At 37.4% G+C, this 72,089-nt stretch overlaps 2 protein-coding genes across 2 annotated transcripts in view; both read left to right on the top strand.

Annotated features, from left to right (window-relative positions):
• The window catches only part of Gngt1 (G protein subunit gamma transducin 1), a 5,783-nt gene extending 2,123 nt beyond the window's left edge, over window positions 1-3,660 (top strand). The window contains exon 2 of the mRNA XM_051177190.1: window positions 3,532-3,660. Within this exon, the coding sequence (XP_051033147.1) occupies window positions 3,532-3,660 (129 nt within the window). The remainder of the gene's footprint in view (window positions 1-3,531) is intronic.
• Window positions 3,661-37,298: 33,638 nt separating this feature from the next.
• Window positions 37,299-50,966, top strand: LOC127216496 (uncharacterized). Its single transcript, XM_051177206.1, has 3 exons — window positions 37,299-37,429; window positions 39,495-40,629; window positions 50,907-50,966. The coding sequence occupies exons 1-3, from the start codon at window positions 37,299-37,301 to the stop codon at window positions 50,964-50,966; spliced, it is 1,326 nt and encodes a 441-aa protein (XP_051033163.1).
• Window positions 50,967-72,089: the final 21,123 nt, after the last annotated feature.

Here is a 72,089-nt window from a genome sequence, read left to right as displayed (position 1 = left end):
TGTTGTTGTTTTCCCAAGTCTCCTCCTGTCCCACTTCCCCCCACTCCACAAGGAAGGTGATGCATTCCAGGAGGGATCAACAAAATCTGTCAAGTTATTTGGAGTAGGGACTAGGCCCTCCCTCCTGTCTCTAGGCTAAGGGAGTATCCCTCCATGGGGAATGTGCTCCCAAAATCCTTTTGTGCATCAGGGATACATCCTGGTTCCACTGTCAGAGGTCCCTTAGACCTTAGAGGGCCTTCTAACTGAGACCCACGTTCAAGGGGTCTGATTGGATCTAATGCTGGTTTCCCAGCTATCAGTCTGGGGATCCATGAGCTTCCTTTTGTTCAGGTCAGCTGTTTCTATGGATTTCTGTAGCCTTGTCTTGACCTGTTTTCTTACCACTCCTCCCTTTCTGCAACTGGATTCCAGGAGTTTGGCTCAGTGTTTAGCTGTCTATGTCTGCTTCTGTTTCCATCAGGTAGTAGATGAGGGCTCTGTGATGGTAGATAAGATAGTCATCAATCTCATTATCAGGGAAGAACATTTAAGGTAGCCTCTCCACTGTTGCTCAGATTGTTAGTTGGGGTTATCCTTGTAAGTCTCTGGACATTTCTGTAGAGTCAATTTTCTCTTCAAATCTATAATGGCTCCCTCTATTATGGTATCTCTTTTTTCTGTTCTCATCTATTCATCCCCTGACTCAATCTTCCTAGTCCCACATGTTCTCTTCCCCTCCTCTTCTCTTTCTTCTAACTCCCTGTCCACTCACTGACCCCTCCCTCTCCTAATATGTTCAGGGGATCTTGTTTCTTTCTTCTTGTATGAGGCACCTTGTACAAATCTCTTAGGTTCTGCCTTGTATCCTAGTTTCTCTTGCGGTGTGAATTATAGGCTGGTGATCCTTTGCTCTATGTCTAAAATCCATATATGTGTGAGTACAAACCAAATTCCTCTTTTTGTGACTGGGTTACCTCACTGAGGATGGTTTCTTGAAGTTCCATCCATTTGCCTGTGAATTTCAAGATTCCATTGTTTTTTTTTTTTTTTTTTTTTTTTTTTTTGTTATTTTGTTTTGTTTTTTTCAGCTGAGTAGTATTCCATTGTGTAGATGTGCCTATAACGAGTAAGGTTTTTCCTGCTGGCCTGGACCCACCGTGGCACCAGCCCCAGTTAACACATAGAGACTCTGTATTAGATATAACACTGTTGGCCAGTTACTTGTTTATCTGTCTTAAGTATTAACCCTTTTCTATTATTCTAAGTGTTTCCGTGTGATCTCATCTTACCTGAGAGTGGGGCCGCCCTCTGTTCTCTCCAGTCTCTCCATCTTGACTCCTCCTTACTACTTCCTTGAATCCTCCTTGTCTCCTAGTCCCACCTATCTTGCTTTCCTATTGGCCAACAGTGCTTTATTCATTAACCAGTATGAGAAACATATTTACAGAATGACATCTCCCATCATCTCCTCCTTTCTGTCTAAAATGAAAAGAAGGGTTTTAACCTTAGCATACCAAAATACAGAACAGTTATCAAATAAGAATCACAGTTAACAATAGTTAGTCTATTAACATTTAGCAAGATTTAAAGAAAATATTTTCTCATCTATCCTATCTTTGTGAATCTAAAGTCTTACATGTAATTTATTTTTAATCCTAATTAAGGAAAACTATAACCATAACTATCTGTCTTCAACTCCTTCAAAGACCACAGAAAGGTAATATATAAATTCTAGAAATGGCAGAGACAACTCACTGCCTGGTCAGTCACCCAAAGTTCTTCTGTAATGTTCCATCTTCAGCCCATAGGCCATAGTGTGTCTGCAGACTCCTCAACAAAGCAGGAAACTTTAAACTGTCCATCTGTAGTGGCAGTTTGTCAGTCATTTTTCTCTGTTTCCTTCATACTGTCTGGCAGACTCATGAAGCAGGAACTCTATAGTAATGTCCATCTTATATCAGCAGTCACTTCCCTGTGGGTCCTGCATATCCAGTTTATATAGCATAAAGTCAAACAGTCCAGACAAGTGTAGTTTTTTGTTCAAATGGCTAGTCTTGCCATATTGGAAGCAAACTCCATAATGAGTCTCTTTGATGTCCATCTTCCTTTTTTTGATGCAGGTGGTATTGCCAGGAACAGTTTTGTCTCACTGTCAAGAAAAACCCTAAACCATTTTAAATGCCATATTCTGTAGGTTTTTGTATCTATCTATCTCAAATACATCTCTGTGTATCTTGAAAACCTAACTAACTTAACTCTAAGCTTTGACTATCATAGGTAATTATCTATAATATGTACTGCATTATACATTACATTTCTAAATGAGCTATATAAACACAATACCTAAAAAAAGGAGAAATATACTTATCACAAGATTGACCTTAAATTTGTATCAATAAATGAAAATCCATTCCAAAACAAAGTATTCATATCTATACCATATTCCCCTTTTTACCTTTAAAAGAAATGGTTGTGATCATTAACCAATAATCAAGTCCATTTAAATGAAAGCAAACATTTATAAACTACTCCTAACATGTGCCACATCCTCTTTATCCATTCTTCAGTTGAGGGGCATCTAGGTTACTTCCAGATTCTTGTTATTATAAATAATGCTGCTATGAACATAGTTGAACAGATGTTCTTGTTGCATGGATATGGATCATTTGAATATATGCCCAAGAGTGGAATTGCTAGGTCCTGTGGTAGACTGATTCCCATTTTTCTAAGGAACCACCACACTGATCTCCAAAATGGCTGTGCAAGTTTCACTCCCACCAGCAGTGAATGACTGTTCTCTCTGCCTACATCCTCTCCAGCATAAGTTTCTGATTTTAGCCATTGAATATATACTTTCACGTGCATTACATATATATGTATGTATGTATAATCCCTAAAGACTAGTTGTTTTCTAAATCATAACTATGAAGGTGTAACTAAATGAGAAACAACCTTACAAACAAACCACTATTCAGTTCAGCACACATTTGCTTATTGAGCATCAGTTAAGTGTGGCTTCTCTTCTAGATGCCTGGGATCTACTGAACAAAATGGCCAAAGTCACTGACCTCTTAAAACACATGCCATACTCTGCAAGGAACACTCATTGCAGTTGATTTAAAGCTACATGTCTATGCTTCTGAGGATCCAACACGAAAAACATGCCATAAATTTAACAACCACTCATTCTCTTCCATCTTTATATCCCACTTTTAGGAAGAGAGGGAAGATTTTCCTTGGAGAAATTACTCATTTGTTATTCCAGTTGGGCTCAGACCCTGGGTCTTCTGTTCATTTGCAAAGCTAGAAGCAGAGTCCAGTTGGGATGATTAACTGAAGGCACAGCTTTTCAGCCTCCATAGACATCTAGAAGGGAAGGTTGGGAATCATTTTTTTCTATCCTGGATAGTACTTGTGCACTGACAGAAAACAGATGGAATCATACTTTAAAAAGATACAACACAGAAATATATTGTAATAAACACAGTTCTGGAGTCTGCAGAGTTCTGTTTAAGAGCAAATGAGTTATCTCTGTCTCCTTCCTCTTAGGTTTCCAAATGTTGTGAAGAAGTAAGGGATTATGTTGAAGAAAGATCTGGGGAGGATCCCCTAGTGAAGGGGATCCCAGAGGACAAAAATCCCTTCAAGGAGCTCAAAGGAGGCTGTGTGATTTCATAGGCGAAGCTGACGGGGGAAATTTTCTTAGACTATTAGAATTTTAATGATAATGCAAATTGTTTTCCTATATAATTAAACTTGTACATGTTGTTTAACTTTATAAATTTTAATAAAAATTAAGATGCAATTTATGTATACTCATATTTTCCTTGAAGTATTTAGCATAAGGCTTAACACACAATTAACAGAAAACACTGCTGAACCCTTCTTTAAAAGCATGTATTCTGAGTTGTCTTCTGAGTTTTATGTTTCTTCACTTTCCTTTAAGTACTAATGATACTCTATCTAGGATTTTTATAGTTCAACATATATTATCCTCAACATTTCACTTGCTTACTGGAGAGGTAAGTCTATTATTTTGGTACACAGATGATCTATCTTGGCAAGAAACAATTCACAAATATTTTTCATTATTGAAACTTTATTGCTTGTTTCTTTCTCCCTCATCCCATCTACCTTCTTAAACACTTCTAATTTTTTCCCAGAGTGCCAGCTGCCAACTGGATTAAGGTCAGTCTGTGGCCTAGAACATGAGTAGAAAGTTACCAGCAAAGGTTAAGGGCAGGGAACTCTGTTCCACTCTGCTGCTGAACTGGCTTTGACTGTTTCATCCATTTTTCTAAGCATTCTTTCTTCTCCAAGAAAATGAATATGATACAGTGTGTAGCTCTTATGTTCATGGAGTTGAAATGATACCATTAAAACACTCAAGATGCATTGTTTGATACATGGTGAAACCCATAACTGTTTCCTAGCAGAAAAGGAACTCAAAAAAAAAAAAAAAAAACAAAACAAAACAAAAAACAAAAAACAAAAACAAAAAACCTTTCAAAATGCTCTAAGTTACAAATCCATCCCATTCCATCCCCATAGCACAGTGAGGGCAAATCACAGATAAAATGATGCTGCCAGCTTGTCTTTTCTTCTCTGAGAAATGACAAGTATATAATTACCCAAGCCAAGGTACTTTTTATCATTGTTTTCTTATTGCTATCTCACAAGGGCAGTGAATTCTGACGCCTTCAGTCATCAGAATACTCCAACGCAAAGTGATTGCCATCCCTTTGGAGACAGAATGCAAACTCTCTGCCACTGGTTCTAGCAGACAGTCTGAAGTCATCTCAGTACTTTCCAATTAGATAAAAGGAAATACTCTACACATACCCTTAGCTACTTATTCAACTGATTTTTTTCCCAAACAAAGAAAATAAAATAGATTCTGAGGAGTAAACTGGCAGATGGCTGAGGTCAGGACTCTGGGTCACCAGCTGAAGCCATCAACATCCTCTCTTGCAGGTCTTCATTTAAGATACCTTGTGTCATAAGACTTCAGGGTAAATTATGCAGTCTCATCATTTTTTTTAACCTGAGGAGAAATACTTTTCTGTTTAAAATTACAAAAACCCATTCCACCAGCCACAGCATTACCATTCTCCTTCCCCAGTTTCTGTCCCTCCATAGCACACTCATCAGTACCCATCCTATTATTATGTGTAATTATTTATTTGAATGAAGTCTGTCTCTAGGTTTCTCCCTGCAAGTTTCTGTTTATTTAAGGAAGTGACCCATGTTTCCTTTTCTTTCTAATTAAATGCATATTGTTTGTTAGGACATTCAAAAATATGCAAAACATACTCTAAAGAAGTGTATATGGTTTCTATCCTACACTTGATACAGATTTTGAATTCCGATGGTTCAAAGTTAAAACCCCTGCTCTACTGTGTTGAGAATATTGGACAAGTAACACCAACTCTTTGTAATGTCCTTTTGAAATGCATAAAATGAACTAGAAGCCATCTTTATTTGGATATCTATAATGCGTTAGATCAGAAATAGTCACATAGGAGGCTTAATAAAATGCACCATTGTAATGCCTGTAGAATTTTCCTGTAATGATAACAAATAGCTGACAGGTTGCCTTGATCTTCCCATTGAAATTTGGTCGCATTGATCCCCACACCTGAAATGCCTCTCTACTCTATTTCAGCCCTTTGAAAGCTGCCATTTCTGAGACAATTTCTTTCAGTCCCTCAAGATTTTGTTGTATACCTCTAAAATCATTTCATATTATTTTACTTTTCATTTTGTAATTTGTACCCTTAATTTCAATGCTATATCCTGATTTCCCCAAGCCTTTTCAACTTTGAAACTGACTAACCTAATAATCACTTCTAGAATTAAATTGACTTCATTAATATTTAATCCAGTTAAGAGCAGGAAGAGCACTTGCCAAATGTTTACATTAGATGAGGCAGAATCCTTATGGCAGTAAGCTAAATTTATTTTTGATTAAAAATACATTTTGTTGGATGAATTTTGAATAAACAAGAAATCAAAGGGAAGAAATGCTGAGAAAGACAGCAAAAAGAAGGAAATAAAGTCGTGACTGTTGCCCCAGATTGTACAGCTGCAACTGGGAATGACTGTTTTCTTCACAAAATGTCATTTCAGGGGCAGGGGTTACTAGGTTACGGAGAACTGGCTAACACAGAGGGAGACAAAAGCAAAAGAACAAAAACCAAACCTCCTAAAATGCCTCACTATTTGGCTCCTCAACAAAGCCTGCTGGTGTACTAGTACGAATGAGTAATTGCAGAGTATGTCTTTTTAGTTACTTACACTTTGAGGTGTAAGCACATAGGTGAGTTCAAGATTTACAAAAGATAGGGAAGATGGAGGAGAACGAGGAGGAGGAAGGAGGGTGAAGTTGAGGGAGAGTAGCAGAAAGAGGAGGCAAAACATCTGTTAGAATGTAGACGTATTTGATTTCAGTCAAACTTTTAAAAATTTGGATGTCAAGTTGCATTGACGCCTAAAGAAAGTCATAATGCATGAAAACTAGTTAACTTTAAGAGCAAGAGTTCTCTGGGATAGGTTTCCAAAGTCTTACAGGAAGATTTTGCAGAAGAAAACTCTTGGGTAAAGTGAATTACAAATAGCTGTGGAGGTGCTTAGAGAATCAGATCCAGGCCATGCTGTGAGGTGAAGGTATCTCTATACAAAGCAGCAAGCTCACATTTATGTCTAACCTGCAATGAGCACGAAGCCCTAGAAACTGCCATGGGAATGTTTTCAACTCCAGCAAAGCACATGAACTGAGTGAACCAAATGTGTGCCAAAATGCCTTTCTTAGAGAAACCATCAATTTAATAACTTAATCTGTTCTCATTTATTTTTATAATTTCAGAAGGCAGAGTTTGAGCTGTAACCTAGTTAATTTTTTTCTAACAAAACAGAAGCAGAAAAAAAAAACATGTTTCTTTAAAACACACAAAATAAAATAAGGGCAAAGCACTTTCCCAAATTCTAAGTTACTAGTTTTTATAATAGCATAACTTATTTTGGTATTTTTATAAAAAGCTTCACATACTTTTAGCGGTAAGTTTTATTAATTTGGAATATAATCTTGAATAAATTGAAATTTTTTATTTAAATGTCATGTTTTTACAGTTTAAATGTGCAAATAGTTACTTTTCAGTGTGTATTTGAGTGACTGTATGTTAGTATATGTGACTATATGTTAGTATATGTGTGTGAGAGAACATGTATATGTAGTATATGTGTGTTTGTATGTGTGTGGAGGCCAGAGGTCAAGGCTAGATATCCTCTGCTATCAACCTTCACTGTGTTTTGTTAATTAAGATATTTTTTGGATAGTTTTGTACATGTATACAGTATATTCTAATTAGTTTCTCCACATACTTCTTATATTATCAACACTCAATTTCCAAGTCCCCTCTCAAATCCATGCCTTATAGTTTTATTTTGTCACCCACTGAGTTTAGTCAGGGCCATCTGTCAGACCATGAGTATGGAACTGTACAATGAAGCCTAGTGGAATTACCAGTTGGTAGACAACCAAAAATAAAAGCTCATCCCCCAGAATCCATCAGTAGTCACTCCTCTAACCACACTTGGCTAGTAATAGAGTCAGTATTGTTTAGCCTCAGTGCACAAATCAGCAGTTTATAATTGTAGTTATTGCACCTGACCAAAAGGTGGTATTTGCAACCATCTCCCTATCTTACACTTTGGAAGATAAATTCAGGACTTAATGTCAGATGTCTATAACAGCCCCCCCCGCCTCCATTTGCTTTTTAAAAATTACCTCATCATTTTACCACTTAAAACCAGTAACAACAAAAGATTTTTGAAAATGCTGTGTGATAATGAAATCTTAGTATTTCATACTTTTAGGTTTGTTTTAAAAAGATATTACACTGTGAATTGTCTGAGAGTGAAAACAAAAATATAGATTAATACATAATGTCTCTAATTTAAGCCTTACATAGTGAGGAAAATGTTCAGCAACTAATATGGGTTTATACATATGTATTCCTGCATGCACTAGCTGATTCACAAGGAAGAAATAATAGGCCCAAATAATTCGATTTTATCATTTAAGACAGACGTATGTACCTTAATTTTCTTCACCAACTTTCTTAATTTTGGTATGAGACTTATTTAGCTATTTTTAGCCAACCTTTAAAAGCTAAGAAATGGGACATTTAAAACAATGATTTGGTTCTTCAGACAGATATGAGTTTGTCCTGACTGTTTACTAACAAGCAGAACTTAACCAGATGGCCCGACTCTTCAGTCTGGGAGATCCTGATGTTTCAAATACAGAAAGTGGAGTGTCTAAACATTTGTATGTGTGTGAGTGTGTGTGTGTGTGTGTGTGTGTGTGTGTATGTAAAACATTGATCATTTTTAGGCACCTTTAGAGATATAATGCACCTCTTCGGCTCACCCCCTTTCCCTGGCTCATATTGTTAGAACTGGAAAACAAAACCCAGAAAATGTAAGTGACTTTTTCGGTGATGGCTCTAGGAAGAGCTGGAAGGACTACCAAAGAGCTCTCATTAAATAGTCCATTGTTCTTCATTAATATATTCAGCAGGGGCAGTGGGCAGGGCCTGGTGAAAAACTGCACACTAAACAATTCTGCCTCTAAGGTCGGGTAACTCTTCATTCAAATTTAACTATTAGTTGGAAGGCTGTCTTTGGAGAAGACAGGGAGTATTCTACTGCAAAGGCAGGTTTCCAGCATTTACATTATATTTTTCTTCTGTTGCAGCACTATGAACAAGGGAATGGAGTTGACATTGACCATTAAACTATTTTCCATAGACACCTTCCAGGCTATCTGAGGCGACAGCTCTATGAACATTTCTTTCTAGAAAAGTGGGGGAAGCTCTCCTAGTGGCTCTGCCGCCAACATCCAGAAAAGAAGTCCACCAGGATTTCAGAAACATAAGCAAGAAAATCGCCCCTTCATGCACTACCAAGCCTTGGGTGATGGGAGGAACTCGGGAGTGGGCTTTAAGTTTCCTCTTAGTTTTCTCATGATGTCCATCCAGGGTTACAAAAACGTCTTCCCCGACAAAAAGTGAAAACTACATTGAGAATGCAGATGGTCTTTTAACAACAGGAAACACCCTTATCTCAAACCCCTTCTTTCCTCCAAGCATATTTGTTAAAGGCCTTTTAAGCTTTTAGCAATCCACAGGGCACGTGTCAACACGGTTCTGGAGGACAACTCTGAGACCTAGCTGAGAGCCACACTGTGCTTCTTTTCTCTTTTTCCCACTACGTATATGGAAAAGTTATATATTGTGCACTTTTAAAACTTGGAGAGGTGAAGGACCGTTATTTCCTGCTGAGTAGTGTCCTTTTCCTGACTTTAAACAAAACCCGGATGTAAGCTAGACGAATACACACACACACACACACACACACACACACACACACACACACACACACACACACACACACACACACACATTAAAGGAACAAAAGTAAAACTTTTGCCTCCAGAGCAGCAGCCCCAGTGGGTGTGGCAAGGGTCCTGTGCCAGGCCAGCCCAGAGCTGTGACCTGGTGCTGCAGGGTCTGCAGCCTGCCCAGAACAGCCAGGAGGATGTCTTGGGCTTAACGCTGTCTGGTTCCAGGGCTGGTGGGGCCTGGACAAGCCGCCTTGAGGTCGCTTGGACTCTGGGAAAGGCCATTGGGAGCAGGCTTGGGCAGGAAGCCGAGCCCCCAGGGAGCTGGGAGCCGTGGTTCCCGAGCCAGTCACGTCCTGCGCTGAGGGGGCGGGTAGCTTGGGCCAGCGGGTATTTGGGGGAGCATCCAGGTTCTAGCTTCCAGTGGCTCCTTGCACAAGTGACTCCTGGGCCCAGTTCTGGGGGGCAAAGATGCCTGCCCTCCACATCGAGGATCTGTCGGAAAAGGAAAAGCTGAAGATGGAGGTTGAGCAACTTCGCAAAGAAGTGAAGTTGCAGAGACAACAGGTAAGGTGGCTGACTATTCCAGAATTCCCTCTCAGAAATGCACCAAAGTCAGGAGCTCTGGCGAACCGGTTTGTTTTTCTTCTGGCAGTTTCTCTTTAAGGGGGCTCTGGTAGAAGCCTGGAGCTGCTAGATGATGTGGGAAAAACGCAAAGAGTGACAAGAACCAGGAACTAATAAGAAATATAAAGCCAAATATCATCAAGACAGTCCCAAAGGGGACGCAAACAAATCCCAAATAGGGCTGCTGGCTTCTAGTCTGGAAAGGATGGTATATAAAAGTATTAAAGAAAACAAACAAAACAAAACAAAACAAAAAGTTTAACATCTCCTAACCATTTTAGCTTTAATTTTCAAAGACCCTGACTCCATTGGGACTTAAGAGCAAACTGCCTGAATTTCAGGTATTTATTTGAACATCTTATGCAGTTTTCAACTAGTCTTATAAGCATACAAATGACTAACATGGTGTTTTCTGTATCTACTTATAAACCTAATTGTATTCATATTGAAGCACATATGGTTGCAAATTAAAAAAAAAAAATTACAGACTGGGTGTGGTGGTACATGCCTGTAATTCCCAAACACTTAGGAAGTGGAGGCAGGAGGGTTAAGAGTTCCAGGCCAGCCTGACCAGAAAATGAAAAAAAAAAAAATTATTCAGTAGTCTCAACTGAAACTCCATGGAAGACTTGGAATTTTTGTTTCAATTTCTTGCCTTCATTACATTAATCTTCTCACTGTCAAGCAACATGTAGTTTAGAAAAAGGCTTGTGAATAATTTGTTCATTTTGAAGAAAATTATTCTTTTTTTCCACAGCAAGAAAAATCTTGAACTGGTTTTATTTTTAAAGCTTTGGGGGTGCTGGGGTTCAAACTCAGGGCAGTGTATATGTGGCCGTTTCTAAGCCGAACCCCAGACTCTTGATTTTTCCCTTCTGTTTACAGTTTAATATTTGAAAAAAAAATTCAAAGAAGAGATGGAAATAATATAAACCGGTTCTGAACATGCATAGCAAGAGTTTCAATACTCCTCAGTAATAACTGGAACTGCAACTCTTAGAGGTTCACTTTTTTATGCATCTCCCCTCCCCGCCCCCAAATTTAGTCCTTTGCTTCATACCAATTCAGACTATTCCTAGAGTTCACAGTGGGGCATCCTCTCTTCCTTTTGTAACTTTAAGAAATCATGTGATTAGAGGAATAAGGCCTTTGACAGGATCATAGGATAATCTTGTTTTCTTGAAGGGGGCTCTTTGGGCTGATTTGGCAAGTGTTAGCCCAAGGGATTGCACATTAAACAGCACTGTGTAGGCTGAAATAATGCTTTGCCTTCATGAAGTTGGGTGGTTTGAATATTTAGCATCCCAGAGTGTAAGTTACAGGGTGTGTATAGGGTCAAGTTTCTTCTTTAAATTCCAATGTGGACATCAGGCAGCATCCTGGGTGTGTGTGTCAGTGTAAAAATCAAGCATTGCTTGTTTGCAGTTTCTCCCTGGGAGCCACCTCAACCCTGGGGCACACACACATCACAGGTTTTGCAACTCAGGAAACTCTCAGTGTCTGCTAGGAAGACAGAAAGATTTAGGCTGATTCTTCCTGGACACACAGAGGGCCATCTCAGGCCTCACCGTTCTCAAACACTTCTTTTTAGTGTCAAGTATAAAAGACTATATTAGTGCTGGGTGAGCACCACAGTGCTCAGAGGCCACTCAATCCCTCACTTGAATGGAGAAAAACCCTTGAGTCTCAGAGAGGATAACTAGTTCCTTCCTCAGTCCCACAGAGAGCCACACTGCAGGTACTTTAGGAGTGTTGTTCCCAGGGCCCTCCATGCTATCCTGTCAATCTTTTGTTGACACCTCAGGTCTAGGTGCTATGCTCAAGTACATTTACAGCTCACATCTGACTGCAGCTAACAATTAGTGGTCAGATGTATCCTCTCCATCACAGGAGAGGCAATTACCCACTTTTGGAAATCACAGAAATTTTCAGAAGCCTGGTGAAAAAGCCTCTGCAAGAACAGTCCAGCTAATGGATCTTATCTAGATATTTCTCTGGACCTGCAGGCTCCAGGTTTTTAACACTCTCTTTATCAACCCTGAGAACTCCTTTCAAACAGGCAGGATATTATTTATTAATTCTTGCAACCGTTTGACCTAGTTTTAAATTTTGGATCAGTGGGTTCTACACACTGCCATGCAAATAGAACTTTAGGGTATGGGAAGGCAATAATGATATAATGAGACTTCTCTTATGCTTAATTTTGGATCTCATTTTTAATTACTAGTTTATGTTTAACAATTATGCATGATGTGTTAACACTGTGATACATGCACTTATTTATATATAATTATGAATGTTTGGATATATATATATGTATATATATTGGATATATATATATATATGTATATATATTGGATATATATGTTTAGTGAGGCTCACTCAAAGGGTACTAATTTAAATCACAAACTGCTGTGATTTAATACCCACTTTCCATTAGTCTCTGTTTTTTTACTTCAGACTTCTTACTGGCAAAACAGACATTTATGAAAATAGCCAATTTGCTTTTAATATCTCATTATTCTCTCTCTCTCTCTCTCTCTCTCTCTCTCTCTCTCTCTCTCTCTCTCTCTCGTAACCTTAAATCTGCAACTTATTTCTTACTGGTAGAATTTTTGAAGAAAGTATTCAATCCTGTCCCAGTGTAAGATAAGTTTATGGTGATTCCCTAGATGCCAGAGTCTCAGATAACCCTACTAAGGCCCTAAGAAAGCCTTTATTATAAGCATTGTCTTACTTGTCAGAGGAATTCTGAGGCAGGACTGAGAGTGAGATGTGTGGACAAATCTTACATTTTTAGTCATCCTTTCCCCCACGTGGAGTTCTGGAGTGTGGCATAAGCCCTTATGCGAAAACCATGACACAACCTTTGACGTCTGAAGGTTGACTAATATCAGACTGCTATCTAGAGAATTTGAATGTGATAGATGTGTTACAATTGTGTTTTAGAGAGTAAGGAAATCATGTGACAAACGTGAATAGAAATTTTCATGGACAACTATTAATACAATGACTTCTAAGCATTTGTTTCTTGAGCAATAAAGTACTTTTTTCATAGATTGTATCACATATATAAATACAATAACACAAAAATCTTAGAATCTAGGAAGAATTTTAAAAATATATTATTTTTAAAAACTAAAGCCTACTTATTATATTATAATAACTTCACAGAAATCCAGTGGCAAAGTTCAATATCCTTGACCTAATTTATTTCTTTTGACTCCCCTCCCCTTATTTTATACTTCAGGTGTCTAAATGTTCGGAAGAAATAAAGAACTACATTGAAGAACGTTCTGGAGATGATCCCCTGGTGAAGGGAATCCCAGAAGACAAGAACCCCTTTAAAGAAAAAGGCAGCTGTACCATTTCCTAAGAAACGCTGGGGGAAAATATTCTCAGTTGGGGCAAGTTGTTCTTTTGTTTTACTTCCCCCCAAATGAAACCAAAGTGTGTGTTAAAGAAGGAAAGGACAATGTAACTGAGAAAAACCTGTTGTGAGCACCCTCCAGGCGGTGTATGTATGAAAGACTCCTGCTTTTCATTTTTCCTCATGATACTCCCTTTTTCAGAGGGCAGAACATCTGATGTGCAGTGGGGATGAAGGCACGGCTCTCCCCTTTAGGTGTACTGCTTGCTGCCTCAATAAAGTTCGTCTTGGGAAAATTAGTGGTGGTGATCTAAGACAGCACGTCTCGTGTGTTAACTCTTGACTTTCCTTCTATAACTTCTCCCGTGTTTAGGGGGAATGTATTGTAAGATTAGGAATGCGATCTGACACGTTTGCCAATCCAGCTCTCCCTGCTTGGTGTGTTTACAACGCCAAGTTCTGACTTCTGGAATGTGTTTGATCTAACTTCAACTGTTAGGGAACCAAGCAGGTCGAATTCCTAATGACTTTAACAGGAGTCAGGCTGTGAGTCAGGAATCATGCCAAACCAAATCTGCCTTAGCAGCCCTTCTTGGGTTTGGGATCGTCTAGCTTTGGCTTAAAGTGTCCCTGCAGCAGTGGCCTTGGGAAAGGCACAAGACTGTGAATCAGAAAGGGAAATCTCCTTCCAGCAGTGCTTTGTGTCCAAGCCTGGCTTCCAGAGCTGGCTCTTTTGCTGACACTACATCCCCTTGTTCTTTCCAGGCCAGGGGATGGTTCCCCCTAGTGCTGTGGCATCTGGGAAGATGTTCTTATATTTTGCACCCACTCTGCCAGCCTATTTCAGGCCCAGTTAAGCATGCCTCTCTTTTTTTACTATCTCCAAAAGCAGCAGTGAATTATGACCAATTGTGATAATCAATTGGATGTCTTCATGCTTGTGAAAGCTTGATATGTACTCTGCTCACCCTACTTCGGGGATGTGCATTGCAAGCATCTCCCAACCAGGTAGGTACACTTCCTTCGGTAGCTGTACAGAGGAGCCCAGATACAATTCCCGCTGATGGCCCCTATGAATGTACCTGTGACTAGGACCTCAGTGAAAGAGATCTTTCTTCCTCTTTCAAAAGCTTTCTCCCCCTCACATACATATATATATATATATATATATATATACATATACGAATATATATATTCATATATATATATATATATATATATATATATATATATTTGTTTGGAGATTGCTACAAATTTGGGACCAGAATAAAACAAAATATTTTCTGGTAAGGTTCTAGTTCAAGTAGGTATACTTGCTCTGTGGCACCCAAAGTCTATATTTCCCTTCCAGCTTATCCTTTCTCCCAGTAAGGATAGATTTACAGGTTCCCCTTCCTTGCTGTGCCAGAGGACCCAGGCCTCCAACAGCTTCCTGAAGGCTGTCAGCCTCCTCACTCAGAAAGCATGTTTTTTTTCCCCTGTGAACATGAGAACAGGATACTTGGGCTTTTGAAAAAGTAATTATATCAGGCTTAACGCAAGGACCGTTTCCTTCAGTTTCCTGCCATTTTCCAAGTGATGACATCAATTGGGGTTACCGAGAGCCCAGGGATAATTTTAGCTCAAAGCATAAACTACTGTAGGGTGGGTTCCAGGGAAATGAGAACATGTTTCTCCCATCCACCATGGAACAACTGACAACTGACAACTGCTTTTTGTCACTTAACATTTAATATGGCTTTTAATTTTCATATCTTGGTGATTACTAAGTTTTAATAAGCAAATTCATTTCTTTATAGTTGTCTGTCAGGTTTTCTTTTTGGTATAAGGAAGCAAACATGTATTCTGCTTACTCATACAACATAATTAATAATCCTTTACAGAGGCTAAAACAGAACCCTTATTCCCTAACTACTTAAGAGAAGTACATACCAACTGCATTCTAGATTTCCATACATCAGTCATTCCTTCGTGAGGATTCCACTTCTTTGGTTTTGTTCCTTACATCTCTTTCAATCATAAGAGAAATTAGTCAGCCAAGTTCTGTTTTCCCAATAAATAACCAGGCTTCTAGGTGTTTTTACTAAATCCATTTTTGTTCTGTTTTATCATTGTTACCTACCCAACACAGAGAATCATATCTTGTGTTTCAAGTGATAAATGATAACTTACAATGGAAGAATATGAAAAAAATGTATTTGAATATATTATAGAAGTAACATTTAGCAAGTGAAAATCTATTAAGTAGAAGTTAAATCATGTGTTCAGTTCCTTTCAACTATACAACTGTGTAATCAATCATTATTAGATCACAAATGATAGCCATGTTTTATGTATTGTTACCTAAAAGTCTATGGTCCCAAATATAATTTATTATTTTTTTCCTTTTATGGATCCCACTTTTGGGGTCAAGTCTAATTATTTGCCTATTCCTAGCCTCATATGCTTTTTTCCTGCATGCCTTCTAAGGTGTTATGATGTAAGTTTGTCGGTCAATTAGAATCAGTTTTCATGTTGTAAGTTGTGTGGTATAGATGGTGGTCTCACTTATCAATGGACTTCCAAGAGGGTAACTTGCTTCAACACCATTTACTGAAAAGGCTATCAGTCCTTCTTTAAGAAGCCTTTATGTTTTTTTTTTCAAAAGTTCATCAGTCATGTCTCTGTATTTATTTCCCATTTATTAATTGTTGTGTCTGTTTTAACAGTACCAAGCTCTCTTCTTTTTCACAGCAGAAGCAGGAAGACAAAGACCTCACATTATTAATCTTTGTAAATTTTAAACATAGAGATTAGAAAAGAACATAAATCATTGGGAACTGGTGACATCTTTATAAAATGAACATGCATGATTTTAGATAGACTAAGCCAAAGGTTCATCCCCAAATCCGAGTACTCCAGGAGATTAAGGGCAGCTTTTGAGACATAATAAGTATGAGTCCAATGAGTCCAGCTCTCCCTCCATGAGACTGAAAGATAGATATAGACAGACAGTGGAGGTAGATAGAGATGAATAGCGATAAGAGATGATGACAAATAGATGATAGATGATAGATAGATAGATAACATATAGCTCTTTGACTTTTCTATCTGACAACTATAGGGGCATGCTTCATTAGTTATGAAAAAGGTTTTGTAGATGTTATGTAGTCATCAGTAGTTCCCCCCTTTCCAATGTCTATTTAGTTCTTGTTTAGCTGAAGTGACTAGACATTTCAATATTATATTAAGTTGCTGTGATAAGATTAGTTCTAAAAATTAGTCATCTATTTCTTTAAAAATTGAGAAATATATCTTTAAAATCATGTTTAAAAGGTAATGTAAAATGTGATGAGAAAACTTTAAAAGTTTTGCTAAAATATGGAGATTACTGATAACCTCAAGTACTAAAAATTTTCATAAATGTTATACATGCCAATATAGGCACATACAAAGTGAAAAGAAAAAATGATGAAAGGATAAAATTCTATTTGCCTACATTAAAATTCATTTTTTTTTTGTATCCCAGGCATCTGATGAAAAACTAATAGCTGAAGCAAGCACACACCCCCCCCTTGTTCCTTATCTCACATGACACCAGGAAGCCACAAGTAAGATTCTCAGCAGCATCACTGTAACAAGGAGACCAGATTAGCATCATCAGAGCTCTGCAAACCCAAACTGCCATGGACCAAAGTTTGTGCAAGTAGATAAAAACCTAGATTAATCCTAGAAAAGATGACCACTTTGGAAAATAGCACAGGAACAGCAGGATCCTTTCATAACAACTAAAACATCCTTGAGAAACCTTTATCATAAGAATCCAACAAATCTATAATCTGATTGTGATAAGGTAATCAAATTTTGCCAATGTTAGAGATACTCAGTAAGAATTGTAAAGCACATTTGATAAAGATTCAACATCAATTACAAAGTTTCTTGATGTTAATAAAAAGGGTGAAAGGTGAGAGAGACAGAGAGAGAGAGAGAGAGAGAGAGAGAGAGAGAGAGAGAGAGAGACGGTTTCAACTATGTAGTAAAGGTTACATGAAAGTCCTGAGTAGGATTTAGATGTGTCAATCTCACTGGATAGGCTCAACAGAAAGTATGGATGAATGTATAGAATGAGTGGGCTTAAAAAAAGATAGACCTTTCTCATGCTGAACTAAGAAGATAAATGAAAAAAAAAAAAAACTGACTCACGAGAGACACTAACAAATAACCTAAATTGGTATCATCCAAGTGATAGAAACAAGAGTGAAAAGTGTAAAACTGACAGATCGGTAAGAGAAAAGCATAATAAATGGAAGTTGTTTCCGAAACTTGCCAAAGATAGAAATCTACAGGTTCAAGAAGTTGATCAAGACACATACAGGATAATGTTAAAGAAATTCACACTAGAATATATTATAATCAAATAGCTTAAAACTAAGAAACAATGAAGCAATATTTTTTAAAAGATTTACCTTTATTGTATGTATTTGAGTGTTTTGCTTGCATGTACCTGTGTGAGCCATGTGAATGCCTGGGTGTCCAAGGAGCCAGAAAAAAACAAGCATTAAATTTCTATGAAATGGAGTAAGAGATGGTTTGAAGCCTCTACATAGGTGCTGTAAACTAAAGTTAGATCCTCTGTAAGAATTGCAGGTGCTCTTAACCACTGAACAATCTCTCCAGCCCCCATGAAACAGTATCTTTTAAACCACAGGTAAATGTTACATTTTGTATGAAGAAATAAAACCTTTAATTAAATATATTTATCCTTAGTAACAATGGAGGCCAGAATGAAGAAATGATCTTTTGACTGCTAAAACCAAAAAAACCAGTTAGCACTGAATTATCTAGCTGTGAAACTATCCCCCTGGAATTAAGAGTACATGAAAGATGTTACAAGATGGAGGAAAACTACAAGAAATAAATTAAGGGAAATTGTTCCTGGCTGACCTCTTAAAAAATAAAGGAGGTTCCCAAAACTAAAATATCATACAAACAATAACAGAAAGGTTTCCACAGTAAGAAAAAGAAAAGAGAAGCCAAAGGTAATATGTTAAAATCAGACACCAACTTACAAATTGTACAAACTTCAAAAAATAGTCTAAAGCATGCAAATTAATTTAAGTCATTGGAGGTCTGATCTGGTGCCAATGAACTAATTTGGGTAACATTAGAAAAGATAGTGCAAATGCAATTAATTATTTAATTATTTAACATGAATGTTCCATGATGTTCCCACTGTGCTAGGCATTGGTTATGCCTAATGAAAACAGTGACAATTTATGCAAAGTCTTTAACATCAGATATTTATTTATTTATTTATTTATTTATTTATTTATCTATAGACAAGACCTTACTCTATAACCCTGGTGGTTGGTGCTCACTATGTAGATCAAGTTGGTCATGAACTCACAGAGATCCTCCTGCCTCTGCCTTCCCAGTGTGTCACCCCACCTGGTTACAGATCAGAGACTTTATGGAAATTATAACTCCTCATGAATACAGTGATAAGTTAGGAGATATCTTTCAAGTTAGAGAATTCATGAAACTTACAACTAACCAGATGCCATTATACCTTACATAGTAGACTATGCTGTATAAAATAGGATACGTCAGAAAGTAGTCTTTGGTATTTTTAATGATGAATATGATAGCTTATCCATATATGTGATTATTTTCTCAGGATTGGGATAATTTTATTACATTTATTATTTAATTTTATTCTTAAAATAATTTTCTGGAATAAGATGCATAAATTCTTTAGTCATGTAGTAATCCTAAGCAGAACCCTGTTCTTGAAACCCTTTGTAAACTGCCTGCCTTGAAGGAGCCAATGCATCTGAGATGTGATCAACCTATTAAGAAATTGATCTTCTGATGCATCTTCAAGCATTATTATAGTTGGTTGCTAAAGCCTAGAAAAGTTTGGCCTTGACATATGGTGTAATGTGTTAAAGTATCTCATTTTAGTTTCTTGGTTGGTTGGCTCAACGGGTTTCTGCAATCACAGTCTAATACAATTATAGTAATTCATGCCAATTGCATGAATTTGGCTTTCATAAAAAATATCACAACTCTAAATTACTTTGACAGTGATGAACTCTAATTATACGTCAAACAGCTTTTGCTCACTTGTTGAGTAATACAATCTCTCATTTTAACACCAGAAGTCATATGATGGAAGCTACATGAATTATGCAGATTGCCTATAAAAAATGTTCTTGAAATGGCCAAGTTCTAAGGGGTAGTTAGTCACTCCTAGAAAGCTGCTTACAGGTGCCACAAAATCTCTTCTATGAAGTGGTCAAATCCATCATTTTTCAAAAGAACTTAATGTTGCTTAATCAGGGTAACTATGGGCTTTAATGTGTCCTATTTCAGCCTTCTCTTGTAGCAGTCTCAGACAGATGATGCTAAATGATGGATTTTACCCTCTTCATTTTGGAATGAATGAGTCTGACATCCTGGTCTGTGTCTAGAAATGTTAAACCCATTAAACTACTCATGGCTTGATGTTTACAGCAACATTTCACTAGCCAGCATTAACTTTTTTTAAAAGTAATCAGAATACATGTAAGTATGTAATAATGACTCCACATCAATGATAAATCCATTAAAACTTTCACATTATAATACTGTGTGGGACAAGAAGAAAAGGAGTTTGGTCTTGCTTCACTGAGTAATTTTAAATAGTACAAATCTTATATGCATCTCAACCCAAGAGGAAAGGAGCATTTAAATTTATATTGAACACTGTAAATATGTAATTTGAAAATTCTGATAACCTAGCATAGTTCAGTGACTGCTTGATAAAAATTTAACACCCTGTCTTGCTTAAATGTTCCCTTTGATGACTGAAGTTCTTTATCAATGCAGAACATTTTATCATGGATGGCTTGCTCTTTAACTACCAATACACAGACCTGATTTTCTGTTTCCTTTCTTTCCATAAATCTTTAAAAGGACTTCATGCTAATTTACACACACACACACACACACACACACACACACACATATATATATGAATATAAATGAAAATGTGAGTCAATAAATTAATACATTTGAATTTTTAGATGTTTCAGTGTGGTGGTTAATGTTAACTGTAAAATTAATGAGGTTTTGAATTACTGTGAAACAGACCTGTGGGCATCTATACAAGGAATTATCTAAAGTATGTTAATTGTCATGGGAAGACCCACCCTAGATGTGGCCTGTAGCATTCACTGAACTAGAGTCCCAGACTGAATGAAACGGAGAAGGGGAGCTAAGTGAGCCTTCATTGCTCTCTGCTTCCTGACTGTGAAGTCATATTTTCAGCCTCTTCCTCCTCCTCATTCTCCTTCTCCTATTCCTCCTCCTGTAGCTGCCATACCTTCCCAACATGATGCACTATAGCCCCTGAATCTGAATCTGTAAGGAAACTAAACCTTTTTTTTTCTCTTATGTATGCCCAGTCTTACCTTGGCTTCTTCTAGCCAGCTTTTCTTAACTTAAACTATCCCATCTATCCTTTGCCTTTGGGCTTCCATCTTTTCTATACATCCTTTTTTAGTACATGGCTGGCTGTGTACCTGGGTGATTGGCTCCAGGTGTCCACTCTCCTCCTTTTCCCACTCCCACTCCCCAATTTCTTCTTTTTTTCCCTCTTCTATCTATTCTCTCTGCCTGGCAGCCCCACCTATCTCTCTCCTGCCTAGCTTTGGCCATTCCCGTATTTATTAGACCAATCAGGTGTTTGAGACAAACAAAGTAACACAGCTTTACAAAGTTAAACAAAGGCAATATAAAAGAATGCAACACATCTTTGCATCATTAAACAAATATTCCACAGCATGAACAAATGTAACACATTTTAGACTAATATTCCACAACATAAAACCTTCCTTCTTTAAGTTGTTTTTGTCATAAGCTAGGCAAGAAACTTATATAAGTGAAGAATAAGTTAAAAAATTTAAAAAATTCACTTATATTTGACTTAACAAATGAATAATAAGTGAAAGGCCTATAAATATAACACCTTGTCATCAAGTTCACAAAGCATTGTTCACATACTCTCAGAACAGGCAATTGCAACAAATGACAGTGACATTTATCAAATACTAAACTAATTTCATCGAAAATCGTGCTTGGGAGGAATAAATAAAGTATTAAACTAAGACTAGGACATTCTTGACTTTTCTTCTGGTAATAGTTCGTGAAAGAGATAGTAAGTAGTGAAGGAGAAAAATGTGGATTAAATTAAGAGGGAAAATGTTCATTTATGGAATATATATTGGTAAACCAAAAAGTTATTTTATCAAATTTATGTAGAAACAATGCACTAGCTAATTGGGTGTGCTGTCATTACTAGTACATTTTTGAAATACATTTTTAGCTATTGTAGGTAACAGACTATATAAGACTCTGTGACTTAAAACAATATACTTTCTCTGACTCTGAGTTGATCTTTGCTGGTTGTACTGGGTCATCTAAGTCCAGTTAGTGGATCAGTGGGAGACTTCTGATTATTGGATATTGGCTAGAAGTTGACTGAAGCAAGGTAGATGACTAGATCAGATAGCATTTGTCTTCCCACAGGCTAGCCTGGGCTTCTGAGAATGAGGGATTAGAAAGTATAATGTAGCTATGGCATAGAAAAAGAACTGGACACCATCACTTATCCTGTACTGTTATCCAAAACAAGATATTAGTTTACACCAGATTCCAGGAAAACAGGTACTCCTTCTTGAGAAGGAAAAGCTACAGAGAGCCACATATAACAGGCATTGACACAATGAGGGTATCCAATTTAAACCATATTGCAGAAAGTCTTCCGAATTGGTCAAGGATCATAGGTTCAGTCCTGGGCTGTAAGAGCCTATCAGAATGACCCCCAAGGAGTATGTGGGACAGAAAACAATAAAAAACTGTATCAGGAACTTCATGAGTTTTGATAATAAAGACAAAAGATAGAAATGATCAGGACAACAATTCAGACAAGTAGAAGGGAGTGTAACAGCAGCATTGTGAGAGAAAACACAATACATTTTGGAGTCTTAGAACTTGCCAAACTCATACCTTACATGGTATTGTAAACATGCTTTGTCAGAAACACAGGCAGTCATATTTGTGTTTCCAAAATGTCAGAATTTATTGAATAGCATTAAATTCACAAGCAATATTGGTTTTCTTGGCTGAAATTTGCCAAGGATTCCACATTTCCCTTGATAACTGGCTGCTGGCAAACATGGGTTCTCTTATTCAATCTTAACTACTAATACTAACTCTCAGACTGCACATGGCACACCACACAGAAATATCAATATATGTATATTTGTAGGTTATATCATATGTAGGACTGGCTTTCAAAGGTATTAACAGCAGTAGAAGAGTTTCAGGGGGCTTACACTGGAAAGGGAGGTAAAAGGCTGATGGAGATGTGAAGAGATGCAAATCTCTTCAGGGATTACACACAGAATCCAGCATAGGGTCAAACTACAGCATAAAATTCCAGCCCAGCCTTGGGGTTTAATCGATCTATATAAAGCAGGTGCAGGACCATGGAGGCAGCAGAGGTAAAACACAGGGTCTAATTCAAATGGACAAATGGGCGGCCAGCAATTTGAGTAGCCCACATTGTTAGCAGGACCAAGCAGAGCTGAGTCTTCTGGAACAATTGGGATTTCTGTGCCTGTCTGTCGGCACACACACTGAGTGGTCAGATAGCATGACACTAGCTACCATAGTGTTAGGTTTTCTCCTTTGTGTGGAGCTCAGATAAACCAATTGTATTCTTTTCCCAGCCTAATGTGGGTTTTATCAATTCTTGAGCCTGATTTCTCTGCTATGATTTTAGTACATCAGTGTGTCCATGTGGCTGTGACTAGACACATTGATAGCGTGATGCTTTTCGCTTTTAGTAACAAATTATTTGCCAGTCTGTGCTTCATGGGTAGTGCGTGACAATGTGTTCCATCTCTGTGAAAATGCCTCTACACTGTCAAAATGCTGTTTGTAAAATGGAGCCAGCTATAGTTCCTTTGTGTGCTTGAGGCACCAGGAGATTCCCCCTTTCACGTTGGCATGTCTATTGTTGTTGCCCTTAAGCAAATCTTGTTTGTAACAATAATTAAAGAAATAGGGATCATGAATTTGAAAGAGGACAAGGGGAGAGGATACAGGGGAAAGGCTCAGGGGAAGAAAGAGGAGGGGAAATGATGTAATTATATGTAAATTCAAAGAGGAAAAAATGGAGTGTCCTAGTGCAAGACATACCCTGAAAGTCACTGTGTTGTGCAATGTAGAGAACTAAGAGCAGGGCACATGTTGATATCAGCATGTGACAAAACTTAGTTATACTTGTTATCAGAGTTTAAGGGTAAAAGCTCAGACTCTGGTAGCTCCTATAGGCCAGGTGTGGCCCCCATGCCCAGGAGGTCAAGCACAAAGCCAAGTACCAGTAAAAATCAGGGAAAGAATATTTAATCAATATGCACCTTCGAAAAAGATACAGAGGTATAAGTGGCTTCAAGTTCATCTTTGAGGTCTGGATATTAACAATAAGTTTAAGAGGAAGACTGGGGCAATGAACAAGAGATAGAAATAATAAAGCCATTAAATTAATTATAGCTTTGATCATTGTCCCAGTCCTGGTTTTGAAAGCAAAAGGACTTCTGTTCCTTGCTGGTAAAGACAAGATGATTACTCCTCTAGGGTGCAACCTCTCTTCCTGGACAATTGCCCTTTTCCTTGTATGGTCGGTCTTGTGTGATGTTGTTGCTCCTGAAACTGAAGAGGCTGCAAGTTTAGGATTGTGACTGCAGAACTTTGGATGCTTGCATGTGTGTTGGGATGGGGGTTGGATTAGGACATCGTAGATCTGACACTATAATGTTTTGATTATTCTCATTATTTTACCTAAGCCATGAAAAGGAATGAGGTAGGTTAGGTATCAACAGTTTCTGGGTGGGCACTTCTTGAGTGATTACTATTCCTGTATGCAAGGGTAGGCAGGTGACCCCGATGTAAAGGAAGTGGTACAAAATGAAGGAGGAGGTGCAAAGCTTTAGCCTGTTTTGTGTTTTCTTATGGGCCCAACTGAGGAGTCAGCACTATGCAGCAAAAGCAGTTTCTAAGTGTTTATTATGTGCACACGAGAAAACAAGTGGCCTTGTGAGCATCAATTTCACCTGATTTTTAGGCTTATTAATTTTGGGAAGCAGAAAGCTGAAGGATCCGATTATGTTCCTCTGGCAAATGCTCTGAAGTTGAAGAACAAATACTGTACAGTGGCCATCTCTTCATGTAGAGGGACACATCTCTAATAGAGGGAAACTCAAAGGAGGTCCCAACCTTCTCTTACCATCCCCACCCCTGGTCACAATGAGAGCATAAGCCAATCCTACCAGTACTTCATAACCGATGCCCCTCCATCTTCCTCCTTTCCCAACACAACTTGTGGGGCAGCCTGCACTGTGTGCTTCTTCACACACAGTAGAAGCTGATAGCACGAATAGTGGGTACCCACAGAATTTAAGTTGACCATCCTTGTATTCTCCATTTCCTGCATTTGCTCTTACATCAATTCTTTTGCTAACTGATGAAGAGTTGGACTTCAGGGAAGTCCTGTGAGTATGCCTGGACCCATAGGCTTAACTTTTGCCGGTTCAGGAATAACACTTGTGTCTCATTAAGGTTGATCTCCTCCTCTTTGACATTTACAAGCTATTTCACAGTCTCTGCTTTCTTTTCACTGTGCCACATGAGTCCTTATTTTCTGCAGTGGCTGAAGGGCTATCTAAAAAGAAAGGGACTTAATAATAGAGTTTCAAGTCTGGAGACACTAATCCGGAACTTAAAGCATGACAGTCTATGTATCTTCACTCACTGGGAAGCTGACCCTGAAAATGTGATACTCCCTTGTTCATTTGTAGCGAGTTTGTGCAAAGGAGGAGGAAAAGGTAGAAGGTTATGTTATTGTGGTCATTGGGGGAGTGGAAGGTAACACTGTAAATGCATTTTCCAGAGGCCATAAATCATAATGGCATACTGAATCAGGGGTTTAGTTTTTTTTTTCTCCCATGTGTAGCCAGATAGGAAATATTGTAGCCTTTGCAAGCCATTATCTTTCATAGTAGGACATCACCCTCCTACAGAGTATAAGCTGGTGAAGGTGGTTGTGGTCTAACAGTACTGTTCTGGTGGAGTCTGAATTACTCAATAACCATAGGCTGGTAATCTTGCAGGACCATCCATTTCATACTACATGTTAGAACCCATTAGGAGTTGATTGATTGGAATAAAAGCAGTAGTTTGATTAAATTTGGAAACAATCCAAACAGAGAGGAGAAATGTGTTTACCTGACAGAATGTGTGTGTGTAATGTATGTTTGAGTCTATATCAAAAATTCATCTTTTATTGCACATTCTAGTCAATAAATGTTTGCAGGCTGTTGGGTAAGAGTCAGGATGGAAAGCCTTGCTTTCCGCAGTATATAGCACCCAAGTTAATCTTGAGCAAAGATAGGTCTGCCTGTTGTTACTCCTGGGGTACCTCTCTGACCTCTTTGAATGGCCAGCCCAAAAGAATGACTGCTTACCTGGAATGCCAGAAAGTCCATTATGCAGTATCAACTTGATTTCCACAGTGCCTGAAAAGTTTGGCCAGTGGACCCTGAAGCCCCAGTTGACTCTGATTAGAAAGGCTGGGCTGAGTTTCTCTTTTGGCTACACCCCACATACACTGTGACACTTGACTTCTGAGAGAAGAGACTGTCCAATCTCTTGAGAGAGAGAAGGTAGCAGCTTGTGCCTAGGCATTTCTTGGACTCTGCCCCACGCATTGCTTTGTTTGGCAACTTCTTATTGGTATTCTTTAGTTTTCCTAAACGGTATCTGTGAATCTACAAACTTTTGCTCTGTTCCGAGTCCTATGAATTTGGGACTCTAAGTGTGCCTTGAGGGAATGCTGAACCTGTAATTGGCACCAGAAGTAAAGTCAGTCTTGTAGACTATGTACACTCGAACGTCTAAAATAAAGGAGGAAACCATGAGATGGTGACCTTTATAAAGGTCGTGCAGCAAATTAATGGCAAAGCCACAATGAGATACAGGGCTTGTAGTCTCCATGTTTAAAGGTTCCTTCCTGCGTCTGTGCCTATTCGTGCCGCTCGCCAACATTTGCCCAGTGTATCCGATTGAGTGCCAAGAGCCTAGTACACATTAACTTACCTTAGCCTCACAAAGTCCCTACACAATTTGTGCAAGGATTATCCTCTTTTTATAATGACAAAACTGAGGCTTGAAAAACTTAAGTCAACTTCCCTGGGTATGAGTTTTAAATGGCGGAGCAACGATCCAAACCCAGGTTTTGATTCAACCTGGTCTTCTTGTGTTGACCAATTGTATTATTTCCTGTGCTGCTGAATATTCTATGTTTGAAATAAATAAATTTATTTTTTTTCATGCCACTGGGTTATTGGTATAGAATAATGTGACAAACAGTCACATTAGATCTTTGGTACATGACATAGTCTTTGTGAAGGAATAAATTAATTATGATGATGAAAGATTTGGAGTATAGGTGAAAAGCAACATGCATCTTCCACATTTTCATTGAAATCATGGATTTTTCCCCATTTGTCTTTCTTTGCCTCCTCCTTGCTTTTCTTTCTCTCTTCCCCCCTGCTCTGTCTTATTCTCTTTCCTCATTTCCATCACTACTTTTAACATTACACATAATGCTTAAACTAATCTCCACATCCTATATTTCCTTCAAACTGAATTAAGCCCCAATTTCTGTTAATGAACAGTTAGATAGGTTTTTGTGAAAAAGAATTTGGTATGTGCTCTTTATAATTGCAGCTCATTGCAGCAAAAAGCAAGAAAACTTTTCTTATTTTGTTTTCTATAATATACTTCGGGTAAAGATGTTTGGGATATTAAATCTATAACAGGAAAACAATGTAAAGCAAGTACAAGTATAATTTCTATTAGTATCTTTTATCATAGACTTAAATCTGAAATCAAAGAGCAGCTTTGACTACATGTTTCCTCTTTTATACCATTTAAATTTACTATATGAAACCTTTCTTTTGTCTGAAAATACTTATTTTTTGTTTTAAAGTCTTGATTATGTGTTATACATAAAGAGACTGACATTTATTTGGAGGAAAATCTTTGCTATTCATTTGCTTTATCCTGAAATAGCTCGATTCTTGGGGATGAATAAGCCATAGTGGATAGGTAATATATAAAGATGTGACTTTTTTGTTTTGTTTTGATTTCAATGGAAAGCCACACACATTCTTTTCACACCAAGAAGGAAGTAGACTAAGGTAAGGTTCCATCTGGATTGTTTCAGCCTTAGTAATGTGAACAATTAAACCTTAGAGTTTATGATTTCCCAAGTCATACATCTAGTCAGGACTTCAAAATCCAAATGCTATTCTTTCCTTTTGATATAATGTCCTAATGTATCTGGAAAGATCCTCACTGGACATGTTTTTCTCTAAATGTACTTTTTCTTAATCAAGCCCCCTTAACTATATTATCCTTGGGTGTCAGTTGACTTTCTGAAATATAATTTATAATTGTGTGTATACTCTCTCCAAAAATAATTCCATAAGGCAACATACATTTTGTATATATTTTTAATACGGAAAAATGAGTTGTCTGAATGCTGTACCTTAAGGGGAATCATGCCTGTGTCCTTTCCCATTGGCAAGGTATTGGTTGCTTTGGGCCGTTAGTTTGGGTCAGTGCTGTTTCATTAATGTGATGGTTAATCTCAGTTGTCACCTTGTTGAAATCTAGAGTCCCTTGAGACATGATCTCTAGGCATGCCTGTCAGAGATTATCTTGGCTGGGATGATTGAGGTAGAAATGCCCCTCCACTGAGGATGGTACCATCTCCTGAGCTTGGGTCATGAACTGCACCAGAAACACAAAGTGAGCTGAGAACATGCATCGACAACTCTGCTTATGTGGAAACAATGTGAGCAGCTGCTTAAGTAGCTGCCTCTGTGATTGTCCTTCCACAAGAGACTGTGGTGTCCTTCAATTGACCTTCCATGATGGACTACACTCTTGAACTGACCTGTTGCTGTAGTCTGTGCCTTTGAACTGATCTGTCATGATGGACTTTGCCCTTGAGTAGAGACGAGTAGCAGAATACATTATTCACTCTTAGATTACTTTTGTCAGGGCATTTTATTTCAGATAATGGAAAAGAAACCAAAATAGTGGTGCTCAGGACCTGAGAGGATTTGAAATCCATAGCCTGGTGTATCTTCACAGTGCCAAAATCTCCCTTTCATTCTTTGGTAACCGATCTGACCCATCTCAACAATTTCTTTCCACTAAATTTTCTTATCATCATAACCAGAGGCTTCTCCTTCTTCCACACACTCTGCTTTATGAACTGAGCTTTTGAGTTACAGCCTTCGCTTATGAACATAGTAATTTATGCTGTTGCTTTTGCCATCTTTGTTCTTTACTGATCATACCCACACTTAGCTAAGAGATTTCAGCTCTTCCTTGCTACCTATCCGGCATCAACTTAAAAGTCTAAGGTGGTAATCTCTTTACCATTTAACCTTGAACCTCCTCAGATAAACAAGTACCTGCAATGCTGGTTGTGCCTTACCCACTATTCCATCATGCTGTATGACTGTAAAGTATCGTGACACAAGCATTGTCAGAGATGATCAAAAGTGTGCACAACATGACTGACTTTTGGATGTGACATCTGGGCCATCATAAATAAAGATTGTAGTTACCCTGTAACATGACTGAAAAGGAAATCTAAAGTGGATTCTGGGATATAGATAATATTTTGGCATTGGGTAGGGTCCTTGAAAACATAATTATAAAATTATTTATGTTTAATTTTGTGATAAATATGTATTTAATGTCATTTAAAAATATTGTGACCTCATTTCTTCCTTTTCAGTTATTTAGAAGCCTTTTGAGGTTTTAAATTTGATTTCCCTGGTTAATGATGCAGTTGGAGTCTTTTCTAACATTCTAGCCATTTGAATTCCCCAAAGACAGTTTTTACTGTGTATCCTAAGGTCCATGATAGAATCCTCTTTTAAACTGTGGGAGGAAGGGCACCAAGGAGCTTGGAAGATCACATGATAAGGGATTATGAGAATACAAGGAGTCACACAGGGCGGGAGGTCATTGCCTTGTCTCATTCCCATGCCATTTCTGTAGACTGATTAATGATGCACTTTCCTCTCATTCCAAGCCTGACAATTGTCAGGGGCCTGAACCCTGGTGCTCCTAGATGATTTATTTAAAGCATGACTTTTCTTTATCAATCATCAGAGCCAGAAGGTCAAAGACATTGCAGGCCTAGACCCTGACCCTTTCCCAGGGGGAGCAGCACCTTGGGCAGGATGTAGAGTATGATAACAACTACATCTTGCTTTATGATAAATTATTAACATAAATATCAAAATGGAATTAGTGTCTTTTTATTCCTCTGTACAAGCACTACTTAGTTTCTTTCCTCTTCCCTTCCTGTCTAGTTTTACCAGCACTGGCTGGTCTTAAACTTCTTCTTTGGTATGCCAAGCTTGCAAATTCCTAAGCCTCCATTTTTTCTTTCTTTTATACAAGTTTTGTCTGTTTTCCATTCTTTTATCTGTATACTTCTTCCAGTTTCTCCTGCTTTTTCTTATTACTTTGTACCTACCATCCCACATGAGGTGGTTAGCCATTTTAACTTAGTATCACACTGTCACTCAGGGGACTCATGGGATCAACATTCCTAGGTCCCTTCTTGTTTTGAATTCTACTCTAATGAATTCTGTACCCACTCACATATCACTCTTACTGATGTTTTCCTGTGATTCATCCTTGACTTCCCCATACTCTATGCTTAAGACATTTCTATGTGTTATAAATAGTTTATGTGATTTCTATGAAAAAGAGCTTATAAAATAAAAGAAGAAATAAATTAGATTATCAGCTGTCTCTGCCTCTGGTGGCAGTGTATCTAATCTTCCAAGCCATTTTTTCCATTCTTGGTACATGTTTCTCTTCCTATCCTCTATTTTCTCCTGTTTAATTTCCTAATTATGGTTCATTTCTAATGTAAGTCAATCAGCTTTATGTCTTCTCTATTTTTCTAAATTGATGAAAACATTTTTCTGAAGACAATCCTTTCCCCAAAATGAACTTAATCCTTTCTGATATACACACTGCAATTGTTTTTATTCAATTTATTTTCTTAAATAAACCATCTCTATTTTCTTAAATTGGTCAGTGATGCAAAAGTATCTCCTTAAGAAGCAGGAATTAGACACTGTTTAGAAATCTAATCTTTTATGTTCATCTATAATAAATATCTGCATTCAATTGTATGCAATGTCTCCACTTGAGGTAATTTGTGTCCCCTCTTTGCTTTAAAATTTCACCTGGAACACCATACCTGTAAGACAGCTTTACCTTTGCTTGGACTGAAAGTCTCTGTACCCCAGCCTTCATCTCGTCTGTGCTTACTGGAGTTTCCTTTAGATACTGCCTCTGCCTTAGGAGCAAGTCCTCAGTATCAATTACTTTCTGATTGCTGGCATTTTTCTCTCATACTGAGTGGCACTCTACTCTCTGAGGTACATTTCATGGACCTGCAGCCTGTGTTCCATTCTATCCTCAGCTTCATTTCCTCATAGATCATCTCATGGCTAACAGATTGTCTTTTGTATATTTTGCAATAACTCTTCCATGGTGCCTATCATGCCTCATTCTCACCTTAGCATTTCATGCTTCTCTTCATTCTGTAGATCAAAATATATTGAATATGAATCACGAACCTCGAGTTGTCAAAGATAGCAATATGATTAAGAATACTTCTATTTCCTTTGTCCTCATAGTCCAAGAGGAAAGATACCTAGATAGATAATTTACAGAACTGGAAGGATGTCTTCACTGGGTCTGGTTATTAATGTGCTATTTCCATACAATACATTTTATAATGTCTTACACTATTTTAGTATATGTATATAGAACCCCTTGATTTTGCATTCATAGTTTTAATAAAACAAATATCAAAAGTATTCAGATTTTGTATTATATTACTCTCATACAATAGACATTTTTATGTTCATACACTGGGGAAAAGACTCCCTTCTATCCTATAACTATGAGGCTCTTAATCAAGTTGGTTCAATCCTTTGTGTCAGTTTCAGAAACCAATAGGTGTTATGAGAGGCCATCCTTAGCTCACATTTAATTGATCTAATAGGTAGTTCAGAATATTACTTTTCAGAACAAGCAAGTTCTGGAGGAAATTTGTTTTTACCTACTTAGACAGAAATCAGGTGTGTAGTTCTAGTACAAATTACTCACACATGAAGTAGTGAAGGAAGGAAGTTATAAATTTTGAAGGATGATATCATGACCTCCCTTTGGGAAGATAAACATAGTTGTAATCATAGTCTTAAGTTTTGTTTGTTTCAAGATGTGGAGTGGGCATTAAGACTAGCCAGACTAACTTTTTTGTAGAGTTCTTTTAGTTCTCATTTGAATTCACTGCTACACCAATAACAACTTTTCTCTCTGCTCCCCAGATCCTTGACCTTCCTATCATGTTGTAGGCAGATGTTCCATGTTTCTACACAGTGGAAAAGATGGAAAGCTTCAGTGATACACTATTCTCTAACACAATAGTATAACAAATAATTAATCATTCCTTCTTCCTTCCTTTATTGTTTTCCTTTTCTTGTTAAACCAGCTTATTTCCTCCACACCCCTCACCAGTATATGTATTAGTATGTAACTAAGCTGGCCTGGAACTCCTTATATATCCATGGTGACCTCAAATTCATGGCAACCCTCATGCTTCAGATTTCCCAATACTGTGATTACAAATGTTAATCACCATACTACCTGACTGCTACTTACTTTGTTAAGAGCTTATATTATTGAACTTCTTGGAACCTAAGCCTACAAATTATACCCTCTCTTATAGACTTCCCATCTCATCCTCAATCCATTTTTAGTTTCCCTGCCTCAAACTGTGACCTTTATGATCTAGCTGAATTGACAGCATGTATAAAATAGAAGAGAGCATTCTCTTCTGTTTTCTGTAAGTATGATACCTTTCACACTATTTTTCATTTCCATACTTCTTAGAACATTGCCTGTGCCATTTGTTGTCTTTGTTCATTACTAACAAATCATCCTTGGAAATCTTAGTGTCTGTTTCCATTCTCTCTATTAACTTTCTCCCCATGACTCTATCTGGCAGGTAAGTACACTCAGATCCTCTATACCTAGTGGGTTTTGGAATTCTTCCAGGGTCTCATACACTGGTATGACATAACCTCTTATATTGATGCTTCTCTTCCAATAGATATCTCCTACCATCTAGTAATACACTTCCTTTTTATTCATAATAAGTAAGTTAAGTAAGTTTGTCTTTTCTCCATAAGTAATTGCAAACCACATGTTGTGGTCAACACCACAGTTTGAACCTACAGTGTTATATTTTTCTCCCATTGCTCTTTTGTGTATTACTGTCTTGAGGAAGAGGGGTACTTACTGCTGGTTACCAGTTAATGAAGCTGATCACAGCTTCAAAGTATACCAGTCACAGCAATATTGTACAGCCAGTCAAAAACCTACCTTCCCACCTACAATCAGTATTTTTCCCAGTGGTCCTGATACAGAATACAGGCCAATCAAGGGCACAATAAACACGTATAGATTAATCTAATATGAAAATTACTTAGTAGTTGTGATGGTTAGTTTTTGTCAGCCTGACATAAGTTAGAGTCATCGAAGAAGAGACAAAATCCTTTCATCAGATTGGCCTTGAAGCAAGTCTGTGGGGGCATTTTCTTGATTAGTGATGGCTGTTGAAGAGTCCAGCCTATTGTGAGAGGTGCCACTCCTGAGCATATGGTCCTGGATTGTATGAAAAAGCAAGCTTAGCAAACCATGAGGAGAAAGCCAGTGCCATCTTGTCTGTAACCTCTTCCTCAGTTTCTGCCTCTATGTCCCTGCATGACAGACAAGCTAAAGCTGAAACAAATTCTTTTCTCCTCAAGCTGTTACTGATGATGGTGTTTATCAAAGCAACAGCAACACCAAACAAACAGGGGCAACAGCTGAGTTTGATATGTTATTCTTGAGTTTATTTTTTTCTATAACCTTTTTAATGAGCCACTTTCTTTTCAGAAGAGAAATATTTAAATCCCACTCTATAGATATTAGAATATGAGTTTATTTCTCTTATAGACTATAAATTAAAAAAAAAAGACTGCTGCATTCTCTCCTCTTTTGTGAGGATGATGAAACCATGTTAGAATTCTGCCCCTCACTTCCTGTTTTGTTTTTTATTTAGGTCACGTGCTTTGCTGTGTCCTGAAGGGCTGCACTCTGCATTAGGAAGCCTGTGGGTGGTAGGCTGTTCATGACTGCGGCAGTGAAAGCTCTATCACACTGCTGACTGCTTTGGCTTAGACAGTAGGAAACATCTGGTCGTTTTCTGATATTTATCAAGACAGGACTGTTTCCTTTAAAAACAGTTTTACCTGGACAATACATTACACAATAGCAGAGGAATTTTATAACGCATATAGAAAAGAATAATGTGATTTTTTTCAAGATGGAAATTGCTTTGAAAAAATGTCATTAGATAGTTATATTCTCAAAACATATCCACATATATATTTCTAGTTTACTCAGATGACTAGGGTCCTGAATTTTTTGTCATACATGAAACTTCTGTCTCCAGTGAATATTTATGCTTTGAAACTAATGTAGGAGCCAGCTGTCTGCCAGCCACACACATGCCGTCTTCACAAAAAACTCACTTTGGTACCATTGATTGAGGGTGAATGCTCTGAAGAATGTTGTCCATGTTGACGTCACATGCTCTACCTTTGCACACTTTCCTTTATGTAGAGAGATATTCTTGCTCTCTTTTTCTCCCCACCATTACGTTCTATTTTAACCTACTTGAAAATAGTATATTTTTAAGAGCTTTAGAATCTAGACTGCAGCACTGACTTCTAAATGAGTTAGGAAAGCATTCTGGGATAGTAAGGATGTTGGTGTTAGCTTCTCGATCTTTAAAGTTCTAATGTATTTATAAGCCACACTCAAATGAGCTTGGGTGAGAAGACTATGAAATGTAAAAACAGATTAATGAGTAGAATTTGCTTTTTCTATTTCCAAACTCAACCCCAAACAGTTGCAATCTTGCAGGGAAACATTTTTGAAGGAGGGTAGTTCTTCCAGGCCTTTCTACTTTCACAGAAGCCGATGATGGATGTCTAGATGCCACCTCCCTTCTGACTTGTACATCAGAAAATTGGACTCAATAAGTTATAGTTATGGTTTCAGAGTTAGCAAATATATCAACCCCTTATACTTGGACCAAAGTAAGACATGGCTAATCGATCTCAGGGGTCTCCCCTGCTGTGCTAGAAGGGCTTTATAATCCTTCCCAATAGCCCTGCAGATTTCCTATTGATTGAGTTGATATGACAATAAATCTATTTGCTTTCCCAGGTTTAGGCTTTTCTGAATATAACAGATAGACCAATCACCAGGGTAAAGCAAAAGCATTAGTCACTTTCTAAAAGGAAAGCAGAAAACCCACTTTGTGTAATACATGACTCTGTGAGGAGGGTATGACTGCGTGTGTTCTCAGTGTCCCCTTATCTCTTGTTTGCAGCGATGCCGGCAAACATTATCTCACCCTGTTTGAATAGACTTCTCAACGCACCTCTCCCACGTCTCCGCCGCTGATCTATTTCCACCCATTACATAACTGCCACCATCCAGGACAAGTTGTCCTTCCTTTCCTCTTAACTTCCGCTTCCCTGTTCCTTCAGAATCCTCCAATATGCCAGTTGCTTAATCATCTCCTATTTCTTTTCTTGGGTGATTACCTTCCTCACTATCTGAGGTTGTTGTCAGTTTTCTCTTCTGCATAAACAATAAGGAAATTTTTGCTTCTGATTTACTTTAGCATGTCATAACTCTTTGTACCCCCTTGCCAAAACACTTCTTAAAACACTGGGGCCCTTTTAACCATTTCTTCTTAATGCCTTACAAAGACTTAAAAACCCTCAGCATCTGCCAAGTGTTTCCCTCTCCCCTTGGCTTCTCAGAATTATTCTGGACACATTCCCTTTCTTTGGCTTACCTGGCCTTGTCTGAGTGATATGTCTTCTCTGCTTGGTCTCTTTGTGTTTCCTTTGGTGACAGCTTACTTACCTCCTGCATTCTTATTCTTGACTTACTTCTCCTTATAAACTAAACTTCAAAATGTCTTCTCTCTTTAGGACTTTCAAATTAATTTCAGCCTAATAGGCTAGTTTTGTATTTTCAGCCCCCCTATTGAAATATTAAATAGTGACTAACTTTTTTTTCCAGTCGATTTTAACTTTGAAGAGTTTGTGTGTGTGTGTGTGTGTGTGTGTGTGTGTGTGTGTGTGTGTGTGTACATTGTGCAGGTGTATATGTGTATTCAGAGGGCAGAAGACAACCTCTGGGGTTATCCCTTTGTAACATGCTTCCTTTTGCTTTTGAGATAGGGTCTCTCATTGGCTTCAGGCTCATGAAATAACCTAGATAGAGCAAGTTCTGGGATAACCGCCTGTCTATTCATCCACAAAGCTGTCATTACAAGTACATGAAAGTACTTTCAGCTCTTATTAAATAAATGTGAGGTTGGAGTAAGGATCGAACTCTGGTCCTTGTGCTTGCAAGATAAGCACTATGCTAGTGCAGCTATCTCTTTCCCCTCCAAGAAAAGCTTTTGGCCTGAATTTTAATCTACTGGAGGTCTAAAAAATGCCAATTGCTATTTATAAAATATGTTTATTGTGGCCATTTCTTCTAATTCATATGTCCATCCCATCCTCTTTAAAGTCCTTTCCACCTCTAAACAAAAAGTTATAAAAAAAATCATATTCTAACTTTGGGTCCATCCTGATAGTCACTCTTCATAAAGCCATTGTATGCAAGGTCCTTTGTTCTATAATCTTAAAACATATGTCCCCATTGAAAACCATTATGGTATTACTGTTTTTTGTTGTTGTTGTTTTGTTTTGTTTTGTTTTTGAATGGGAGGCTGAGTTCCTTATTCAACAGTTCAGTTTCTTTTGGAGTCAAGTTAAACCTACCTGCAAAGCAATTGTTACCCAGGTAATTAGTAAATATCAAGATTTATTGCTTTTATTTCTTCTCACTTTAATTTATGTATTGGTTCTCTCTACTTCTATATTACCCTGTATGATTCTACTTAACTTTTAACACCAAAATAAAATGATTCTAGCATTTATATTGACCAAGGAACTGACCAAGGGAAAGACAGAGAGAGAGAGGCAGTTGAGGGAAACCTTGGAAGATACCTAAGATAGATACACAACAGAAATAAGCGTAGCAACGTGATGGACTGCTGAGGGAAGGATGTAAGAAGGTCAATCCTATGAGTGTAAGACAATCAGTGCATAAAGAAAAGCAAGAAATTATGCTCAAGTGTAGGAAGAAAGTCAGGAAAATTTGATATAATACAGTTCCAAAGACAGAAGGCTTTATAAAAGAAATGAAATGAGAGAAAAAGTAGAAAGAACCAGTAGTCTTGAATGTGGGATGGGTGCCACCATGACCCTGAGGAGGGTCCTTTTAGCGGTGTGCTGAAATTTCATTACAGATGAGCATGTTGGCTGGAGGTTCAGAATTAAGGAATGGAGATGAATAAATATGGAGAATGTTTTGAGAGCTTTCAGAGCTGCAGGAGGTGAGGGCTTACCCTCTTCCTTGTGAGAGGCTTTAAAGAGCTTCAACATTCATGTTTAAAGGCAAAAGAAGAAAACTCTTCCTTGTGTAAAGTTCTGCAATGGTAAGAGATGACAGGTGAGAAAGTGCCGCCAGGGGCTTTGACCATAGCAAGGAGGAGGACCACAAATTCTGTTGTAAAGGAGAGCAAGCATAGGCATGGGTGAGCAGAGACGGCGAATGTATGTGATGGCATATGACGCGTATGTGATTCCAATCCCAACTAATGACAGCAGGAAAGAATGGAAAATGGGCAATGTAGGGGACCGTGAAACTCTAAATCCACCGCTGTAAAGTGACTATTCTAAGAAATAATAAAATAATGCTAACACACGTTTTGGCCTGATGGAAAAGCATAAAAACAAGGGGAAACTAATAGTAAATTTATTTATTACGGGTGTTCTAAAAAGACTTGGGTGATCAAAATATGGGATCATAAATGTATTTCTGATTCTACTAAAGCACTAATAGGGTGTTGGGTTTTTTTGGGGGGGGTAAAAATGAGAGAAAAGAAATGTGCAAAACAAAGGGGGAAGGAGTTGTAAACGGATTGGACATCACGAGGAGATTCAAGACTGGTCTCAGTACCTACTCTCACTACCCCAGAGGAAAGCCCTCTCCATCTAGAACTCGCTACCACAATTATGGAGTTGTTCACCAACCAAATGTCATCTACCATATATCTGCTATATTTCTACATGTTGTCTTCACTTTGCCAGCCTGATTAGTAGCCCTGTGTGCATATGTCAATACGTATAGCTTTTTCTGCACTCGGCATTGAAAAAATCTCAATAAATATTTGTTAAATGAAACAGGGAACAGGAAGAGCAGAAAGATAGCAACAAGGACACTTGGGGACAAGGTACTGCAGTTTTCTTTCGCTTCACAGGTTGTCCAAATGTGTCTTGCTGAGTCCATTTCCTTTTCTTGTTATGTTTAAAAGTTAGTGGAAGGTGTTTTGGTCTTTTATTGATCAAAAGATTGAAACATTAGATTAGGCCATTCAAATTAGCCAAACAAACGTGTTAGCTGTTCATTAAGCTAGCATTTGTTCCTTCTTTTTATTCACAACATGAGGCAGAAAATTGTGAAATTTTCCAGCAATTACAATTCAATTCAGCAGGCCTGTCTGCAAATGAGTCACCCGCTTGTCTGGACAGTGAGAGGCCATTATTCACGTGGCTATGCCCTGTGGCTGTGCCTGTAGCTGACCATGAATGGTAGCAAATGTCTGATTTTCCAATTCCTTTTTAATTTCCTACTTTAAGAAGAAAACAATTTAAAGTAATCTGGTAAACTGCACTGAACACCGGTGCTGATGTGGTTTTCTCAGTAATGGTTATTCTTATTACAGTAATAATTAGTACTTTAATAATTACTGATCATTACCATCTACAGGAATATTTTTTTTTCACTTCAGCTCTTAATCTGTGAAGAACCAGAACAATTGCCGATTCTTAATTTTTATGGCAAGGTGTTAATACCTCCAATGAGGTAAACCTCTTAGAATCTGAACTCAAGCTAACTCAAGCTATCCCTCTGCAGTTTACAGATTTTCACGAAGTGTCAAAGACACGATGAAAAGTAAAAAAAAAGTTTAAGAAGTAAAAGAAATAAATAGCTGTGAACTAGACTTTGAAGTGCTGCTTTAATTTCTGCACTGAATCAATACATGTTGTTTTGTAGCTAAAGTGAATGAATTTTTCACACAAGAAGCTAATGGCCTAATGGAGCTAAATAACATCATGTCTTTTGAGCAAACCTTTAATTTCTTTGTGTTTTTCTTCTTCTACTTTGAGCAATAGTCATCATAAAAGTCATCATCAGTCATCAGCCCTCCACCTCCTCCTCATCCCTATCATTATCATCTCAGGTACTTCATTCAAACCATGGCGGTCACCCACAGATGATGCTCTATATTTCCTTATAGAAAGTATTCTTTTAGAAATACAATATTTTTAATCATTTGAAAATATATCTTGGCATCTTGATGATATCTATTTTCCCCTCCTTTCTCCAATTCCTCCTAGATCCACTCCTTCTCTACTCCACCCTCAACTTCATATCTTCCTTTATTATAGTATTACTTTAGAAGGGACTATTTCAAGCAGCTGGTCTGGTCCTTTGACTTGTGTGAGATGATACTATTCTATGTTTACTTAGAAGGAACTTTTAAAGGCCTTGTGATAAATGTGATTTAATACATAATCTCTGAGTCATTTTTCCCCCATTGCTTCCCTTTCTTTCCTCCTCTTCCTCCTCCTCCTTCCTACACCCTCCTCCTCTTGAATTTGTGTTTTGAGAGCGAGTCTTGTTTTTCAGTTTGGCTATCTAAGAACTCACTATGTGTCCCAGGCAGGCCTTGAATCCACAATTCTGTCACCTTAAGATTCCAAACACACCATACCACACCACTCCACTCCACACCACGCCACACTGCCCCACACTATACCACTATACTCTACACCACCCCACCCCATACTACTCTATTCCATACCCCATTGCTGCACTCCAGTCCACACCAGCAAAGCACACCACCCCATGCCACCACACGACCCCATGCCACCACCACACACCACCCCATGCCACACCACACCACCCCATGCCACCACACGACCCCATGCCACACCACAACACCCCATGCCACCACACGACCCCATGCCACCACACGACCCCATGCCACCACCCCACACCACCCCATGCCACACCACACCACCCCATGCCACCACACGACCCCATGCCACACCACACCACCCCATGCCACACCACACCACCCCATGCCACCACCCCACACCACCCCATGCCACCACACGACCCCATGCCACCACACGACCCCATGCCACACCACACCACCCCATGCCACCACACGACCCCATGCCACCACCCCACACCACCCCATGCCACACCACACCACCCCATGCCACCACACGACCCCATGCCACCACCCCACACCACCCCATGCCACCACACCACCCCATGCCACCACCCCACACCACCCCATGCCACACCACACCACCCCATGCCACCACACGACCCCATGCCACCACCCCACACCACCCCATGCCACACCACACCACCCCATGCCACCACACGACCCCATGCCACACCACACCACCCCCATGCCACCACACGACCCCATGCCACCACCCCACACCACCCCATGCCACACCACACCACCCCATGCCACCACACGACCCCATGCCACCACCCCACACCACCCCATGCCACCACACCACCCCATGCCACCACACGACCCCATGCCACCACCCCACACCACCCCATGCCATGCCACACCACCCCATGCCACCACACACCACCCCATGTCACACCACACCACTCCATGCCACCACCCCAACCACCCCATGCCACACCACCCCATGCCATGCCACCACCCCACACCACCCCATGCCACACCACACCACTCCATGCCACACCACCCCACCCCATGCCACCACCCCACACCACTCCATGCCACACCACCCCACCCCATGCCACCACCCCACACCACCCCATGCCACACCACACCACCCCATGCCACGACACCACCCCATGCCACCACCCCACACCACCCCATGCCACACCACACCACCCCATGCCACCACATCACTCCATACTGCATTATACTGCATCTCTCCATACCACACTGGTTTTTTTTTTTGTTTGTTTGTTTCATTTTGTTCTTGTTTGTTTTGTTTTTTAAGCTCTTATGAATTTAAAAATACCTCACTTTCCTTTGCATTGAAAATGTTTCCCAAATTTTTGTCACTTCATCTTGACAGTTCATTAGATTTAATGATGCAGACATCTGGGCTGAATGTTATTTTTGTTAATAAGGGTAAATTCCATTTAAAATATATCCCAACTAAAATTTGAAGATTTTGTAAGCACCACAGTCACCTGGGCATCATTTCAAAGCACATGTGATTAAGTAATTTCTCAAGATACATTGCTGGTGTTGATCATCTGTACACACTGTGAAAACCATTGCTTGAACAGTTAGCATCAGAAACATTGTGTTATATGAATCACAGTTAACCCTAACCCTTCCAGAATCCTGGGCTCCCTGGTCATTAGGGAAAATCTCATAATCTATGATTTCTTCTGGAAGTGCTGTTTTGTGTCTGAAAACCTGACAAAACCTATATACAAAGTGAATAACAATGTTTTCCCGATGCAATATCCCTGTGTCTTTTGAAAGATAATCTCCACCAGAGTGGCGTCTCCCTCTCTGTCCAATTTTCAGTTGGTATGACACTTCTGGCTTTCTATTCTAATAGTTACTCTAAATTCCATTCTGGTTATTGTAGTATTTCTTTCATTCCTGGTTCTCCTATGTGGACTGATTTTCCTGACATTATAGTTTCTCACTTTCTGTTTCTAGTAGACTATATTTCTTATTGTTTTTATTGTGTTTACAAAATGCTTAAGGTCTAAATAAACTCTATCGCTTCTGCCTTCAGCCTTTAATTGGCTTTAAGAGATGGACCTCACTGCTGTCCCTCTCAGTACCTCTAACCTTTGGGTTAATGCATCAAAGACTGATACAGTACTCAGACTTAAAGGAGATTTTTCTCAGTTCTCCTTTCCTTTCAAAGTTAGGAAAGTCCTCCTGCATTCTAGAGGTAGGGAGGGCTAGATCTGGAGACTTTTCTGGGAATGAATGTATCTAGGTTTATTCCAGGAGAACCTTAGACAAGATGTGAAATGAATTCATTATGTTTATTTTTAAAAGCCTAAGACATAACAATATGAGAAATGTGCACTCATATAAATCATTCCTGTACTAGCTACTTTTCCTAAATATCTGGACAAAAACATCTTGAGGGAGAAAGGTTTATTTGGCTCAGAGTTCAAGGATTTAGTTGTCATAGCAAGAAAGTCATGGGGACACACATTAAGGCAGCTGGTCGCATTGCATCCATAGGGACGAAGGAGAGAATGAGACAAGTGATTCTAATGCTCAGTCTTATAGGATCCTAGCCCATGGAATGGCACCATCACAATGAAGGTGGGTCATCTCACCCTAATTAACCTATCTAGACAACCCTTTCACAGACATGGTCAGAAGCCTGTCCCTTAGTTGGTTCTAGATTTCCTAATTTGACAACCAATATTAATTATCACAGGGATATCACATTCTGGGAACAGTATGATAGAGGAAAAGACAAACCTAGGGGTTATGCATAGAATTAGGAGCACAAGCCAAGGAAGGGATGACTTCATTAAGCCATACCTGATGTATGTTTTATCCAAATGTAGCAAACACTAAATTATGGCCTGGGAAAGAACTTTAACTTTAGATAGAGAAGGGGGAGTCAAATTCTTTGTGGCCTATATACCCCTTAAAAGGTATAAAAATACTGCATCGGGAAAGCTTTTTGTTTTTATTTATTGCGTACAAGTATGGCCAGGTTTTGAAACAGAAAACAATACTCATTAAAGAGATCCTAGCTGAGATTGTACTTGACTTTTTCTCAGAGCCTTGCACTGATGATCAGGGACTCTGCATCCAGAAGAGGAAAGTGAGCTGTAGCAGCGGACAATGGAGTGCTGCTGACCAACATTGTATAAAAGGCCAAAAAATGCCTTCTACTTGATCGCATCCATGAGTATGAGTATAGGCTAGCCCCTATGACTTCTCTCCCAGTGACAGCCAGGCAAAGCATCACACCTCTCCATAGAAAAAGCAGCAAAGTAAAACAGAGATTATATCTCAGCCTACAGCCTTTAAATGAGGTACAGACTCCATGCTGTACCACCTTTAAAAAATAAAAATGATTTAAAACCAAAACTAGCCTTGTGTATTTTTCCACCAGCCTTTATTGCTTTTCTGTAGCCTTGAGATCCTCAAATTGTATCTCATTAGGCTGTAAGGTCATTTTTGTTTCCATGTATCCTTTGCTTATTTTCCTTTTGTCTCTGTATTTTCTTTTGTAAATTATATCCAATTCACCTGTCACAAATGCAAAAGGAAAATAATTCTTGCTAGACTAGTCCCATAGAGATTTGTTAGTGTTTATAGAGGTGACCCAGAAGAGGGGCTATCTTTGGCTAGGTACTTCCTCAAGGATGAGCAGAACAGAAAACATTATTCTTTTCTCTTCTGTCCTGGCAATCCTTTTACAAAAGCATTAAGTGAACTAGTAGTCCAAGCACCAGGGAAGTTGAGGCAGTAAGAACTGTTGTTTGAGGCCAATCTTACTTGCACAATGCATTTGAGGCCATCTTAAGCTAAATGAGACTGTGTATTGAAAAGCTCAACAAGCGAAACAAACAGTCATAAATGACAATAAGAAACATGAGTGAATATTGTTGGAAATATACAATATGATTTACACTTATAGATACTGTATTTTAGTGCAGGTGACTATAAAAAGATGCCACATAAAGAACAGACCAACAATTCATACACAACACAGATTCCCTGAGAATCGAGTGGGCGGAACTCTGTTAGCCAACACGATACATTACAGTGTAGATAGAATATATGTATAAAGCGTTCTCCTTGTGTTCAGCAAGTTGGAATAATTTTATCTTTCATGCCTGAACCCCAAATTATAGCTCTCAACAAGAGAAAAAGAAAAGGTAGAGAATTTGTTCTGTTTGGGATACATGTGCATCTCTAAGGACTGGTTCTTTCTGCTAAACTTTTAGTGCATTTTAACCTTTTGTTTAGTAATAGACATTATTCGAAAATTTGCATATGTGTTTTGAAAGATTTTTAACATTCTTCTGAATTTTACTGATAGTTTGCCACCTCATAATTTCCTGGTGACTCACATTTTTGGTTCTTAATTCAAATGAGTTTTGCTAGTCTTCTCAGCTTCCTGATAGAATAATTATGTATGCCGCATCTTAGTGTGCTTTCTGGTGATAAATTATATTATAATTGTCCCTGCCAGAGCTGCTTTAGTTAAATGCCCGGTAGCATTTTCATTACACAAGTCATTTTCCTCCCCAAGGCTTTGAGACTCTACTCTTCCAAAGTCTACTTTTGTTATTCAGCTGCTAATAGAATATTCATATTGAAGAAAGGCAAAGCAGATCTACCTAATATTTGGACTTAACCCCAATGGATTCCTTTGATTAAAATTCCTACAAAGGAAAAGGAGAAGGTCCTATTAACACTCTTATAGAAAAAAACAACAACCATGCTGGTTGTTGATTTGAAAAACAGGGTGAAGTGTAGAATGTATTCCATGCCCGAATGTTTTTTCCCCTCACACAAATGTGAAATCACTAGCCTCCCACTGGTTGTTTTCAAGATAGTTTGATGGAGTTAGAAAAAAAAGGATTAAGAGAACAAGTGAGATCTTAGAGGATGGACGGCTGGCCAAAACAAGTTATATTATGAACTGTCTGCACAGCACAGTTCTGTAGAAAAAAATATTGAGTGAATCCAATGGAACACATAAAAGTAGATGAAGGAAATCTCTGTTTTATAGAACATGGAGTAGAAAATTTTCTGCAGATACACAATGTATAAACACATGCTAATATGTACAAATAATAAAACCTACCGGTTGTGCAAAGAGTACTCCTTCAAAATTCTTTTTATGTGTAGAAAGTACCAATTCTATATTTATATTCACAAATAATAACATAAGTTCAAACCAAATTATATCACGAATAAAGTATGTCTACTGTCTGACAACTTAAGTATCAATGATTAAAATAAATCAAACTGGAAAGAATAAACACATTAACAAAATCATGTTGTATGTCCATATTACTCATTTCTTATTTGGTAACACAATGCTATGATGCATATGCTGATACAGAATTTAAAATCGATTTGAACCTTTGTTTTCTATCTAACACAAAGCCCTCTTTTCCTTGTAATTTTGACTTTCTCATCTGTCATATGAATGTAGTACCTGTTCTGGAGGGTCAGTATGACAATTACCTATTGTATAAAATATACAACTAATCTCTAATATGTCCTTAATATAATTTTCTACGTATCATAACAACAATTACAAATGGGAATGTTTCACACAACATGAACCATGTACTGCTTCAGTTTAAAGAGCATACTGTTTAGCTGCAACTCTGGCTATATCTCTGACAATGCTAGGCATGAAAGCAGAAAGAATAGTATCAATTGTCTAGGCTGTCCTGGGATGCACATTGCACAGGACTTTTATCTTTAGGCTCTTGCAAATTGTCAGATTTGATTCCCCTTAACACAAAATCTAAAATATATTTCTGAGCCATACATAAAGGCCAGGAGGTCACTGATGCTGTGACCAAAGAATTCACAAGCTGGTAAGAAACAGATGCACTACAAAACATACTTCACTGTGAAAAGCACTACACGGGAGATTTGGTGAGAACTTTATAATCAGACTGCCTGGGCTCAATAGGTAGGAAAACAGAAATGGTTGGTTAAAGTGTGAATCACTTGGAATGATAATATACACTCCAAATATTTTATGTAAATATGGAATATACAAAGAATGAGTGTGTGCATTTGAATGTGTCTGCTGAATGTATGGCCTACACCTACTCTTCATTTCTGATGAGGCAAATTGTAATGCAATGTTGAGTTCCCACTCTAACTTTTTGGAAAGTTAAATGACCTCAGTGACTTGAAAAACAATTTGAGAACCAGAGGAAGTTTAAAAGAATAGAAATGTCTTGTCCTTACATAATAAGAGTAGTTTATAAAATTAATAAATTTTTACAGTTATTTGTAAATTTATCTGTGTTTTCATAAAACACTTATTCTTTTAAAACTTTCATATCATAGACTCATACAGTGTTTAACTAAATCACATTAGTAAAATACTATATATTAACTAGAGCAAATAAATTAAAGAACAAGTACAAATGGATTAAACTAAATACATGTTTTACTTATGGAAGTTATGGCTGCAGGGAAATTCAAATTATGTTGTACAACAGCACGTTTGAGGTACCAGTTAACTTGAGCAGTTAAAGAAATATAGACAACCCAGATGGCAAATGGTGGTATGTTTAAAGAGTCTTATAACATCATACATAGAGTTAGATAGTAGCATAAAAGTGGATTTGATAGTTGTGATATTTAGGAGCTCCTGGATTGGATTTACAGATAAGGGTCATCCTTGCCATTTGATAATATAGATGGTTTAAGGGAAATAATTCTAAACCATGACATATTCCTTATCAAATGGTCACACAGCATTGTTATGGAGCCTGAAGCATGTAACAGAATGTCCAGCACAAACTATGCTCTCCAGAAACATTAGAGATGGTGGTGATGGTGGCAGTGAGTAAGACCGCATTGGTGTAGTCACATGTAAGTTTATTTCACTCATCTTATCTTTTAAATGCTTCCTCCTCCTCCCTTTGTGTGTATGTGTGTCTGTGTGTATGTGTGTGTGTGTGCACGTCCTTGCACATGAGCCATGAAAAATATGTGCAGATTAGAAGACAATTTGTGGGAGTCAGTTATCTCCTTCCACTAGGGTTCTGGGATTTGAACTCAAATCATCAAGTCTGACAATTGTTGGTAACTTGAAATTGTTTCTAGCATGCATAGGACTATCATATAAACTAATATTTCATGCTTCAGGAACTTGCCCTCCTCAGTTATTCTTAGAGAAAAGCATAACTCTAAAAGCAATCAGATATTTGATCATACCAGATCCTTCAGAAGTAGAAAACTTTGAGTGCCATAAATAGAACTTTCATGACACAAGGTCAGCCACAAGGTAACATCTCCAGTATGGGGCTGGCAGAAAACCCGAATGAATTCATGAATGAAGCTCCTGAAAGACTATTTTAATTTCCTTTTATAATATAGTTTCCTATTTTGTATTCAGAATAAATACTAGTTACAGTCTATTAATATGGTATCAAATATTTCAAAGAATTTCCTTTTTTCCACTCTTTAAGTCTTATCTCTTTGATTTTCAAATAATTGTGTCTATAGACTTCTCTTCCTAACTTCCTCTCACTTTGATTGCTTTGAACAGAAAACTGGATCTGATTTCATACTGCAACAAAAATGTCTTGCATATGAGTCTGTGCCAACATCACACAGACAGTTTAGATGACATGTTTCCAAATGGAATAATTTTCATCTCTTAGCTTTGATTTTGGTCATAGGTCATGTGTTTAAGTTAGACATATAGAAACTGAAAATTACCACCTTTAAACTTTCCTAACTCTTTATATCTGTTCTTCAGGTCAGTAAAAGATTCTTCACAGAAAAAGTTTTAAACCTTTATTATGATAATACATATAGAAATTTCTAAGCATCTATTTGTTCAGGATAATGGACATTTCTGTTGGCTGAATTAAGTCTGTGGAGTAAGATTCAGGAATGGGTGAAATGAGCTCTGGAAAAACGATGTGACTTGGGACTTTAGGGATGCATTGTGGTAAGAAGAACATCTTCAACAAAGGAAAGAGAGACTGTGTAAAGCATTGAGAGACAAGGTTTCAACATTGTCAAGTAGTGTAGCAAGACTGGACTAGATGAGGGTTGAGATGAGTCACAGGATGTGGGTAGCAGGGCCTTGGTAGATTTGCATCACTGATGTTGGAAATGAGACTCTGTGGTTGAAAGGTAAAATATAAAATCCATACATATCAGTGAAGGAAGAAGGGTTCTAATGATGGAGATAAAGAGGAAATATTGATAGCTGTAAGGAAAGCCTTTTCCTCGTGGACAGCTATTTGAGAAATTATTAGACTAATGAAAAAAGTTGAAATATGAAAAAAATATTGATCCGAGGTGAGGTCTATGTAGGAAAAAGTGTGCCTTTGCACCTGAGGGAATCAGAGACGCATTACCTTTGAAGACCATAGACATTTTTCTTCCAAAATCACAGAAATAGAAAAAATTAGAATGATAATACCAAGGAAACTAGAAGGGGAAAAACAGAAAATCGAGAGAACTTTGTCATGTGGCTTTGAACACAGAAGATAGGGAATGGGGTGTGTAATTCCAGTGGGCAGATTTTAAAAACTGTGCTGCTGATTAATTTCTGGGACCTAGCATTAATGATATGACACTGAGTCTATACATCTAGATTGTCAAGCATTTCTAAATAATTCTGGTACTCAGCAATGTTTGGATGTAGGTACTAGAGGTGGGCATATCAGAACAGGCAGGCTTTGAACACTTGATGAGATGAGCCATTGAGGAGTAACTCCTTTCACTTGATATAGCAAAAAAGTGCAGCCTCCTCTCTGCATATCTTCTCCCTTTAGTCTCTAATACATCTTGCACAATTATTTACACATAATCTCCTTTTGTTATGATTTAAAAAACTTGCAATGACTTTTGTATAAATTTTTTTTTTATTTGCTCCCTTTCATCTTCAATTATCCATGTTTTAAAATTCTCTATTTTTTTCTGTTCATAAATTCTTTTTCATTTTCCTCAACCTAAGTTTGCAGAAGGATGGACCAGGCATGGAACAGGACAGCTACAACCTCTACCAAGGAACTTAATCAGGAACATTCATCTTACAAGGCACAGTGTAGAACCCCACTTTTTTTATTTACTTTTAGAACTGTTGCCTGAGTTTCTTTTCATATCATCTGAAAATACTCAGACAAATGATATGGGATGTCCTTTTGTTTGCTGTGAATATACCTTGCTTTTATTGGTTTCAGCCAATGGCCAGGTAGAATATAGCTAATTGGGAAATCCAAACAAAGATGCAGAGAAAAGGAAGGTGGAGTCAGGGAAATGCCATGTAGCTGACAAAGGAGTAACATCCTGGAGAATTACTGGTAAGCCACAGGCTAGCAGCAATATATAGATTAATATAAATAGGTTAATTTGCAACAGAGAGCTAGCCAGCAATATGCCTGAGCCATTGGCCAAACAATTATATTTAATATTAGCCTCTGAGACATTATTTCATAAGCTACCTCAAGGACCCAGCGGACAGGAGAGAAGCCAGTCCAGTAGGACTAGGCAAGACAGAGAAAACCTCCAACTACAGCAAAGCAATATAAAAGATAAGGGATTTAGTGTGGCTTATCTTTCATGTATTCAGCCCTTCATAGTAGGAAGGCCAAATGAGGCAGATAATCACATGGCATCCTCGGTTAGGAAACAGAAAACTATGAAATAATGCTAATGCCCAGTCCACTTCTGTCTTTGTTTTCAGCCAAGGAATGATGCCAGCATAGTGAGCCCATCTTCCTTCCTCAGTTAATCCAAACTGGCATGCTCAGAGGCACATCTGTTAGAAGATTCTAGATCTCCTCTAGATGACAACATTAACCACCACTTATCTCAGGCTCTTCTTAGAATCTACAGTTACAAATTCTTTAAGTATGAGCAAAATTCTGGTGGTCGATATATACCTTCTTTTGCCAATGGATGTACCTGGGAGATGATACTTGTTGAATTTCATTTAATTACATGTGAAAAGGCAACTGAAGGTAGCTTAAAATGAACAGAAAAGCATTAAGACAAAAAAAAAAAAAAAAAAGCCCCAAGGACATCCAGAAATGGGTAAAATCTGAAACGGATAACTTCAACATTCACTAGACTCCCATTCTTAGATTTTAGCATACCAGAGAATTGGTCCAGTTGTCTTAACAAGAATTATTATTGACCTGTGGGCTAATCTTGGATGCAGCCCCTCAGTGTCAAACCTGCTATCAGAGTGAAGTTCTCCAAATTAAAGGAGCAAAACAAAGAATCTGACCCCTCACAGGCATTTCTCCTGAGGTTAGCTCTGAAACTTGCTTGGTACCCCCCATTCTTTCTCCTCAAGATTTTATCCAATAAATAATAGAAAAATTATCTCTTAACAATCTACATTTTTGTAGTTAAGTATGTTACTTTACCCCATTTTGAAATGGAATATATAGTGTATTTCAAAAATCAAAGCAAATACATTCCAGAAAATGTTGCCAGTGTTCTCAAGTGTAAAGGAAGTACTGTCAGAATAGTCACAAGGGCAACAATACATTTAGTTAAATCCCTAATTTCATGCGCATTTTGAATGTGAAACAAAAGTGTGTTGTGCCCCACCCCCAACCTCACACAAAAAGAAAAGGTGAGTGATTGAGGGATTTATACTGACCATTGGCCCAAATGGCATTCCTTCCCATTTCATCCATTGTTAACTATAAACCATGAGGCTTCATCTCTTATGAAAGCATACACACACACACACACACACACACACACACACACACACACGAAATATTCAAAAAGTATTTTTAATTATAGTAGTCATCAAAGTGACATAAAGGAAGGTTTTTTTCTTTTTCATGCACTTTAGAATTTTTTTGTGTGCATGTCACTGATTGAAAAGTATGAAATTATAGCTTCCAAGACTTTCTTTGATTATTTGATTTCATTCTTTAGCAGAGCACTAATAACACTGAGAGTCAGTACCTCTTGACAATGAAGAAGATAACAAGTTTCATGGGATAACAGCAGAGCTAAGGGCAGACTTCATGAACTTGTATTTTAGGCATGTGTCTGTGGTATTGTGTGTGACATGCTGACTCACATATGACTGTGGTATTGTGTGACGTGCTGACTCACATATGACATGGGTCCACTCTAGAAAATGTTGCATGAAAACCTCATTAGCTCACTCATCTCTGAGTAGGAGAGTCACAGATGTCAGAACTCAGGGAAGACCCTGAGCAAGGGAAAAATAAAGTAAAAATCCATAATGTAGGAGATCTATACGAGCACAGGGGAAGACTAGACATTGAGGAACACACAATATACAGGCTGAAATGTCAATAATGAACACAAAGATTTAAGAGCCTTTTTCTAATTCTTATTTCCAGGCCACCATGACACCAGGAGCTTTCTTTACCAACTGTTCCTACCGTGATGTTTTGCCTTGACACATGACACAAAGTAATGGAGCCAAGTGATCATTGATTGAAACCTCTGATACCATGAACCAAAGTAAATCTGTTATTCCTTTAAATTGGTTGACTCATTGGGTAAGAAAAAGTTTCCTTCATACCAAAAATGACACGTGGAAGTCAGTGTGGCATGCAATAGGAATTTTAGTTCTGAGAGAGACACTAAGAATTCTCATACTGTGTCTAATCCAATTTGAGGTAATTCTATTCAGTCATGATGGTTAAAGATTAAACTCTTAAGTTTGTCATCCATTAGATACATGCCACCAGTGTCACATGCAAGGTTGTTATTGCTGAGCCTTATCTTACATATAAAACTACTATATTGTAATTATTCTGAATTTAGACTTTCCACAGAAGTATAATTCTAATTTTACTAAAGGATATTCGCCAAACCACCCCCCCACACAAAACCAAAGGAGTTTATGAAAATTCAACCATATTAGTTGAAAAAGCCTAGTTCTTACTTTTTATTTACTTCTATATTTAATAACAGTCTGAAGACATAGCTGAAACACACACACCAACGATGAGACTGAAAGGCCATGTAAACAACAAAGAGGAAACTCAGTTAATACATTTTGAGATGTAATAGGAAATGTTGAGTAATATTGGGAAATGTAAATTGAGAATACCCTGGTATCAGGATAAGTTTCTAAGAATTGTTATTATTTTTTTAAGGTATAATACTAAGAGCTTTCATAATTTAATGCCAAAATAAATACTTGTTTTAAAAATCAAACCCTGGGCTACATGAAAGTTCAAAATATTGAGCTAATGGAATCCCCACAGTTCACCTCAAAGAATATTTTATCTGTTAATTAAAAATATCTGATTATAATTGGGTATATTGAATTCTTTAACAACGTCACCACTTCAGGGGAAATTGAAAATAAACATATTTATTCATTAATCATGCTATCCAAGGGGAAACTTTTGTGTAATTGACTTGATGTGGTATCAGAAAAAATATGAATGTCAACTTGAGTTGAGGTCCATTTGCCCATGATTTTATGTAGTAGCCAGTATCAAACATGCTCATTTCTAATAAGTCAAAGAGGCAGTTATTTCAATCAAAGAGATAAATGGCGTCAATAAATATAATCATTTTTTTCCTTTTAAGGATAAGGCAATATGGTATCAAAAACACAAAAATGAAAAGACAAGTCTTCAATTTCCTAAATCTCTGAAATCAATTTCTTCCACAATACTCATCACCACCAGCTGTGCTGTTTCTTACCTATCTCTTCACATACATTTTGTTGTCTTCCACTACGAGTTAGGGAGTCCACAATGAGGGCAACTTTATTGACTTCTATATCCACAAAATTAAACTGATAGGCGGATGGTGGCCTCTTTATAGAACTTTGTGAAATGAACAACTAAACTGACCCTGCCTCAAAAAACATGATGGAACAGGATTACAAAAGACATTCAAGAAATTCAGCATTGACTTCTGGCCTCCACACCTCCACAGCCTTTCTCTCTCTCTCTCTCTCTCTCTCTCTCTCTCTCTCTCTCTCTCTCTCTCTCTCTCTCTCATCCCCCAAACACACACCACATCCCAATGCACATACAAAGTTTAAGTTACCTGCTTTTCTCTGTTTCTGTTGCACTATAGAGAGTTAGCTTATGAAAGAAATTTTCACTTCTCAACCAAATTGGAAACTCTAGTAACAGTCAAGATAATAACATATTTCAGGAGTAAAACATCTTGGCTGGTTGCTTGTGGATTAATTCATTCTGAATTAAGAGATGGTACATTTGTGTCTTACAAATTTAACTTCACACATACAAATATTTTTGTTGAACTTTATGATTAAAAGCTATTGTTAGGTATTTAACTGTTGTATCCTGAACCCACATTGCATCCAGGAGTTGCAACTTCTCTTTTCCTGCTGGATGAAATCTTGAAGTTGTTAAGCAAGTTCCCTTTCTAACGCTTGTTTTGGAAAGGTTTGCATGCTAAGAAATCATGGTAGAAAAATATTAAATGCTTTTTGTTTCCTGTAATTTAATTATTATGTAACTATAAGAGCAGAACAGTATACAGTGGAAACAAAACAGATCCTAAGATAACAAAAATAGTTTTTGAACTGAGGTGAAGTGCTTCAGGGATGTTGTCCATACCATGTGGTATGGAGACTTACCCAATACAAAGGACATGAGTTTTGTGTTTTGAACCAAGGCTGCAATGAAGTTAAATGATACAGCAATGAGTTTTGACAGAGACAACTGTATTTAATGACATTTGATTTTTAATTAATTGTTGGTTGCTGAACATTCAGAATCCTTTCTCTGTTGTCAATTCTTTATTCATTCATTTATTTATATTTTGCCTCCCACGTTCATAAGTGACTCTGTATAAGGCCATGGCCCACATGAGTCATGAGCAAGTGCTGGTCAATTAGCACCCTTTGATAGTCTCAGGATTTGTTGGTGCAACTTCCTTTAGACTGCAACAGACTTCTGTAGATATGAAAGTTATTTATCCAAGATCTTGGCAGTTTGGTAATATAGGAAACACAAAACCACAACAAAAATAACATTTGGCTCTTGGTGACGTTGATCAACCAGTGAGTCAACCTGATTTGAAATTTCCATGCTCTGGACTTTTGAGTTACACTTGGTCCATTTGACATTGGTTTTTCTATTGTAGTCAAAGCATCCTAACTGACATATCTCTCATGTTTCTAAATATACCATGTTTAAACATGCTCCATTTTGTGTATGTGCTTAAAATGATAATGATCACAGCTGTGGAAAGAACGTACTCATAAATTAGGAGGCTCCACTCAGCGGGAAGAGCTTTTCACTCAGCATCATCACACCTCCTCACACGGCATTCACCTTAGTGATGACGAGAATCAGTCACATGGTTCTGTAAGCTACCTTTCAAACAGTGTCTTCAAAACATAAAGTAACTCAGAGTGCCATCTTCACAGTGCTTTCACACTTCTCCTCCTTGTCTCATATTCCATCAAGTGTTCACAGACTGGAAACACTTTTTTCTCCATTTCACAATGTGAGCTAGTGGGCTTGTATATGTACGTTGTTGTCCCCTTTTAATTATACAGATCCATATATTCTAACAATACTACTGAAAATGCCTACTATATGCCCACCTATAACACTTCATTTCTAAAATTCCTTTATGGCACTATATTGTTGTGCGTTCATAGCAATCATTCTAAAAATTAAAGAGATAAAATATCAAGTTGAACATTACAAGGGAATGCTTAAAATAGCTAGACAAGTCATCTATTTTTTATAATGATTAGGAAGCTATCACTAACGTTTTAAAAGCTGATTCTGAATTTGCTATACAAAATCTACTAAAATCTCAAATTTCTGCTATGTAACTTAAACAATTTCTAATAAATTGTCTTTCACTAGAGAACAAAGTAACAGTGCCCTTCAGAAATGAAGAGCTGATGAGTTTTTTAGTTTCATACATTTCCTTCTACAGAATTTGTTGCAAAAACTACCAGAAAGAATAGCATTGCATTTCATCTGTGCCTTTGTGGTTCTCACAGCTTGTTTTTAAGAACCAAATTAAAACTAGGCATTGCCATAGAGAATTTCTTTGCTCTTGAGAAACACAACCAAATTTAATTCTGGCAGAAACACATTTGACACAAACTGACTAGACGATGCTAACTGAATTGTTTGTTTTCTGAGGGGTATTGAAATGACAATCCATTTGATATTTCTATTTCTGCAGCTTCAAAATGAACACATTTTTTGCATGAACATTTCAGTCTAGCTATGAGCTCACTTCCTCCATATTACTTTCATCAACTCTATTTCATTTTAAAGTAATTACTCTTGGTGATTCACAGAGTCTAAAAATAATAGTAAACACAACCAACTGAATATAATTTCCTAATAAGCTTTCATTTGTGCTTATTTAGAAACAACTGCAAATGTATTACCACAGTCTTACAGAAACTGCTCTAATCTGAAAAACAAAATATATTTTTTTACTTATCAGTTAAGAATACACAAACTAATTATACAAATCTTCCAAACCAATGCACCCAAGTGCACTTCCTGTTTAGATATGGTTAGCCAAAGTAGAACAGAGAACATTCATTTTCATTTGACATTCTTTACAATGTACAGAGATGACTGCTATGGAAAGAGTTTAAAAGGTAGAATGAATGCCTTTTATGGAGAAACATGAATGTCATCTTACCTGAAGCACAGCTTGTCAGAGGTTTTGAGGATATCATCATGTACATGCTTCATAATAATTTTCATGTAAGGAACATTCTATATATGAGACATTGAATCTCGAAGGGGCTGGAAATTGACTCAAGGTAGCACAAGTGGTGTGTATGAGACCAACATTTGCATCCGTTTCTCTCTGAAACTCTGTTCACATTCTTTCCCTACCATATTCTGGATTCCCTTTTTTTAACATTTAAAATGTAAAACTGGGGAAGCAAGACATGCATATGGAGCAATTCATTAAAGTAAAAAGCCAAATATGGTTTTGTACCAGAATGAGTTGTCTAGAAGAATGTAGATATATGCATGTGTAGGTTTGGAGAACATGGTGAGATAACTAAACATAGATAACTTCAAGTGACCTTTGCCTCTTGTCACTATTATTATTTTTTTTTTTTTAGAGGACCTTCACTTTCCTCCATTTTCATAAGGATAACCACATTTTCTTCTTGTTCTGTCCCTCATCTATTCATCATCAGCCTCCTGTGAAGGATAAATAGAAATAGTTCACCTAACTAGAGTGTTAGTAAAAACAACTATTGGCCCATTAGAAGCAATATATCCCAAAGGAGTGTTGGATTTAGAGTCACCAGTTATCTGCCCAGTGACTTTATTTTCAATGTGGTAAATAGTCGAAGGTGGAGAAGGAAGAACCTGAGAGGCACACTTGTCTTTAAGACCATGCTGTGCTCTAGCACCAGATCATTGCATTTCACTGTTCATCTCTTCAGCCTGTTCTTCGTGAAAATGTGTTCAGAATTCATTGAGGAGGACTGTATGATGAGGTAACAATGGAATCCAACTCCAGACAGTTTTTGGAAGGGCTTCACTCCCTAAAAAATATTCCTTTCTCCCACTAGAGAACATTCCTTGTCTTACAAAGAATTGTAATGTGACAGTCACTCTCAAACTATAAGTAATAAGCACCTCTTAGATCTGTGTTTGCTGGATATGATATATGTGACCTGAAGGACATAGATTATAGCTTCTACAGTCTCAATGGGAAACAAAATGTCATACATGGCTTGTCTTTTCAGGAAAGCATAAAGAACTCAAATAGGAGGTCCCAAGTCACCCAGGGACATGCAAATTTAATGTATTTCCTAGTCCCCAGTTTATGGCACTCTGCAATCTCATACAGCATCTTTTGGGGTTTTAGATTCATAGCTGTTGTTTACTAGTTTAATTTTCATATTTAAAATCTATACTTGAATTCTTATTATTTTGTAGACAATGGCTCTATTCCTGCCTGGCTTATGCTGATTTCAAATTCCCTATTTACCATCACTGAATTTACCTATACATTTAAACACTGAAAAACAGAAAATTTAATATATGAATAATTTAAAACCATTTTGAGATAAATAACAATTATCCAAATATTTAATAATTTTGCTATTTTGTTTCTTTGGTCTCATAGAGAATCAATCACTAATTATTAAGAATTTCAGTAAGTGATGCTTTGCAAATTAATCTGTGAAATCATAATCAGTCAGGCAGTTATACAAAAATTGTGTTATACAAGAGTGCTGCATTAAAGAGAGGCAAGATTTTTGTATGATGTAATAATTTTGAAAGAAAAGCTGGCAGATTTGAAAAAGAATATTCACAAAGACCTCTGGTGATAGAAATAAAGAAGTAAATACTAGAAGATAGCAGGCTACTCCTTAGAAATGCATTCACCAGGCACCCTGGGGCATCCCATAATTACCTCCTCCTGGACAAGGTGGTGATGTATGGAGAGACTAATGAATGCAGAAACAAATTGAGCCTCTTTGCTTGGCATACCTTGTTCCACCTCTGTTAGCTCTGGAGAGAAATAAACACAGCTTTTAAACCATTTATATAATTATACTTCAGAACAATTTTAGAATTTATAATATTTTTTACTAAACCCTTAGTATTTGTAGCACAAATTTGTAATGTTGTCATAACCCTCACTGTTATCTACATGTTATTCTACATACTAAGAACTCATGTGATCTCATGAGACAGGGCACATGTCTTACTTGGAAATCTAACAGTTACAGTAGTCAGCAGGAGGATATACTTATAATACTATGTGTATTCTAAAATGAATGAATTATATAAAGAACTTATTGTGTCTGTTTACAAACACAGCAACAAGAAATTTAAATATTATATAGCATTTGGCTTTACACACATACATCCCAAACTTATTAATCCAGTTATGATTTTCCTCATAAGCCATTCTTTTTTGACTGTTGTTATTCAAATCATTTAGTATCTCCACCAATATACTAACTGAAAGATAAAACTATGTGATGAATTGTCAGATGAACATAGGTAGCTTAGAAAAGATGAATCAGAATTAATAGACCTTGCCTGCTGTCTGAAAAATAGGAGCTGTGTTATCAAAACACTATATAACTGCAAGTTACCTATAACTACATGTTATAAATCAGAATACCTGCCAGAGATCAATATGCAATATTAAGACAACTCCCATCGAACCACATCAAGACAAGGCAATCCCAAATGAATCAAACTGATAAACCCAGGATACCCAAGTATATACCACTGATGCTGCCAAGAATTTCAAGCAGAAATACTATAGAAAGCTCTTCCTTAGATTCTTAGCTCATGTATATCACATTTCAATTGAATGCCTAGACATGTCTTTAAAGCACATGTTTTTTTTTTCTGAAAGCAGTGGGTTCCTTTTCAGCTGAGGGGATAGCATTAAAAGGAGGTCCAAATCCAATAATCATATAGTTAACATATTGTCTGTGATGCATTAATAAACATAAATCAAGGCCACCAAAGCAGGAATTCTATTCCTGTTTTTGAAGCTTGGTGATAATTTTGGCATATGTATAGCTTCTTGGAATAATGTTAATACTGAAATGGGAATCACATGAAACTCTATCAATTTAGAAATATACATTAACCACAAGCTTTTGTTGAGTCTAAGCAGCCTGTCTTCATCCGCCAGCCCCCTGGGATCAACTCCCTTAAAGAGCGATGATCAGAGAAGCAAACAGTTCTGTCTCTGCATTGTCCCACTTTTGATTTCAGAGTAATTATTAATAAAACTCATTTTCACATCTCAAAGTGTGTCTGCCTAGGTAATATGCCATAGAGCTATTATAATGTAGGAAAGATAAGATTTTATTAATGATATAGATTCATTATTAATGAAACTCCACTACGAAAGTTTTAATTATTTTGAAGCAGTCCTTGAAATAAGGTGCCTCCAAAAAAAAGCCGAAAAATGTTTTAGGAAAGGAAACATGTTGGTTTTCTGTTGCTCTAACCAGTAGCTGGAATTAAATAAAAGGCAACTAGACAGAAATAGATGAGTAATCCAAAGAAAATTTCCTTTAGAGGGTTTCATAGCTAGTGCTTCATAGGAAGCATTAAGTTTAGGTAGTGTTCCATCCTACCTGGAGAATGAATGTCTTCACCAAATATTTTGCAAAATTCTAGTGTGAACACCACAAGTCATTCTGCTCATATGTGATGACTTGAGAAAGGTTAGCTGTGAAATATGCCTGCCATACATGAGGGATGTGTTGTAACATCTCCAGTAGTGCCTATGTAGTCACCATGTCCATTGCTGTTGTTGGTGGCATTGAAAAATGTTGGACCATAGTTACTAAGTGATTCAATTAGCATTTATAGGAAACTATTATGTGGCAAGCATTTTTATGAAAGCTTTTTTATTTGATCCTAATAACAGTCTGTGAGGAATGTATGTCTTTCCAGATGGGGAATAGAGAAACAGATACTCAATGACTTTCTTATTACTATTTGATGGGTAATGATGGAAAGTTGATCAATCAAGGGTGATTGATTTCATATTAGATCTTTATATTCCATTCCTGCTTAGTTTTTTATCTTCTAGCTTTAATGTCTGGCTGAGAAGAGAGTTTCTAGACAGGTGGAGAGCCCTTTTAACTAGTATAATATAAGAGTATTATCACAAGACTGAGTATTTTTGCTTATTTTAAGTATCTTAAACACTTTCTCAAGATGAAAAGGTTGAACAGACACAATCATTCTTATATTTTTCTCTACCACCCACCCTTAACAATTTTGTGAAGGAAATTATATATTGTAGAGAAGGGAGGACACTTACTACTGCCCTGAAAAGGAAGTTTTATTGTACCCAATTCATTCATGTTTTGAAGTCTTCAATGAGCTAAATTAAAGTTAGTCCTTCCAAATGTTTAAAACCAGAAATTTGGAAATTTGGCTCCAGAATCAAGTCATAGCAACAGTAAGCTGGCCAAGAAAATCTCTGATTATTTTCTTTTGATTCCAAGAACCAGTGAGTCATGTAACATACAGCTACTTGAGATGTGGTTAACAGATCAAAAGTCATGAGCCATGAACAGCCATAGTTGCCACTGGCATCATTATTTCACATGTGGGATTAAAAATTATCCACAATATAGAAGAACCAACTCCAGACCCCTTTAAAGATGCCACAAACTTCCTACTGCCAGAAAGTTTTGCAAATCATATCTTCCTCTGTCTGCTGGTCTGCAGAGCAGATAGTCTTCACAGGACTAGCTGGTGACTGCAGCTTTAGCCTTCTCCATGTGTCTATGATAGATTGGGGAGCTATTTGCAAAGCAGCCCTCCAAATCCATCCCACCAGAACTTGGAGAAACACAGTTTAGAAAAGACTTACTTTAACAAAATGGACTTTTAGAGTTAATTGCTTGAAATATCTTAAGAGTACTCAGCAGAGCGAGTATTTAATACACAGATAAAACCTTAATTTTGTAAAGCCTTATGGCCCTTATTCATGAAGAACATGGAGAGATGGGACAGTTCTGCAGGCTTCTCCTGTAGAGACATCTGCACTTGGAGCTGTGTGATGAGGGAGCAGACAAACAAATAAAGCTATAGAGAGACATTTTTATAAAACATTATGTTGTTGTTGGTTTTGTTTTAGTGAGACTGCTCTAGGGAGTGTTGCAGACTCTTAGCTTTTTATAGAGGATGGACATGAAGTGTACATGTGTGTTCTATATTATCCCTGTGGTGATAGACACAAGCTGTGTATCTGTCAAAACATTTGGAGCTCTAATTTAGAAAGAGTTATTTGTACATTATGTGGTTTGCCTAAAAGAAAAAAAAAGTTCAGATTTAGGAACCAGGCCAAATGGAGTAGAAATTGTAGAAAATGAATATAGCTATTACAAATGAATAATACAACACTGTAGGAGGTTTAAAAGGAAAAACCTAACTTAACCTACTTTGGAAAACAGTGCTCTGAATAAAGACAAATTACAAATAATGTATTTTACACAGTAAATATGTTTCTCACACAATAATGGATTCATATTTTAGCAACTATTTTCTTTGCACACCGAGGAAAAGAAATGAAATGTGTGCTGGAAGACTAGGAAAACCAGTTTCCTCCATGTCATAAATACAAAAAAGTTACAAATGTGGGAAGAGAGGCACCTAAAGTAAAGCCTCTAGTATTGCACTAGGATCACAAGTGTCACTCTGAACTGAATGGGGAGAGAGGTATACATGGGATAGCACATATGCATATATTCTCAAGGTTTATGGATTGTGAGGAGTCTTATATAGTGATATTCCGAAGCAATAAATAGAACTACTGCAAAGATCTTGATTTTGCAACCATTCTAATGGAAGTTACCAGGGCTTTTTGTAAGTATATTTGATTCAAAGCTAGAATAGAAAATAAGCAAGAAGAAAAAAAAAATCCTTGTAGTGACAGAAGGTGATATTCAAAACTGAATGAAAAAATGTCAAAAAAAAAAAAATGAAGAAGGACCAAACAGAAAACAATCTCAGTGGTAAAAACTAGAATAAAGGAAAGCTAATAGGCAAGCTGTGTTTCAGGAGATGGGAAGTGTCAAAATGTATTAAATAAAGAAAAATAAATGGAATTATACTCCTATTAATAAAACAAATATCCATAAACCATAAGGAGATAAATAGGCACTTGAGCAATAAAGGATTCTCTGGCTGCATTGGTTGGTCACTTCCTAATTGCTGTGTTAAAATGCCCTTCAAGACTAATGAACTTAACAGGGAAGGAGTTTGTTTTGGCTCATAGTTTGATGGTACAGTCCATCATTGTGGGAAAGACACTGTAGGAGGTGCTTGAGGCTACTGACAATAGTTCATCTGCTACCAGGAATCAGAGAACAAACAATATTTATGCTTATCTTGTTCTTTCCTTTATGTCCTGTCCAGGACTCTATAATATGGAATGGAACAAATAGCATTTATGACAGAGTTTTCCACCTCAATTGACTTAATCTAAATCACAATGCTAATCTTCAACTTGACCCAAACATATCACTTAAGTTATCTCTTTCAATCCTTTGTCTCTATAGGCTCATTGGTCATTCCATAGTGTAAAATACATTCAATTCAGCATTAAAAATCCCCATACAGTTTTATCCCCAACACTGTTTTAAAGACCATAGTCCAACTTTCATCTGAAACTTGAGGAAATATATTAAATATGAGTCCCTATAAAATCAAAAGCAAGTTAAACACTTGAATATATAATGCAGCAGCCTAGCAGGGAACCAAGATTTGATGGTTATAGTGTCAATTTGTCATAACGTTGAATCACTGGGAAAGAAAATCTCAGTGAAGAAATATCTACATGAAGTTGGCCTGCAGGCATAGATCTGTAGAGGATTGATTTGACTACCAATTGATTCATAAAGGTCCATCCTGAATACTACTTGTACCATTTCATGTACTCCAAATCAAATGTGTAAAGAAAACCAGATGAGCTTAAGCAGCAAGCAATCAAATATGGATGCATTTGTTCTCTTTTTGCTATTGACTGAATATATTGTGACTAGATGATTGAGTTTTGGCCTTGAGTTTTCTCAAAAGTGATGGAATGTAACTTGGAATTGCAAGCAAACTCTTTTCCCCAGAGTTGTTTGTTATCAGGATACCTTTCCACAGTCACAGGAAATAAACTAGGATACAAAGGAGGACCAAAGCTTACGGGGGGAAACAACAAATTCTTCAGCTGCATGACTAGCACCTGGGGCTCACAATGGGTTTTTCTGGTTTACAAAAACGGTTGGCTCACCCATCTCCTCTAGCTTTGCTGCCTAACCCATACAGAAGTTCTCTTTGAACTATTCTGCTCCATTTCTGCAGATTTCCTAAGCAGATGTTCAGCATCTGTAACATACTGTGGCCTCCACCACCACCTAGGCTCTACCTACACAATCTAAGGCTTCCATGCTGGGACATAGATCTTTGCACACATTGAGGGTTCTCAGCTGCTATCCAGAACCATCATGTGGAAAACTCCACAAAGTCCCCAATCTGTATCTTTTATGCCTAAAGCAACAGTGCCCAGGTGGACAGTGTTGCCACATTCTGTTTCCAGCCCAGGCTGCAGCCTGGCCCTGTGGATCACAGAATGTTTGGCTTTTGGGTGCTGACCCTAAAGAAAACAATTTCCTAGGTGGTTGTATTTTAGTAGTTTCTAAATCTTACCAAGTTGACAGTCAAGATTAACCAGCCTATCAATCAACTTTTAAAATATTAATATATCTATTTAAAACATTATAAATTCATTTCAGCGATAACTGAAGGAGGATAGATGGACCTTCTTTTAGAACAAAATTCTAATCAGTAAATAAAAGCTAACTATTAATTACCATTAGGACACTATAGTAAAAATTTTCTTTCAGGATTGACAGATGGGTACTAGAACTAGTGGGTGAAAGTTTGCATAGAAACAGAATCTGTTCATTAAAAAGTGCCTCCTTCTAAAATATTTATTATTTACAAATTAAAAAAAGATATTTTGGAATAGAGAGACTTAATATCCTCTACTTACAAAATAATGTCAGGTAATATGAGCAATAATTTATTATATTGATGTTATCCTTTTATGATATGCTGAGGACATGTCCCATATACAAAATGATTGTCAAAGTTCATGGCATTAAGTGACTGTCTATTTACAAAATATCAAATACCACTAAAATGGTGAAGATTATTTGAAATTGCTCATCAGTACTCCTCTAAAATTTTCACTGTCCACTAGAGAAGACCATGGAGCCAGGATAACTAAATATAGCATGAGGTCATGAATAGGATTGTGGAGCAGAAGAGAGCACAGTAGAAAGCCTGGTACAATCTAAAGAAAAGCTGTAGTTTAATAAATTGCACCAAGATTGGTTGATTTCTTTTTTTTTTTTTTCTTTTTTAAGTTATACTCTGTTATATACAGCATTAGTGTGAAGGGAAGTTCTATGAAGAATATAAGGAAACTGCCTTGTAATATTTAAGCAAGTTAAATTCCTTAAAACTAGAACAAAATATATCAGACTATTAATAATAATCATCATTTCAGGTTCTAATTTTCCTTCTCCCTCTGTCCTCTAAAATTGCTGCAATGAGCTTGTAATAATCAGAAAAGATAAATTCCTGTTTTATACTTTGGTCAAGAAATCTGATATACATAGTTGTGAAAAACAATCATTTTTTTAAATTGTGAAATAATATAAAAGTGTTATAGCATAGTTTACAGGGCATCTGAAAATCTCAACAGCAAAGAAGATTTGGTCTTTTGGTAGTCACAGACATTCCAAGATGGGCTTCTTTATTCAAGCACCTAAGCTAGCATTGAGTCATCCTTAATATTTTAATTATAAGCCACCTGTTTACCATATTTGAAAGCTGTGGTGATTTTAGATGTAATAAGTTTATGTGAGAAATGCTTTCTTTTGAGTAATTGAAGAATGCTATGATAGTATCTTTTAATAATCCGCTCAACCATGCATACCTGAGACTGATTTTCAACACTGAGATATTACAAACATTACAAGCCTACAAAAAACACACTGTTATTAGAAGATTTGGGATGGAATTTAAAATTTCATGATGACTCAGGGTCATGAATCTTACATTTTGCCATGAGATTCTGTGCCTAGGGGAGACTTGGGGAAGCTTGTGTACTTTTCAACTTCTGGATGAATGTATACAGGTAGCTGAAGTCAGCCCAGGGAATCACACTGTTATTCCTTAGCTCCTGAAGGATCTGCTGCATAAATACTTAATCTTAGTGTTCAAATAATTTGAAAAATATTTGTTTAAAGAAAATATACCTTCAAGAGTTGCAGAAAAATTGAGAAGTCAGTGACTTGATAGAATGATAGAAACAAACATTTTTAGTTGTTCTTTTATTGGTACCCTTTCCCTTTCCCCTTCTTGATGCATTGTCCCATAAGAAAACACTTCCAGGTGTGAACCAGAAAACACTCTATAAGAAAGTGGCTAAGGTTAAGTGATCAAGATTATCCTAAGAACCTTACCAAACTGGAAGCCTTTACATATCACTGCATACATACTTTCTCTTTAGATAGTACAATGTTCTACATATCAATTTTATGTATACTAGTCAAAGAAGGGAAGCTCTCTAAAATACTATTTTCTATGTATGGAAACCAATGGAAATTGGTTTAGCACAATAATTGTCTACTTGTTTCATATTTTGTGTCCTCTGGGTCATTTGTGGTTACTTGAAATTTATATGTGGGTACTTTATTTGATCTGTATATTGTTGCCAATCATTATAATATGAGACTAAGGGTTTTTAATTCTAAGTAATGGAACAATTCTCTCCAACAGAGATTTAAAATATGAAGTATTCTACAGTTGAGGATAGTTCTCAGAATGCTTCTGGTGTTTGATGTGGGCTGCTCTCTGGATGTGTAAATTTCATATGTGTTGAATCAGAGGGTCAGGGCCAGTACTTCACAGTAGTTCTTGAAACAATTGTCTCCTGAACGTATGAGTGGCACTACATACGTCAGAGATCCTTATTTGATTGTCTATGACTACTGGTTTTCTTCAGAGCAAGTTTTCCATAATGTTCACAAAGCAGGCAAAAAATATCAGTTCCTCAAGGGGCATCAGACTTAAAATGATAATAAGCAAGGCATTTGTTCCTCTCAATCTGAATAACACAGCAAGCTTAGTTACCATTCTCTAAGATCAAGTAACTAGACTAAATATTATTTTGGATGGAAGGAATGCACTGCTAAATAACTTATGTCAGGAAGACACTTAATGCAATCAAGTCATGCATAAAATCACACAAATACAAATAGATTCATTTTTATTTGGATGTTTTTAGCATCGATGACATATGGCAAGATTACACATTCCAAGGTAATTGTAGTCAAGTTTTTTTTCTATTTTTTTATTTTAAAATGTCTCAGGCAATTGAGCTTAAATGATTATTTTAAACTCTAATAATAAATTTACAAAAACTCCCTATAACTGCTATCCCATACCCAAGGACGATTAATTTTCTACCAAGCAGAACAACAACATGGAGAGGGTGGCACTTTATGATCTGTAAGTTTCTACTACACCATGGCATGAAGTCTGCCTCCTTGCCTGTCTAACTCCTGTTTCCTATGACCAGCCCACCTTTCCTTGACTATTTCCTGGGCTGGATCATCTCCATCCATACAGTCTCTGTGACTCACAAGGCTTTATCTGAGTATTATGGGGAAATGCCTGCCATGTTAAGGATCATTCACTCTCATGATCTTGTCTGTTTTCTTCTTTTTAAACAAGCTATTAATTTACACATTCTTGTAACTCATTTTGGCCTGTTTTGACTTTGTGAGTTTCTAATGTCTAGCAACGTGTATTGCACCTCAAAAATCTATCAGCATTAAATATTCTTATAAGTAAAGGAATGATCCTCGTGACTGTCTCATATAGAGAAGTACTCCCAGTTTAGAGAAGAAAAAATAGGCCACTCAGACAGTTGGACAATGTATCTTTTAGCATCTCAGACTCAAAAAAAGTTCTTATACATCTGAAAATGAATGAATTACCATATAACTTACATTCTAAGCAATGAAGCTGCATTTTATCTGACTTCTAAATTCCTCCCAAAAACCATTTCAGGTTTTTTGCAATAGCCTTGACACTTCCAGTCAGATGTTTGACTCGTCTACGAACTTGGATAATCTGTCTTTTCTCTACTTCCTTCTCCAAAACGGTAGTAGTTTTGCAATAGAAAATTTCCCCACAGAATTTATTACTGCAGTGGGCACAATGCAATTGGAGGTAAAAAAATAGGATTATCAAATAAACAAATGTATCTTTGAAGAAAATTTTTATCACAAAGTAGTAATGGATTTTTTATATGGCAGTTCTAAATTCTGGCTTCTTGTTTTGTTAGCTTTCCATTACAACCTCGTCTTGGGGTATATTTCCTGAACACATAGGTATAAGCAGAAACTGTTATGTTTTGATTAGTCAATACATGTTTCTTTGCTGATGGCACTATGTGGAGTAGTTGTAGAGCCTTCAGGAGGTCAGTCATGCCTGGGATAACAAGGTCTCTGTGAGGAGGGGTGGCTTTTAAAGGTAACACCCACCTAGGCCCCTTGTCCCTGCTTACTATCTGCTTTTTCATCTGTTACCTTGTAAAGAGTATTTGCCACATGCTTTTCCCACCTCAAATGTCAGGATAATGCTCTCCAGGGTGACTGAAATCCTCAGAATCCATGAGCCAAAATAAACGTTTCTTCACTGTGCATTCTGTCAAGTATTTGGATGGGCATGTTCCAAACTAACTCACAAAAGTATCAAATTCCATTAGGCTTGCATTCTAGTGGCATTTCCTCCCCAGCTGGGTTCGTCACTCAGTCAACACATAGAGAGGTGAATATGCCCCCATAAAAGTTCCGTGCTACAGATAAACTGTCTTCATCATTAACCTCGCTCTCTAGACTATTGTCTCTCCTTCTATCTCGACCACTATAGGACTCCTTTTCTCACTGTCTTCCAGTCTGTAAGTCCATGAGCCAGAATCTGTCAGTGAAATGTCTACAGAGTGTTACTTTAGAATACAAACCATAAAGTGCTTTGTGCAGTGTTCCACTTTTCCTCCCTTAGCAATTTTGAAGCTCATAGATGGGAAACCTTCTTCAACATAAGTAATCAAGATGACACAAAGCAAAAGTTTCTAGCTAACATGGGATGGGCATGAAACATGAGCCAGGAAAAGGCTGGAGAATTCTGAGGTTTGTCGCAAGTGCTTGTTATCTCATACATATTGCTAGGAGTATAAAAATGAATTTGTAGAGCTAGGGAGACGATTCCATTGATAAAGCGCTTGCTATGGAAGCTTGGGGACTTAGTTTACATGACAACATCCAAATAAAAAGGCTATGGGCACTCACTGTGCATCTCAGTGTTGGTGGGCAGGGGTAGAGACTGGGGATCCCTGGGACTCGTTGTCTGTCTATGAACTACAGGTCCAATGAAAGGTCTCATCTCAAACAATTAAGTAGAGAGGGCAACCGAGGGAGGCACCACACATTGGTTTCTGGCCTCCACACATATGGATTCTCACACATATGCACAAACCTACTTATGCATACACACACACACACACACACACACACACACACACACTAATAAGTGTGTTGTCAATTGTTCTATTTCCTGCAAATAATACATATGACAAATGTGACTGCAAAGCACAGGGTGTTAGGAGTAAGAATCTCAGTAAAGTGATGGACAACCACACCTGACATAGCAACCAGGCAAATTTCAGCTCCTGCCTGTTGTGACATTGTTAATTCAAGTCATATGATTCTATTTTATCACTCTTAAAAATGAAGCTGAGAGTTCTGCATCTGGATCTGTGGGAGACAGGAAGATATTGGGACACTAAGCCTGCCTAGAACCTCTAAAGTTTCAAAGCCTGCCCCAGAGACAAACTAAGACCACACTTAATCCAATAGTGGCATTCCTTATGGGCCTGTGGGGGACCAGTTTTATTCAAAGCACTACATTTTTGTTTTGCCAATATGAACAATAATTAATTTTTTACAGTTGAACTTTGGAAAAATAACATTTGCTTTATTGTATCTCTCTTCCATTTAAGGTAGAGGATTCTTTTATTTCTTCTAAGTATTAAATTCTAAATTCCCAACATGAGATTGTCTGAATTAATAAATGAAATGGAATTGGGGTTATGTGCACAAGTATAAGAATTGATATATTAATGCACATAATATTATATTGTAAATTATGTTATTGTAATCCACTTGAAATAGTGTTTCTTCCAGTAGCCTCTTAGGAAGGGGTGGGGATGGCAGATAGCTACTCCATCTATGCTCTATTTTCAGAAGGATTTTGAAGTTAATTAATGCCAGCAAATCTTTAATTAGCTGCCACTGTTGACCTCCAAGGCAAGGGAGATCAGCAGAAAGACCACAAGCATTATACTGCAATACACTCAAGACATATGTTACCTAGTTAAGCCTGATACTCGCCTCTCTGTAAACCGGTGATTTCTTTCTGAAAAGCAGAGCAAGGCAGAATAGTGAGAGTTACCCACACCTGTTAGGATCTGCAGCACTATGTCCAGAGTAATTATTTACTTGGCATCAAGACTAGTGAAGAATATTTCTTTTTAACAAATTAATTACTTCATTCTTCAATTCATTGTACTTTATCTCCTTCAAGTGACAAGTAAGCATGTGTAATATATACTTATTCACTATTTAATCAATTTTCTGCAATCATGAGCAATACTCCAACACTGAAATTTTTTTATGTTACTAACTCTGTGTCTATGGTGGGAAACTAACCAGAAAATATAACTGTTACTATTTCAAATAAATCTAATGAGGGTCACACTCCACATAGAATGTTTGTAAACTGAATTTGGAAAAACTGACAAAATGTGCCATGCTTGATCAGTTGGTTTCAGGCGTAGCTCAAGATTTTAGATAAACTACCATGTCTGCTGGGATACAGAGTATGGTAAGAGCTCATTACTGCACAGTGCCATAATCTCCTAGATCTACACAATTAGTACACTACTTATTCAATCTTTTCATAAGACTCAATATTTTTATACTGGTTTAAAACATTGGTTTAAAAGCTTTTTCACCTAAACTTATTTTTTTTCCATAGAACTGTTCTATGTTCTGTTTGTTTCTAGGTTTTTAAGCAAAAGAAGCAATATTTGTTCCCAAACATTTCTCTAATGATGTCTCCATGGAAGGAACAAAGGCAAAGAAGAGTTGATCAGGGGGTTAATAGTGCATTCACAAGGCTTTAAAACTAAATAACACTATTTTAGAATCCAGAATATAATTATTACTTGCCTTAATAACGTGTGTAAGTTCAAATCTTACCCGGTCTCTGCTTAATTCTAAAGCCTAGTGTTTATGTTCTTAATTGGAGGTAAAGGATATGTTGACTTTGAAAATGATTTTTTTTTTAAGATCTTGGATATTTTGGTCTCTTAGGAAGTTCTGTCTGGTATTAGGTTCAGATTTCAGCTCTCTGTTCTTCTCTCTATAACTCAGCCCTGGGTACAGGATCATCTGTCTCATGACCAGCCACCTTTTACAGAAGCCTCTTTCTGAAGTTGGGTCCTCAACTTGGGGAAATCTAAACACCACTATAAAGTCATTGATCCCTCCAGATTTCAAATTATTCCCTTGCCCTTCATTGGCTACCATCCTCAATTTATTTCTCACTACCTGTTGAATGGTTCTTTGTGGTGTTTTCAGGATCACTTCACCAGGCACTGTTGGTCATTCCTGCAACATTATTGTAGGCTCAAATACGTGGTGGCCAGTCATATGTAAGGCCATAACAAAACATTTCTTCTGTGCAAATGTGTTGTCTTACAATGTATTTTGGTGCCTTGTAATAAAGAACCTGAAATCTCATATGTTGGCCTTACTCACGTCATTACTTTCCCCTTTGGAAAGCACACTCAGCTTCTGCTCATCTGTCCATCCCGCTCTATCCATTTTGTCTGTATATTTCCACTAAGATATTCTTGTATCCATTACCAGGATAATCTTCTCATGGTACCATCATACAAAGATGGACTTCTATAGACTCCCTATCAACACATCTTTACTAATCTGTTGCTTAATTTTCCATATTCTTTCTTTAATTTATTTAACATCATGACTAGGGTGTCTACACTATAAACTAATTTAGTCTCATTTTCTATTCTTTTAGTAATTTAAACATCATAGCAAAATATAATTAATCTGTATCATAAAAGTTAAGATGTCTTTTTTTAAGGCTTAGATGCACTTTCATTGAAAATGAATACAGCCTATATAAACACTGTGGAAGCTGGGTGAACAGGAGACGGACAAAACAAATAAAGTATCACTAAAAAGCAAAAGTCATGACTCATGAGCACTCAGTTGGCTATTACGGACAGTCACGAGACAATGCCTTGGCTGCTGTCCTTAATGTCTTTGAAAGATTATTCAGCACTCGATACTTAAGGTCTCTACAGCATGGTCACATCTATCTCTATGAAATAATTGGTGCCACCAGTTCTGCCATTAATACTTTCTCAGCTTCCCTTATCTCTTGAAATGCACTCAATTGGTCAAGCTAAGACTGCACTCATCCTTTCACAAGCATAGGAAAATAATTCTATAGCTCTCTTCTCTTCTAGAATGGAAAGCTACTCTCACATATCTAAGGAATACCCCATAATAAAAGGATTTTCTAGATGCATAAAACAACCAAGGTCCACCACACACCTATTATGATACTTTTCAATGCAATGAAAAAGAAATACAAACCACTTATAAATGTATTATACTTTGGTATATGTGTATGCTTATGTTACCTAGAGGTAGGAGAAGACATTCATAGGAAAATTTCATAAACATCTGATTTTTGAGAACTCTTATCTCTTTATTATAAATATGCATACAAGAGCTGTCATGTCAGCAAGATGAAAGAATAACAGATCCTGAAGTTGCCCTTTCTCCACTAGGATAAATATCCAACAACAACCCAAAGAACAAACTTAGGCAAGCGGTTCATAAGCAAGTTATAAGCCTTCTATACTCCAGAAAGATATGATACTAGTTACAGTGTAGCCAATAGGAATAGTCAACACACATCTTTCCACTGCCCTTACTCTCAGCTTGGCATGTGATAGAAAGGGAACTCTTTCTCCAAGCTTCTCCCTGTGAATGGACAGTGGGAACTGAATCATGCATTTAACATGCCAATTTTTAAGAGGCTTTCCCAAAAGACCATCTTCTATGGCACAAGTCTGTGGTACCCCAGGTCTTATACCCACTGAGAAGAGAGATGGCAGTTTTGTCTAGTATTAAATCATCGTGATACCTCTCTACCAGCAACAATCTATCTAAAGCAGTTTAATAAAAACACAAAATAGATTCCAACTTTTCCTTGAGGAGGGGGGTATTTGAACCATGAACATGACAGGTTTTCTATTTCTTAAATGTACATATTTCTAGTAATCTATAGTTTACCAAGATAAAGTCATAGAAGAAATAGAAAATCTGGTATACTTACAGAAAGAAGGGGAGATTAAACCTGTGATCAAAACTTCACAAGAAAGCAAGTCAGAGACAGAGAACTTCATGACTAACTCTACTCACATATGAAAACTTCAAGGCAGTTGCTCTAAAACTTTTCTCAACAACCAAAAAGGAAGAAGCAACTCTGAACTCATCATATTTCCCTGGTACCCAAACCATAGACATTGCAAAAGTACTACAGGTCAGTGTTGCTGAAGAACCTACATGAAATATCTATATGAATCACCACAAAAGCACATCAGAAGGATCACACTTCAATGTAGCAAAGGCTATTCTAGGATGGAATATCATGCCCCACAGTGAAAAAGGAAAAAATCCTAAGGCCAGTGAATAAGACAAAGAGTCTCAATGGTGTCACTTCTGTTCAGCACTAGAAGTCCTAGTCAGCAGTTAGGTAAAGGAAATGAACCAAAGACACCCAAGCTAGAAATAATGATGGAAGACTATGTTTTCTAATAATGTCTCATATGAAGAAATTCTGTGG

Source organism: Phodopus roborovskii, unplaced genomic scaffold, assembly GCF_943737965.1.
Source record: "Phodopus roborovskii unplaced genomic scaffold, PHOROB, whole genome shotgun sequence".
Classification (NCBI taxonomy): domain Eukaryota; kingdom Metazoa; phylum Chordata; class Mammalia; order Rodentia; family Cricetidae; genus Phodopus; species Phodopus roborovskii.
Note: the sequence above shows the minus strand (reverse complement) of the source record. Positions and strands in the feature narration are given on the sequence as shown.

What these genes read in the sequence shown, in the direction of transcription:
- LOC127216496 (XM_051177206.1), top strand. Translation starts at nt 37,299, where the DNA reads ATGGGTGAGCAGAGACGGCGAATGTATGTGATGGCATATGACGCGTAT. An exon ending in GAAACTCTAAATCCACCGCT is followed by an intron (nt 37,430 to 39,494) that starts GTAAAGTGACTA and finishes TATGTGTCCCAG; the next exon opens with GCAGGCCTTGAATCCACAAT. An exon ending in GCCACACCACCCCACCCCAT is followed by an intron (nt 40,630 to 50,906) that starts GCCACCACCCCA and finishes TCTTATTTCCAG; the next exon opens with GCCACCATGACACCAGGAGC.